The sequence below is a fragment of the Coregonus lavaretus genome (genome assembly GCF_964263955.1).
Source record: "Coregonus lavaretus genome assembly, chromosome: 18".
NCBI lineage: Eukaryota > Metazoa > Chordata > Actinopteri > Salmoniformes > Salmonidae > Coregonus > Coregonus lavaretus.
In genome coordinates this window covers 44560201-44632289 of record NC_140005.1, presented here as the reverse complement: position 1 = coordinate 44632289, position 72089 = coordinate 44560201, and the positions used below count along the sequence as shown (strand labels likewise).

General features: G+C 43.7%; 1 protein-coding gene and 1 long non-coding RNA gene across 2 annotated transcripts; both read right to left on the bottom strand.

The window, feature by feature from the left end:
* Nucleotides 1-16393: 16393 nt before the first annotated feature.
* Nucleotides 16394-31434, bottom strand: LOC311145476. The gene is made up of 3 exons (XR_014614593.1): nucleotides 31267-31434; nucleotides 27576-27629; nucleotides 16394-17205 (listed from the first exon to the last, which is right to left on the bottom strand). It is a non-coding gene; the product is annotated as an uncharacterized lncRNA (long non-coding RNA).
* Nucleotides 31435-31453: 19 nt separating this feature from the next.
* On the bottom strand, nucleotides 31454-63249 carry LOC311145663 (uncharacterized protein; the record flags this gene model as incomplete). Its single annotated transcript, XM_084181926.1, has 4 exons — nucleotides 62677-63249; nucleotides 31957-32038; nucleotides 31543-31775; nucleotides 31454-31468 (listed from the first exon to the last, which is right to left on the bottom strand). The coding sequence occupies exons 1-4, from the start codon at nucleotides 62743-62745 to the stop codon at nucleotides 31454-31456; spliced, it is 399 nt and encodes a 132-aa protein (XP_084038052.1). The 5' UTR covers nucleotides 62746-63249.
* Nucleotides 63250-72089: the final 8840 nt, after the last annotated feature.

Genomic DNA, 72089 nt, shown 5'->3' with positions numbered 1-72089 from the left:
TCAGATGGCTCTCACTTGTCCTCTGAGGACCCCCTGGACTTTCCCACCGTGAAGCATGGAGGAGGAGGTGTGATGGTGTGAGGGTGGAGTATACATCACGAGGCGGTGGCTCCATCTGCTGAACGTGCCAGGTCTCGACGGGCTCCCCGGACAGGACTAATTGGGGCTGATTGGTAGCTGGTGAGTAATTAAGGATGGATTGCTCACCAGCTGTGCAAGGCCCATCAAGCTGCCAGAAGGGCAGCACATGAGGGAGGACTGGGGGAAGTAAGGTAACTTCCGTGTAGTTGGAGACGGTATCCTGGAGAGAATCTCATGGGGGAGACCTAACATTTTCTTTTGATTATTTTATTAATAAACACCCTTGAAACCGAGCTAATCATACTCTGTCCGTGTCTGAACTGTGTAAACGTCTTGACCCAAACCCCTGATCTGCCACAATATAAATATATACACACAGTATATTTGCAAAAAATATATATGGGGGATTGGAAGTAATGTAAACAATTACATTGATGGAAACTACAATCTGTCTGCAATATTAAAGCTGGTCTATCCCCTTTTAAAAAAAATAGGAGAAAAAAAATAGCATTGGATTGGTGCAAGCATGACTAGAACACATTATGGTCCTTAGCAGAAAAACACCCCCAAAGCATAATGTTTCCACCTCCATGTTTGACGGTGGGGATGGTGTTCTTGGGGTCATAGGCAGCATTCCTCCTCCTCCAAACACGGCGAGTTGAGTTGATGCCAAAGAGCTCCATTTTGGTCTCATCTGACCACAACACTTTCACCCAGTTCTCCTCTGAATCATTCAGATGTTCATTGGCATACTTCAGATGGGCATGTATATGTGCTTTCTTGAGCAGGGGGACCTTGCGGGCGCTGCAGGATTTCAGTCCTTCACGGCATGGTGTGTAACCAATTGTTTTCTTGGTGACTATGGTCCCAGCTGCCTTGAGATCATTGACAAGATCCTCCCGTGTAGTTCTGGGCTGATTCCTCACCGTTCTCATGATCATTGCAACTCCACGAGGTGAGATCTTGCATGGAGCCCCAGGCCGAGGGAGATTGACAGTTCTTTTGTGTTTCTTCCATTTGCGAGTAATCGCACCAACTGTTGTCACCTTCTCACCAAGCTGCTTGGCGATGGTCTTGTAGCCCATTCCAGCCAATATTGTCCCTGACATCCTTGGAGAGCTCTTTGGTCTTGGCCATGGTGGAGAGTTTGGAATCTGATTGATTGATTGCTTCTGTGGACAAGTGTCTTTTATACAGGTAACAAGCTGAGATTAGGAGCACTCCCTTTAAGAGTGTGCTCCTAATCTCAGCTCGTTACCTGTATAAAAGACACCTGGGAGCCAGAAATCTTTCTGATTGAGAGGGGGTCAAATACTTATTTCCCTCATTAAAATGCAAATCAATTTATAACATTTTTGACATGGGTTTTTCTGGATTTTTTTGTTGTTATTCTGTCTCTCACTGTTCAAATAAACCTACCATTAAAATTATAGACTGATCATTTCTTTGTCAGTGGGCAAACGTACAAAATCAGCAGGGGATCAAATACTTTTTTCCCTCACTGTAGGTGTGCACAATTTTGGGAGAAGGGTAGAGAATCAGAATGTAGCCTATAGCCCTATTCGAACAGGACTAGTATTTCCATAGAACGTTGGTTATGTAATTATTACCCCAGAATGTCAGTTTTTCCTGTGGACAATTCGGACGGGATTAGTTTTACCAAACTGCCCCTGTAATTCTTTTTTTTCCTCATTCAAAATTGACCGTTATGACAGAAGCCTGGAGGCTCTTCTAGGCGTGAAGATATTTCAAATGTCTAGGGATAGGCTAATATTGTCCTAATGGCCTACAGTTCGGAGAAAGTCAAAATAATAATGCATATCAATACGAACCATAACATATGCAGGCATTTAATTACCTGACGTATTTGACAATTTATCAAATCATTGGCACGATATCGTCCACGTCAACATATAAAAGATCAGTATGGCACTAGGAAAGTTGATATGTGACAAAACAGTTCATTCATCTGTAGGCTACGTGTAAAACACTTTGTTTTAAGCATCAATTTGTTCCCATGATCTTACCCAAACTGGGTGCAGCACCTGTTAAACTCTGTAATATCCCTCAAAACATATCGAAGACGATTCGCATGGGATAAGTATTTTCAGAGGACCTGGGAGTTTGCCGAAAAACAGTCGGTTTTTAGGGCTGGGATAATAACATTCCTGCCAAGTAATGGCAGATTTGGACAGGACTAAAATGATGGATGTGGTGAATTGTGCTCGTGCACATAATTACATTACCTGAGCTCCCCCAGTAAAGCTTATCCTCTCTGAATAGGACTGAAGTGTCAATTTTATCCATATGGATCTGTTATTCTCCCAAATGCCTCTAGATGGAAGTGTGTTACTGTGGACAGAGCTATACCTATACATCATACCACATATCTACAGTGCATTCGGAAAGTATTCAGACCCCTTCCCTTTTTCCACATTTTGTTACATTACAGACTTATTCTAAAATGGATTAAAGAAAAAAATATCCTCATCAATCTACACACAATAGCCCATAATAACAAAGTAAAAAAAGGCTAAAAAACAGAAATATCATATTTACATAAGTATTCAGACCCTTTGCTATGACACTCGAAATTGAGCTCAGGTGCATCCTGTTCCCGTTGATTATCCTTGATGTTTCTACAAGTTGATTGGAGTCCACCTGTGGTAAATTCAATTGATTGGACATGATTTGAAATGGCACACACCTGTCTATATAAGGTCCCACAGTGGACAGTGCATGTCAGAGCAAAAACCAAGCCATGAGGTCGAAGGAATTGTCCGTAGAGCTCCTCACAGGATTGTGTCGAGGCACAGATCTGGGGAAGGGTACCAAAAAATGTCTGCTGCACTGAAGGTCCCCAAGAACACAATGGCCTCCATCATTCTTAAATGGAAGAAGTTTGGAACCACAGACTCTTCCTAGAGCTGGCCACCCGGCCAAACTGAGCAATCCGGGGAGAAGGGCCTTGGTCAGGGAGGTGACTAAGAACCTGATGGTCACTCTGACAGAGCTCCAGAATTCCTCTGTGGAGATAGGTGAACGTTCCAGAAGGACAACCATCTCTGCAGCACTCCACCAATCAGGCCTTTATGGTAGAGTGGGCAGACGGAAGCCACTCCTCAGTAAAAGGAACATGACAGCCCGCATGGAGTTTGCCAAAAGGCACATAAAGGACTCTCAGACCATGGGAAACAAGATTCTCTGGTCTGATGAAACCAATATTGAACTCTTTGGCCTGAATGCCAAGCGTCACGTCTGAAGGAAACCTGGCACCATCCCTACGGTGAAGCATGGTGGTGGTGGCAGCATCATGCTGTGGGGAGACTAGTCAGGATCGAGGGAAAGATGAACGGAGCAAATTACAGAGAGATCCTTGATGAAAATCTGCTCCAGAGCCCTCAGGACCTCAAACTGGGGCGAAGTTTCACCTTCCAACAGGACAACGACCCTAAGTACACGGCCAAGACAAGGCAGGAGTGGCTTCGGGACAAGTCTCTGAATGTCCTTGAGCCAGAGCCCGGACTTGAACCCGATTGAACATCTCTGGAGAGACATAAAAATAGCTGTGCAGCGACTCTCCCCATCCAACCTGACAGAGCTTGAGAGGATCTGCAGAGAAGAATGGGAGAAACTCCCCAAATACAGGTTTCCCAAGCTTGTAGCATCATACCCAAGAAGACTCAAGGCTGTTATCGCTGCCAAAGGTGCTTCAACAAAGTACTCAGTAAAGGGTCTGAATACTTATGTAAATGTGATATTTCATTTTTTTTTTTTTTATAAATTAGCAAAATGTTACAAAAATCAGTTTTTGCTTTGCAATTATGGGGTATTGTATGTAGATTGAAGAGGGATAAAAACTAATCAATTTTTGAATGAGGCTGTAACGTAACAAAATGTGGAAAAAGTAAAGGTGTCTGAATGTCAGAGTGTGCTGATGTGGATGCGGTGGTGGAGTCAAGCGCAGGACACAGAGGATAAGTCAAGACGACTTTACTAACACTTGAAAGAGTACACAAAATAAACAGCCTCAAAACACTGGAGGCGAACAAATACGCGGAGTGCGTAAAACAACATGAAGAGTCAAAATACGCGGAGTGCGTAAAACAACAACGTAGAGCCAAGGCACCGAACCTATCCATACACGACAGGTGGAACAATAACACACAATATACAAACATAACATAGGGGAACTTATAGGTGACATAATCAATACAGAATATGAAACAGGTGCACTAACTAGACATGACAAAACAAACATCGAAAACATCAAACGGTAGTAGCTAGTACTCCGGGGATGACGAACGCCGAAGCCTGGCCGAGCAAGGAGGAGAAGCAGCCTCGGCGGCATCCGTGACACTGAATCCTTTCAGAATGCACTGAAAGTATTCATACCCCTTGACTTATTCCACAGTTTGTTGTGTTATAGCCTGAATTCAAAATGGATTAAATATTTTTAAATCCATTTTAGCAAATGTATTTATTGAAAATGAAATACAGAAATATCTATTTTACTTAAGTATTCACACCCTTGAGTCAATAAATGATAGAATCAGCTTTGGTAGTGATTACAGCTGTGAGTCTTTCTGGGTAAGTCTCTAAGAGCATTGCACACCTGGATTGTACAATATTTGCACGTTATTCTTAAAAAAATTATTCAAGCTCTGTCAAGTTGGTTGTTGATCATTGCTAGACAGCCATTTTTAATTCTTGCCATAGATTTTTAAGTAGATTTCATTCAAAATTGTAATTAGGCTACTCAGGAACATTCAATGTCTGTAACGCCCTGGCCTTGAGAGCCCGGTTTTCTTTGGTTGGTTTGGTCAGGGTGTGAATTTCTATGTGTACATTCTATCTATGTTGGCCGGGTGTGGTTCCCAATCAGAGGCAGCTGTCGATCGTTGTCTCTGATTGGGGATCATACTTAGGTAGCCATTTTGCCTACCTATGTTGTAGGATCTTGACTCTTGTTTGTGTGTAGCCATTGTGAGCGTCACGTTACTTTTGTTGTTTTGTTGGTGTTTACTAAATAAACGAACATGTATGCATTCCACGCTGCACCTTGGTCCAATCCTGTACTCAACGAACGTGACAGAAGATCCCACCACCAACGGACCAAGCAGCGTGCCCAGGAGGAGCAAACACCCTGGACACAGCGGGAAGCAACATTCGTAGATGTCCTCCTCGGTTGAGGGAAAATGACAGAGGAGGAAGCCGTCCGTTACGGTGAGGTAATGGAGGAGGGCTGGAGTCCGGATCAACGGCGACGCCAACGGTGCCGACGACGAATGAAGCCCGAGAGACAGCCCCAATAAAAATTTTTGGGGGGAGCACACGGGGTGGTTGGCGGAGCCAGGGGGGCAGACCAGAGCCATCTACCCGCACTCGCTGTAAGGAGCGTGTGTTCATTGAGGAACCAAGTTATGCGGAGATACGCACTGTGTCGCCAGTGCGCCTTCACAGCCCAGTGCGTCCTGTGCCAGCACCCCGCACTTGCCGTGCGAAAGTGGGCATCCAGCCAGGACGGGTTGTGCCGGCTCAACGCTCCTGGTCTTCAGTGCATCTCCACGGTCCAGTATATCCTGCGCCAAACGAGCTTCAATGCCATACAACACTCCTTCCTTGGCCTCCAACTGCTCTTACACGCTAGTAAAACTAAATGCATGCTCTTCAATCGAACGCTGCTTGCACCCGCCCGCCTGACTAGAATCACTACTCTCGGCGGGTCTGACTTAGAATATGTGGACAACTACAAATACCTAGGTGTCTGGTTAGACCGTAAACTCTCCTTCCAGACTCACATTAAGCATCTCCAATCCAAAGTTAAATCTAGAATCTGCTTCTTATTTCGCAACAAAGCCTCCTTCACTCATGCTGTCAAACATGTCCTCGTAAAACTGACTATCCTACCGATCCTTGACTTCGGCGTTGTCATTTACAAAATAGCCTCTACTCAGCAAATTGGATGTAGTCTATCACAGTGCCATCCGTTTTGTCACCAAAGCCCCATATACTACCCACCATTGTGACCTGTACGCTCTCGTTGGCTGGCCCTCACTACATATTCGTCGCCAAACCCACTGGCTCCAGGTCATCTATAAATCACTGCTATGCAAATCCCACCTTATCTTAGTTAATTGGTCACCATAGCAACACCCACCCGTAGTATGCACTCCAGCAGGTATATCTCACTGGTCATCCCCAAAGCCAACACCTCCTTTGGCCGCCATTCCTTCCAGTTCTCTGCTGCCAATGACTGGAACGAACTGCAAAAATCTCTGAAGCTGGAGACTCTTATCTCCCTCACTAACTTTAAGCGTCAGTTGTCAGAGCAGCTTACCGATCACTGCACCTGTACACAGCCCATCTGTAATTAGCCCACCCAACTACCTCATCCCCAAATTTAACGCAGGGGTCAAAGACAACTCAATTTGCTCAAGGTCCTAGCTAACGTATGTCATTGGCAGACACTGACATGAGAAAGGCTGGCATGGTTAGATGGAATCATTTATTTCCCCCATAGCTGTTACACACATGATCACGTAGGGTTTTGTTCATGGAGCAGATGGCCAGAAACTTTATATAGCAACATGCCAAAACAGGCCAACATACTAAATGTGTGATCTTGCGAGGCCACTATGTGTTAAAGCAGGAACTTTAGACTCTTTGGTCACCTCCCTGTCGCTTCTTTCTTACTGTACATGTTCGTGTTCAGACTAATACGCCTAAAATGTTGTCCTCCAAGTCTACAGGTCAGTCTGGGGATGGCCATACGCACCTCAACGACTACTGAACACAAGGCACAAACGTTTGACCTTTCTGTCGACTCCACCCACCTGCAAACTTAGCAGCAACACACACTTTTTTTTTTTTTTTTTTTTTCACCTTTATTTAACCAGGTAAGCCAGTTGAGAACAGGTTCTCATTTACAACTGCGACCTGGCCAAGATAAAGCAAAGTAGTGCAATAAAAACAACACAGAGTTACATATGGGGTAAAAAAAAACATAAAGTCAGAAATACAACAGAAAATATATATACAGTGTGTGCAAATGTAGCAAGTTATGGAGGTAAGGCAATAAATAGGCTATAGTGCAGAATAATTACAATAGTATTAACACTGGAATGCTAGATGTGCAAGAGATAATGTGCAAATAGAGATACTGGGGTGCAAAATAGCAAAATAAATAACAATATAGGGATGAGGTAGTTGGGTGGGCTAATTTCAGATGGGCTGTGTACAGGTGCAGTGATCGGTAAGGTGCTCTGACAACTGATGCTTAAAGTTATTGAGGGAGATAAGAGTCTCCAGCTTCAGAGATTTTTGCAATTCGTTCCAGTCATTGGCAGCAGAGAACTGGAAGGAATGGCGGCCAAAGGAGGTGTTGGCTTTGGGAATGACCAGTGAGATATACCTGCTGGAGCGCAGACTACGGGTGGGTGCTGCTATGGTGACCAATGAGCTAAGATAAGGCGGGGATTTGCCTAGCAGTGATTTATAGATGGCCTGGAGCCAGTGGGTTTGACGACGAACATGTAGTGAGGACCAGCCAACAAGAGCGTACAGGTCACAGTGGTGGGTAGTGTATGGGGCTTTGGAGACAAAACGGATGGCACTGTGATAGACTACATCCAATTTGCTGAGTAGAGTGTTGGAGGCTATTTTGTAAATGACATCGCCGAAGTCAAGGATCGGTAGGATAGTCAGTTTTACGAGGGCATGTTTGGCAGCATGAGTGAAGGAGGCTTTGTTGCGAAATAGGAAGCCGATTCTAGATTTAACTTTGGATTGGAGATTCTTTATGTGAGTCTGGAAGTTGAGTTTACAGTCTAACCAGACACCTAGGTATTTGTAGTTGTCCACATACTCTAGGTCAGACCCGTCGAGAGTGGTGATTCTAGTCGGGTGGGCGGGTGCTAGCAGCGTTCGATTGAAAAGCATGCATTTAGTTTTACTAGTGTTTAAGAGCAGTTGAAGGCTACTGAAGGATTGTTGTATGGCATTGAAGCTCGTTTGGAGGTTTGTTAACACAGTGTCCAATGAAGGGCCAGATGTATACAAAATGGTGTCGTCTGCGTAGAGGTGGATCTGAGAGTCACCAGCAGCAAGAGCGACATCATTGATATACACGGAGAAAAGTGTCGGCCCAAGAATTGAACCCTGTGGCACCCCCATAGAGACTGCCATAGGTCCAGACAACAGGCCCTCCGATTTGACACACTGAACTCTATCTGAGAAGTAGTTGGTGAACCAGGCGAGGCAGTCATTTGAGAAACCAAGGCTATTTAGTCTGCCAATAAGAATGCGGTGGTTGACAGAGTCGAAAGCCTTGGCCAGGTCGATGAAGACGGCTGCACAGTACTGTCTATTATCAATCGTGGTTATAATATCGTTTAGGACCTTGAGCGTGGCTGAAGTGCACCCGTGACCAGCTCGGAAACCGGATTGCATAGCGGAGAAGGTACGGTGGTATTCGAAATGGTCGATGATCTGTTTGTTAACTTGGCTTTCGAATACTTTCGAAAGGCAGGGCAGGATGGATATAGGTCTGTAGCAGTTTGGATCTAGAGTGTCACCCCCTTTGAAGAGGGGGATGACCGCGGCAGCTTTCCAATCTCTGGGGATCTCAGACGTTATGAAAGAGAGGTTGAACAGACTAGTAATAGGGGTTGCGACAATTTCGGCGGCTAGTTTTAGAAAGAAAGGGTCCAGATTGTCTAGCCCAGCTGATTTGTAGGGGTCCAGATTTTGCAGCGCTTTCAAAACATCAGCTGTCTGAATTTGTGTGAAGGAGAAGCGGGGGGGGCATGGGCAAGTTGCAGCAGAGGGTGCAGAGTTGGTGGCCGGGTTAGTGGTAGCCAGATGGAAAGCATGGCCAGCTGTAGCAAAATGCTTGTTGAAATTCTCGATTATTGTAGATTTATCGGTGGTGATAGTGTTTCCTAGCCTCAGTGCAGTGGGCAGCTGGGAGGAAGTGCTCTTATTCTCCATGGACTTTACAGTGTCCCAAAACTTTTTGGAGTTAGTGCTACAGGATGCAAATTTCTGTTTGAAAAAGTTAGCCTTTGCTTTCCTGACTGCTTGTGTATATTGGTTCCTAACTTCCCTGAAAAGTTGCATATCGCGGGGGCTATTTGATGCTAATGCTGTACGCCACAGGATGTTTTTGTGCTGGTCAAGGGCAGTCAAGTCTGAGGAGAACCAGGGGCTATATCGGTTCTTAGTTCTGTATTTTTTGAATGGGGCATGTTTATTTAAGATTGAGAGGAAATTATTTTTAAGGAACAACCAGGCATCCTCTACTGACGGAATGAGATCTATATCCATCCAGGATACCTGGGCCAGGTCAATTAGGAAGGCCTCCTCGCTAAAGTGTTTTAGGGAGCGTTTGACAGTGATGAGGGGTGGTCGTTTGACCGCGGACCCGTTGCGGACGCAGGCAATAAGGCAGTGATCGCTGAGATCCTGGTTGAAGACAGCTGAGGTGTATTTAGAGGGTATGTTAGTCAGGATGATATCTATGAGGGTACCCATGTTTAAGGATTTAGGGTTGTACCTGGTAGGTTCGTTGATAATTTGCGTGAGGTTGAGGGCATCTAGCTTGGATTGTAGGATGGCTGGGGTATTAAGCATATCCCAATTTAGGTCACCAAGCAGTACAAACTCAGAGGATAAATGGGGGGCAATCAATTCACATATGGTGTCCAGGGCACAGCTGGGGGCTGAGGGGGGTCTGTAGCAAGCGGCAACAGTGAGAGACTTATTTCTGGAAAGGTGGATTTTTAGAAGTAGAAGCTCAAACTGTTTGGGCACAGACCTGGATAGTATGATAGAGCTCTGCAGGCTATCTCTACAGTAGATTGCAACTCCACCCCCTTTGGCAGTTCTATCTAGACGGAAAATGTTATAGTTGGGGATGGAAATTTCAGAATTTTTGGTGGCCTTCCTGAGCCAGGATTCAGACACTGCTAGAACATCAGGGTTGGTCTCTGTCGCCTCAGTGTTTACCCCCTCTCCATATTGCATACAACATATCTTTTACCATATTTAAATTCACTTTTGGGAGAAAATGGTAACATTTTAGAGGCTGAAACAGACTGGAACTGGGAAAACGTACCATGTTTTCCTCATTGTGAATATTATGAAATGTGGATGTTTGGGTGGTAGCGGGTTTGTAGTTGACTTGTGGTAACCGTTGCCTCCTTTTTTCATGATAATCATGAAATTGAAATGACTTGGTGAATGTTTTGCGTTACTTATCCTTGAACAGTGTGAATAAGGACAGGTCCCATTATGGTTTAGATATCAGTCCTCAGATACTGGTTAGGCTCACCCCCTTGTACGTAACAAAGATAGCCTGCACTTAAACCTAGTCTCTAACTTAAATTTGAATTGGCCCTATCGTATGTCAGATGACTGTACATAATATAGTGAAGCATTTAGCTTTAGCGCACATATTCACTCATCTGAGGTCAGCTTTGTTACTTTGGCTGCTCTCTTGCAGTTAAGCCCACCTGACATCCAAACAGTATGGGTTTCCTGCTGGGTTTCACTCTGTCGATTGCTGGAGTAACCCTCTTTCAAAGGAGAGTGAGCGGGAGGGAGAGCATTGAAGCAGCTTTGCAGGCCATCTGGACACTTGTGTGGCATTACAGGATAAAAAGCAAGCTGATAATGAGTCAAGTCAACAGTAGTTTGTGTGTGTGTGTCCTCCCCCTCCAAAGTCTCTTTTTAACCAGAGCTTCATTACGAGTGAGTGATTCAGCGTTTGGCAGGCTGGTGTGTGTGTGTGTGTGTGTGTGTGTGTGTGTGTGTGTGTGTGGCAAGCTGCCTAGAGTAGGATTACTCTGCCTCAGAAATCCCACACTGCATTTGTTCCTGTGCACTTCATTCTCTCCCACTTTCTCTCCCACCACCTCACTCCTATCCTATCCCCTCCTTCAACTGAGACTTAAACCTGGAAGGTTAAAAGTATTACCCTTTCCAAAAGTCACGTATTTTGTTACTTTCTATTTGTACAATAAAGTTGACCACACAATCCGTGGGCTAAGTTCTGTATCTTTGAAGGTTTGCAGTGAATACTCATTTCCCCTCACAAATAGCTCCATGTTTGTAGCCATTCGTTTGAGTCTACAACTGCATGTCTCATCTCCAGTTCAACCACTCCATCTCTACCCCTCCATTTTCACACTCCCTCTCTCCCAAAGCTTCCACCCTCCCCATCTGCCTCACTACAGGCCCTTTTCTCACAGCCAACCCAGTAGAGTGGTGCTGACGTCAGTGGCTCTCTCACACACACACACACACTGATGGTAGGAAGCTTGCAGGATTGGCTTGCACCGTTTGGTGAGATGTTCTGCTTTGACCCAGTGAGGAGGTTTGTGAACCTTGCAGTCTTGGCAGACTTTGATGTGATACAACGCAAGTCCTGCCTCGGTCTACGCCACCACTCAGCCTCTGCACATACAGAGACACACACTGCTGTTAAATACTCATACAGTATACCCACATATCTGGGAGTGTATGTTAATCTTGATTCTTAATATGAATATCTATCTGCAGATGCCCTAGCTGCACATAACCCACATACCAGGTGCACAAGCTGCACACACACTTCTGCAAATACTCACAGTTGCATTAACAAATACTGTATGCAAGCACATACTGTACTCACACACGTTCAAATCCTAGTTCCCCACCCACTCCTAAGGTGTATTGGGAAGTGGCTTTGGCCCTGGGCTCTAGCTCCAGACGGGCGGACTGGAACGAAATATTGGCCCTGGCATTTCTAAAACACTGCCCCCTTTTATTCCTTGAGGCCCCATTATTAGCCAGATAATGATCATTTTGTGCAACAACAAAAAAAGTGAAATAGGCTCACAAGGCAAAAAATGGACCAGTCCGCCCCTGGCTCCAGATCCACCTCTTTAAGCTCCTGGCCCAGCACAGTTGAACCATGCTGCCTGACCCTCTATATCAGGGTTCCCCAACTGGCAGCCCGTGGGTCGAATTTGGCTCGGTCGAATTTGGCCCGCGGGTGGTTTTATTTGGTCCACCAAGTTTTCAGAGCAAAAAAAAAAATATCTCCAAGTGATTTTAATTCTGGAAATCTGTTCCGAAATATTCCCACGCATAATAGAGAGACACGTGATCGTATACAAATGTAAGCAAGGTTTGAAATTATTGTTTTAATCAAATATCTGTTTGGGCTTCTTGCGGCCAATTTGAGTAATCCAGGATTCAACTCCCAGAGCTCCACCAGTACTGGGGCTAGAGATGCAGTAGGCCAGGGTCATGGATCAGAAGCTGGGTGGGCCAAGGCAACGAGGAAGGCCACACAGAGTATGAGAGACACGGAAAAGATTGCATGGGAGAATATGTCCTCATTGAAAATAAATGACACTTGTTTTGGATTCACCTCCTGCATTGATTGGATTGAACTGGAATTGACACCAACCCTGGTACACAGCTAATACAAAATGGTAATATGTATAAATGCATGTAGAATTAGTCCCTGTAATGTGCTCTGCTCTAAAATGGATATTGTGAGGACCATTATTTGGTGACAGCATTATACATTGCATTCGGAAAGTATTCAGACCCCTTGACTTTTTCTACATTTTGTTACATTACAGCCTTATTCTAAAATGGATTAAATCGTTTTTTCCTCATTAATCAACACAAAGTATCCCATAATGACAAAGCAAAAATAGGTTTTTAGAAAATTTTGCCAATTTATACAACAAAAAAATACTTACATTTCCATAAGTATTCAGACCCTTTACTCAGTACGTTGTTTGAAGCACCTTTGGCAGCGATTACAGCCTCAAGTCTTCTTGGGTATGACGCTACAAGCTTAGTACCCCTGTATTTGGGGAGTTTCTCCCATTCCTCTCTGCAGATCCTCAAGCTCTGTCAGGTTGGAGGGGAGTGTCGCTGCACAGCTATTTTCAGGTCTCTCCAGAGAAGTTCGATCAGGTTCAAGTCCGGGCTCTGGCTGGGCCCCTCAAGGACATTCAGAGACTTGTCCCGAAGCTACTCCTGAATTGTCTTGGCTGTGTGCTTAGAGTCGTTGTCCTGTTGGAAGGTGAACCTTCGCCCCAGTCTGAGGTCATGAGTGCTCTGGAGCAGGCTTTCATCAAGGATCTCTCTGTACTTTGCTCCGTTCATCGTTCCCTCGATCCTGACTAGTCTCCCCACAGCATGATGCTGCCACCACCATGCTTCACCGTAGAGATGGTGCCAGGTTTCCTCCAGACGTGACATTTGGCATTCAGGCCAAAGAGTTCAATCTTGGTTTCATCAGACCAGAGAATCTTGTTTCTCATGTTCTGAGAGTCCTTTACGTGCCTTTTGGCAAACTCCAAGCGGGCGGTCATGTGCCTTTTTACTGAGGAGTGGCTTCCGTCTGGCCGCTCTACAATAATTGGTGGAGTGCTGCAGAGATGGTTGTCCTTCTGGAAGGTTCTCCTATCTACACAGAGGAACTCTGGAGCTCTGTCAGTCACCATTGGGTTATTTTGCTCTGACAAACACTGTCAACTGTGGGACCTTATTTAGACAGGTGTGCGCCTTTCAAAATCATGTCCAATCAATTGAATTTACCAAAGGTGGACTCCAATCAAGTTGTAGAAACATCAAGGATAATCAATGGAAACAGGATGCACCTGAGCAAAATTTCGAGTCTCATAGCAAAGGGTCTGAATACTTAAGTAAATGTGATTTACATTTTTATTACATTTGCAGAAATGTCCTAAAACATTTTTTTTGCTTTATCATGATGGTGTATTGTGTGTAGATGAGGGAAAATAGTTTATTTAATACATTTTAGAATAAGGCTGTAATATTAAAAAATGAATACTTTCCCAATGCACTGGGAATGTAGAGATGTAATAAAAAATCACTCCTAAGAATCAAGAGGCCACAGGGCATTTATTTGTTCAGAAGTTATGCGAGGGACAAAGAAACATCACAGCAGTCACTTTAGCAGAGCTTGGTTACGGTGACGACACTGTTTTGATCTCAACATGTCCATCAAGGTATACATTCATATGCATAAATAGGTTGTCATGTCACTTGAGAAAAGGTTTTTTATATCTGTCCTCTGATTACCCTAGCATATCGACTCTACAGTTAAGACTACTTTCAGTTTTACATTCAATACATCAGGAATGTCATTCAGAAGTATAATGATGAAGTTTGGGATGACTGTTGGTTGTCTCATACGAGAAAAGAAGGTACAGGTTTAGAAATGTGAAGCGTAGCGTACTACACAAAGTCATGAAACAGCACCGAAATTACAGTAAGTCATGTCATTCTAGTACATTTCTTATACTTCCCTTAAATGTTCACATACTGTTCTTTTCTACACAACAGCACAGTGAAATGCATGCAGGAAAAGAGGATAAAAGTATTTTCTTTTAACCTGGTTTTCCTCTACGGTAAAAATCAAACTCATCGACAGATTGAGGGTAAAACATTTTAAAGGTTACCGCGAACTACGATCATACATGCCGTAGTATCTCACTACCTGGACAATTCTAATAACACATCCACAGAATAGTAATGCAGACAGACAATATCTACTTTACTTTCAAATGACTGCATGTGTCAGGGTTGCCCTCTGTCACCACAACCTATTAATGTGCATTAGGACAGATTGTCAGGACAGTTTCCCTCTAACTGGTTGATACATACAAAGAAATAGACTCTCTACATACACTACCATTCAAAGGTTTGGAGTCACTTAGAAATGCCCTTGTTTTTGAGACAAAAGCAATTTTTTTGTCCATTAAAATAACATTAAATTGATCAGAAATACAGTGTAGACATTGTTAATGTTGTAAATTGCTATTGTAGCTGGAAACGGCAGATTTTTTATGGAATATCTACATAGGCGTACAGAGGCCCATTATCAGCAACCATCAGTCCTGTGTTCCAATGGCACGTAGTGTTTGCTAATCCAAGTTTATAATTTTAAAAGGCTAATTGATCATTAGAAAACCCTTTTGCAATTATGTTAGCACAGCTGAAAACTGTTGTGCTGATTTAAAGAAGCAATAAAACTTATTGAGACTAGTTGAGTATCTGGAGCATCAGCAATGTCACGCCCTGGCTCTGGGACTCTTATGTTGAGCCAGGGTGTGTAGTTTCTATGTATTTGTGTTCTAGGTTCGTTATCTAGCTCATGTGTTTCTGTGTTGGCCGGGGTGGTTCTCAATCAGAGGCAACGAGTGTCAGCTGTTGCTTGTTGTCTCTGATTAGGAACCATACTTAGGCAGCCTGTTTTCCACAGTGTTTTGTGGGATCTTGTTCCGTGTATGGTTTGTGTCTGTTACCTAGGACTTCACGTATCGGTTTGTTGTTTTGTTTCGTGTGGTGAATCAAATTAAAAGTATGTTCACTCATCACGCTGCGCATTGGTCCACTTCCTCCAACGATCGTGACAAGCAATTGTGGGTTCGATTACAGGCTCAAAATGGCCAGAAACAAATAACTTTCTTCTGAAACTCGTCAGTCTATTCTTGTTCTGAGAAATGAAGGCTATTCCATGCGAGAAATTGCCAAGAAACTGAAGATCTCGTACAATGCTGTGTACTACTCCGTTCACAGAACAGCACAAACTGGCTCTAACCAGAATAGAAAGAGGAGTGGGAGGCCCCTGTGCACAACTGAGCAAGAGGACAAATACATCAGTGTTTAGTTTGAGAAACAGACGCCTCACAGGTCCTCAACTGGCAGCTTCATTAAATAGTCCCCGCAAAACACCAGTCTCAACGTCAACAGTGAAGAGGCAACTCTGGGATGCTGACCTTCTAGGCAGAGTTGCAAAGAAAAAGCCATATCTCAGACTGGCCAATAAAACTAAAAGATTAAGATGGGCAGTCTGAGATATGGCTTTTTCTTTTCAACTCTGCCTAGAAGGTCAGCATCCCGGAGTCGCCTCTTCACTGTTGACGTTGAGACTGGTGTTTTGCGGTACTATTTAATGAAGCTGCCAGTACAACCGTTTTCAGCTGTGCTAACATAATTGCAAAAGGGTTTTCTAATGATCAATTAGCCTTTTAAAATGATCAACTTGGATTAGCAAACACAACGTGCCATTGGAACACAGGACTGACGGTTGCTGATAATGGGCCTCTGTACACCTATGTAGATATTCCATTAAAACTCAGCCGTTTCCAGCTACAATAGCCATTTACAACATTAACAATGTCTACACTGTATTTCTGATCAATTTTATTTTATTTTAATGGACAAAAAATGTGCTTTTCTTTTGAAAACAAGGACATTTCTATGTGACCCCAAACTTTTGAACGGTAGTGTATATCGTGCAGTGTACAGCTTGCAATGTGTCAAGAAACCCTCTGTTAATGTGTGGTCCTAATTAGCTTTTTCCAGTCTAGACAACGAACCTGTCTTGAGTTTGATTGACCCTTGATTGTCGTCAAGATACATTTCTCTTGTGAACATCAAACGCATCGGAGTAGTCTTTGAATGCTTTCCAATGCTTGTGTTGTCCTTCTAAAATATATTTGATAGTGAAGTCCATTTTTCTGAACAAAAGACGGCTGTTAATGTTTGAAATATCTGAAGTGTCCTTGGAACTAAGAGCTTGAGTGAAGCGGTGTGTTTTCAAAAGAGATTTCTATTGCAGCCTTGTCATTCGCCAGGACATACCATCTGCCTGTCACATCATCATCCAATTTCAGGGTTAAGATCACCCCATTCTTGGTGTCTTCGATGCTTCTGTCCGGTGAGCAGTTGTCCGAGCAAGAGCATGACTTGACAGAGTGGGATTACCTGAGAGTACTATATTGACCTTCAAACATAGGCTTTGTCAAGTTGTCCTATCGGTCATTACTATAAATGGTATTATTACTCATTATTTAGCTCAGTCTTCAGAGTTCAAAGCTGAGACAAGTTATAGTCTGGGGGTCTCCTATAGAGTCAATAAGTGTGTGTGTGTGTGGGGGGGGGGCTGTTGGTGTTATCCCCTCACACATATGGGCAGTCTTCGGACAGAGTCAGTGGACTGCAAGGAGGGACTGTGCTGAGGGACCGGAAGGCAAAAATGGAGGGATCGTAGGCGTACCTGGGTGGAGGGCGTGTGCCAGTCAAGTTCTGTGGACAGAAAAAGAGAGAGTATGGTTAAAAAAAGGAAGGAATGGTGAGTGCGTTTTGGCTAATCCATTTTAAAAAATCCTATGGATCTGGGTAGATGGAAAGAGCAGGGCTTACCCTGCTTCTCTAGGCAATATTCACAGTAGGCAACCCTTACACCGAGTTGCCATGGAGTTACCCTAGAACGACTTTGGTAACCAGACTATCATTCCTTTGCATCCAGAATAACTGCAGATACGGTTCATAAAGCAATAACTGAAACTCAATTTCTAACTAAATTCTGCTTCAAATGAGCTTAGAATAATGACTTTAGTGACTTTGAATAGTGACACCCAGAACTAAAACATTCTCGGTAACTATCTGATATTTCTGCAAGTGAATGACAAATGTGACCAAAACCACAGACATGCAGGAAGAGGACTGAATGGAAAAGTATGATATTTCATTTCAAAAATTTCAATGAGACTTTATATTCATAACAGGGCTAGTGACATAACTGTTCCACTGCATACTGTATGGAGCCCTGGGCAAGACTCCCACTCTTCTCAGTTGTGAAGGACTGCAGGGTCTGTCTAAAATTAGTCGTTTTCTCCTTGACAGGAAATAGCAGGAAATAGCTTCGTGTGATTTGGCAGTGAGGCAGCACTTTCTCCGGCCTACTCAGGGGGGTAGTGGAAGTTCTAGGGTGAAAGATTGGGGCCTTGTGATACTGTAGCTCACTCACTGTAATCAGGAACTGGCCTCCGTGGATAGAGGGCAAACAGAGGAGAGTGAGTGTGAGAGAGAGTCTGGGGTTGGGGTTTGTGCGATACGTTCTATCATTTCATCATCCTCCTTTCTCTCTTTTAATCCCTCCCTCAACCTGGACCCATTTCTCCAATCACCCCACCCCACATCCCTTCAGTACCATATTTCTCTGCCTTGTCCATCACCTCAATATAATGTACATGCTGTTACTGTAATGTGCCGACTTCCACATCAACAGTGTAAAGTGCGTTATGCCCCTGACCTGAGCCTGGATCAAATCAGACTAATATTGCTAGCTAGCATGATAACGCTAACTTTAAATGGACACATTGAGGTGCTGCCAGTCTCACGTTTCTTAACAGGAGTCTTTCATCCAGCTCTCCATCTCTCTCCCTCTCTCCATATGCCTCTGTCTCGAATTTGCTCTTCCACTCACAATCCCCCCTCCCTCTTCCCCCTCCTCTTCGGGGGCTGAAACCAGACACGGCTCTTGGCGGCTCCATCCCTGGGAAAGAGCTCTCTCCACCTCCCACCACCTCCTACTCTCTCCCACCCCAGAGTTTAAGTTTCAGGAGTAGGGGAGAGTGGGGTAAGTTGAGCCAAAGGGTTAGTTATGCCACCCCTTGTTTCTAGGAAACCATTAACAAAATCAATCATGTGACCAAATATTTAGGGAGGTCATCATTTCATGGAGTCTGTGAAGGAAGAAACCACATGGAAAAATTGGTAAGCAAGTCATGTCCAAAAAACAGACTTTCACAAAGTAAAATGAATTCATTGTTATAGGCTTCATGATGCTTGTATCTAAAACAAAGTAGATCATTTTAAGGTTTTGTTCATCAGTTGGTGTCTCTACAAGCTACAATATGAAGTCCTAAACCTAGCATGAAAGTGCATCCTTGTAGTTGTGTCGGCTAATATAGTCAAATTGTTTGCCTTGGGGTAAGTCGAGTCAATGGCCACCATACCCAATACAAATTATGATTACATTTTGTCCGTTTTAGTCATAATATGCATAGTATTTTTGCAATGGGTCATGCATATGAACTCAAGATAGTGCATTTTTATTGTTACAGAGCAGACATCATCATGCCCTGTGTATACTAAGTCGCTCTGGATAAGAGCGTCTGCTAAATGACTAAAATGTAAATGTATACAAATGTAAAACAATCAGGGGTCTAGCTCCCCTTGATGTTCTTGAGAGAGCAGCCAAGGAAGTGAGAGAAGGGAATAAGTCCATTTGAGCAGCAGCAAGGGATGAAAAAATAGAGAATGATACTGACGAGGTACATTGACAAAAAAATAAAACTAACATGTACAGTGCATTCGGAAAGTATTCAGACCCCTTAACTTTTTCCACTTATTCTAAAATTGATAACATAAAATAATAATAATCTCTATCTACACCCAATACCCCATAATGACAAAACAGATTTTTGCAAATGTATTAAAAGAGAAAAAACGGAAATAGTGTTTTCCATTCTTCTCTGCAGATCCTCTCAAGCTCTCTCAGGTTCGATGGGGAATGTCGCTGCACAGCTATTTTCAGGTCTCTCCAGAGATGTTAGATCGGGTTCAAGTCCAGCCTCTGGCTGGGCCACTCAAGAACATTCAGAGACTTGTCCCGAAGCCACTCCTGCATTTTCTTGGCTTTGTGCTTAGGTTCGTTGTCCTATTGGAAGATGAACCTTCGCCCCAGTCTGAGGTCCTGAGCATTCTGTGGCAGGTTTTCATCAAAAATCTCTCTGTATTTTGCTCCATTCATCTTTCCCTCGATCCTGACTCGTCTCCCAGTCCCTGCCTCTGAAAAACATCCCCACAGCATGATATTGCCAACACCATGCTTCACCGTAGGGATGGTGCCAGGTTTCCTCCAGACGTGACGCTTGGCATTCAGGCCAAAGAGTTCAATCTTGGTTTCATCAGACCAGAAAATCTTGTTTCTCACGGACCCAGTCCTTTAGGTGCCTTTTGGCAAACTCCAAGCGGGCTGTCATGTGCCTTTTACTGAGGAGTGGCTTCCGTCTGGCCACTCTACCATAAAGGCCTGATTGATTGGTGGAGTGCTGCAGAGATGGTTGTCCTTCTGGAAGGTTCTCCCATCTCCACAGAGGAAGTCTTGGTGGTTCCAAACTTCTTCCATTTAAGAATGATGGAGGCCACTATGTTGTTGTGGACCTTCAATGCTGCAGACATTTTTTGGTACCCTTCCCCTGATCTGTGCCTCGACACAATCCTTTGAGGAGCTCTACGGACAATTCCTTCGACCTCATGGCTTGGTTTTTGCTCTGACTTGCACTGTCAACTGTGGGACCTTTATAGACAGGTGTGTGCCTTTCCAAATCATGTCCAATCAATTTAATTTACCACATGTGGACTCCAATCAACTTGTACAAACATCTCAAGGATAAACATTGGAAACAGGATGCACATGAGCTCAATTTCGAGTCTCATAGCAAAGGGTCTGAATACTTATGTAAATAAGGCATTTATTTATTTTTAATACATTTGCAAACATTTCTACAAACCTGTTCCTGTTTTCGCTTTATGGAGTATTGTGTGTAGATTGAGATGTTATTTATAATTTTTTATCCATTTTAGAATAAGGCTGTAACGTAACAAAATGTGGAAAAAGTCAAGGGGTCTGAATACTTTCCGAATGCACTGTACCTGTGCGAAAGAGAGGCTCTGACATGGAGTCTGAGCTTGCTAAACATATCAAGAATCACGCGGACCAGTTTCATGGGCTTAGTAGCCTCAAATGCAGAGAACTTGCCTACGACTTGGCACATCGAAACAACATCCCTGTCCCAGACAACTGGTCAAGAAATGGAAGGGTAAGTGATATTGAACAGAGATCTATATCTGCATGTAGGCATACGTTTAAGATATACAATATACCACACCCCCATTCCATGAATCAGGAGGCTGGTGGGAGGAGCTATAGGACGAGCTCATTGTAATGGCTCCTCCCACCAGCCCCCTCTGCCATGAACAAAACTTTGACCTACCATCACCCACGGTCACAGGACACCGTTATCCCAAGGCTGCTCAACTTAGCCTGTCCCTATGCTCAATATACCCCATACCCGGGATAAATTGTGCCAAGAGACCACTTTTTTTGGACAAGCTATGTTTTCAAAACTATTATGTTTTCATGAATTCTGATTATTTCCAGGGATACACAACATCCTGAAATGTAGTGTCTCTCCTGGACCCATGCCAGGAAAAAGAGAGAGGGAGAATTAGGTTAATGGAGAAAAAGGGAGAAGGCGAAAGAGAAAAGAGAAAGACAGAGGCAGGGAGAAGGGGAAAAAGAGACGTTGAAGGGGAGAGCAAGCAGGGAGAGGAGGGAGGGTGAGAGAGTGGTGAAGAGAAAGAACGGGGTAACAAGAGAGATGGAGAGAGAGAAAGAAGGAGCGATTTTGGGGGGGGGGGGGGGCACAACGCTCTAAAGATCTACTGTACTAGAAAATGCTGTGCCTGGAAAATACCCATTACCAAGAACCACGAGTCACCATTAACAACAAAAACAACAATGAGAGGAGGAGATAATGAACATCATCTCTGTAGCAGAGGAACACAACACAGAGCAGCCCGTTAAAAATGGAAAGTGACTTCATCCCTGGTGATACACCACAGGGTAACCACACACACACACTCCTCCTCCATCTCTCTTCTTCTACCACTTTGAAAGATGAGCCTCAAATTGTGTATTTCAGTCAGCGCTTAGACACGGCGAAAGTAATGTTCACCCACATAGAAAGGGGTAACCTATGCATGCAAAATTGTAACCTGAGTGTCTGTGTGTGCTGACACCAATTGTGTGTCATAAACGTGTGTATGCGACCCATACAGCAAATCACGTCACTTTCCCACCACACCTGGTTTGTGCCAAAATGCCCAGGCGCCATCGACTCTACTTGAGCTGCCCAGCCGGCCTCCCCAACCCCTTACACAACCCAGGGGCCACATACTTACCCCGCTGGTCACACATGGCGCTCCAAAAACACCCTAGAGTGGTCTCAGCACTGAGATCATATTTAGAGCTAGCATATATAGCTTGCATCTTCGCTGAGCCATTGTTAAAATGATGACCCATTGCACAAAAATATCATTTTAATTAGCGTCACATGCCTTAAAGAAACCCTTGGTTACCTTGGTTCAGAAATAAACTGAACGCCCAGCGTTGATAGTATAGTATATAGTAATTTTGGACCTATAAGGAAAGTCAATTGGTAAGTTCTAAGCTGTGTTGAAACGATAATTGCTCGCTGTTTAATATAGACTTCCTGCTTTCTTGTTAGATTAGACGTAGTAGCTGTAGCAGAGGATCATAGAAACCAGTGCCGGTTGTCATGTAAAAGGCTCACAGCGTGATATAGCTCACAATCAATGATTATGATTGACTGTGATCTTTTTCACATTTATAACACATGCTGTAAATATCCTCACAGTGTGAAAATGATCACGGGTCAATTGCTCGCGCTTCTGCTTAAATTTTGCTTCCAGGTTATCAGTGTTTCTTAGGTGGATAACATCAGTGCATGATTGAAATTGACACTTGTAAACGTGAATAAATAAGTAATGATCACTTTTCAAATATATATTATCGGTTGTTTTGCGCTTCCGTCGGGGCTGGCTAGCTAGCTCTAAATGCTTTGTAAAGCCAGTCCTAAATCGCTCCCTCCCCCTTGGCCCTATCCCCTCAATGTTTGCAGATCTGTAGGGTCTGGGCAGGTAGGCTATAAGCAGTGCAATGATGGATCTCACACCTTACAGATCTAAAGAAACAAATGGTTAGGGCCAAGGGGAGGGGTAGGGAGCGATTTTGGGACCGGACGTAAGTGTTGCTGAGACTTTACCAATCACACTAAGTTACACCGAGTTACCCTAATTGTGTCTCTCTGTCCTCTCCTGTTTCCAGACGAAAAGACGCTCAACTCTGCATGTCTAGCAGATTGGATGTTAGCCTACCACCTCAGGCTCAACATTGACAAGAGAAGCTGCTCTTCCTCCCTGGAAAGGCCTGTCTGCTCCAAGACCTCTGTCACAGATAACAACATTGTGTACCCCTACCAGACTGTGTAAAACTCCTTCACACTCCACTGGCTCCCATCAGCAGTGTGCATGAAATTCAAGTCCCTGCTGTTTGCTTATAGGGTAGCAAGGGGAATCGCTCCTTCCCAATCTTTGTCAGCACTGCCAAACGTATTATTCTTCATATTGCCATTATACATGTAGCATGTCTTAAACTCTACCCATTTTAATGTGATCCTGTAGCTGACCTAAGAGCACTGTTGGAGGTGCGACAGGCTGAGATACCCAGAAGGTAAACACCCATCTGTATAACTTGTAAAGAATGTTTAGATCAGTGTTTCTTAACCCCTGTTCTTGGGGACCCAGGGGTGCACATTTTTGTTTTTGATTTAGCACTACACACCTGTTTGAAATCATCAAAGCTTGATAATGAGTTGATAATTTGAGTCAGGTGTGTAGTGCCAGGCTAAAAACAAAAAAGGTCCCCAGGACCAGTTTAATTTATTTTTTATTTTTTACATACACCTGATACAGTAGGTGCAGTGAAATGTGTTGTTGTTTTACAGGGTCAGCCATAGTAGTACGGTGCCCCTGGAGCAAATTACGGTTAAGCGCCTTTCTCAAGGGCACAGACAGATTTTTCATCTTGTCGTGTATTCAAACCAACAACCTTTCAGTTACTGGCCCAACGCTCTAACCGCTGGCCTACCTAAGAAACAATGGTTTAGATAACTGTCAAATATATGCCCCACATTCTTCCTCCAAAGGACCTTTCTATGGAAAGACCAGGGTAGCCATTAGCACTTACCTTCAACCCTTCAATCATCCTTTCCTTCAAAAGGACCCAGTTTGGACACCATACTCAGTACGTTTCATCTGAGTTGTCACTGAATATACCTCAGCTGTACTTCTGGTGGAATTGAACAAAAATGTAAAATGACTGGGTTCCCAAGGAACGTATTAAATTCTCTACTGTTTCACTGTTCACTCCTAGCAATTTACTTGTATTAGTTGTGTTTAAACGTGATTGTGTTAGTATCCCACTCACTGTTTGCATCGTTGTTTGTCCTAGCGAGCACAAGCTCTGGCAGCGTCAGGTCCTGTGCTCTTCTCGGACCACCCCACAGTCCATTCTGAGGAGCAGCCTGATCCTGTGCCCAACCGCTCTGCCTCCCCTGGGCGCTAAGTCTCCTTGCTGCATCCCCGATCATTCACTTCATTCATCCTCACTGTGCCACTACCTTCATCATACTTTTGCCCCCTTTGCAATCACATTTTCAGTTTTATATACTTTTTCATCATATGTCTCTTACCACATTCTACCTCTTGCTTGTATTAGTAATATCTGGGTTGAAGGACTGATTCTGTTTGTATTGCTTGTGAATAATATATCAGGCAAAACTAAGTTGGAGTTGTATACATTTCTTGGAAGTCATGGCTTGTACGGCTTCAAGTCTGACTAATATGTCTTAGTATGAGCAGAGGGATTGAATAATTTGTCTGAAGACGAGTGGCACAGTGGTCTAAGGCTGTGCCACTAGAGATCCTGGTTCGAATCCAGGCTCTGTCGTAGCCGGCCGCGACCGGGAGACCCATGGGGCGGCACACAATTGGCCCAAGGTAGGTAGGGGAGGGGAGGGAATGGCTGGCAGGGATGTAGTTCAGTTGGTAGAGCATGGCGTTTGCAACGCCAGGGTTGTGGGTTCGATTCCCATGGGGGGCCAGTGTAAAAAATAATGTATGCACTCACTAACTGTAAGTCGCTCTGGATAAGAGCGTCTGCTAAATGACTAAAATGTAAATGTATAAAAGGAGAGCAAATGAAAAACGTGTGAATTGTATTATTGTCATTTGTCTTAAATTGGGGAAGGGCAAGCCCCTTATCAGTTTTTTTTATTTTCTGAGGATGTATTCTCTTCCTCCCCCACCACCCTTGACATAGAAACCTGTCACATACTTCGGTGCTGTTGTTTGCTGTCAATAACCTAACATTAAGCCGGTCCAGTGGGTAAGTATAACAACAAGAGCATGACACATTGTATTGCGGTGGGCTATGTTGTTGTAGCTAGAGTTTTCTGCCTCGGCAGCAAGAATACTGATTGTCTTTGACTTGTCTAGTGTCATCAATAACAGCTATAAGACTGCAGATCATTATGAGACATGGGAATTGTTTATGTACATTTTTCCTTTTGGTCTGATACCTGCCAGGGGGGAGGATGAATCGTTTTCTTCCAGATAGCCTGTAATGTCTGAAATAAAATCAACCTACTAATTAAGCATATTGCCATGGACTAACAAAGGACACCAAGGGAGGTCTCGTTTTTTCCTTGGCATTATCGAGACAAACCTGGAAGAAACACAACTAAGTTGAGTCTTCAGTTCCACATTACGCCAGTAGAGGTCATTCGTAACATAAATGACAGCAATTTAACAGATGATTTTGGTTAAATTGTACTACCATGGCAATCATTGTAGTGTTGATGCATAGCAAGCTATATACCTCAGTGGTTGATAGCTGATTAATTGGCTTCACCACAAATGTTTTTATTTGTATTTACTTTCCATTCAAGGATTGCGCCAGCAGAGGCAAACACGGTAGGCTACTGTTAGCTCTGAAGGGAAGTGGGTTGCGGTCACAAGCTCGACTGCATAAGGAACGTCAGGGCTAGTTGTGGTCATGTAACTAGCGAGCTAGTGTATCATGTGATGCACAGAGTGGCAGCTAGCTAGATCAATACATTTGGTTATCAAAATAACATATTTGAACAATGTCAAATCAAAGTAACTGTAGTGGAGGTGTGGGTGAGAGGACAGTGATCCGCAGTGGCACAGCCACAAGCTCAGCCATCTACACAGTGTTCACAACTAGCTAACAGGTTTGCAGCTAAATCGCTATGCTAACGCATAAACTCTCGCCATTCCACCCAGTTGCTAAAGTTACCCGACACTAGCTAGCCAGCCCCGACAGAAGCGCAAAACAATCGATCATATATTTAAAAAGTGATCATTACTTATTTATTCACGTTAACAGTGTCAATTTAAATCAGGCACTGATGTTATCCACCTAAACAACACGATAACCCAGAAGCATAATTGAAGCAGAAGCTTGTGCAATTGACCAGTGAGAATTCTCAAGCCGTGAGCTTTTTCACGCTTTGATGTCACAATCACAGCCAATCATAAGTGTAAAAATGCTCACAATAATTGTGAGCCATTTCACACTGTGAGCTTTTCTACATGACACTGGTGTCAGGTTCTAACCCAGCATGCATTTGCAGGGGCATCCAGGTGTTGGTAGTGAGACAGACGGTTGTTCACGGTGCTGCATGACCTCTCAGCCTTATTGCTACTTTAATGGACACGGCCATCTTGACTGGGTATTATGGCTCGGCTTGAAGGGATAAGGACTCTGTGTGTGTGTGTGTTTTGATTTTACTATCCTTGTGGGGACCAGAAGTCCTCACAAGGATAGTAAAACAAGTGGGGATTTTTTGCCGTTACCCACAAGGAAAAAGGCTATTTTAGGCTTAGGGGTTAGGTTTAGGGGTAGGGTTAGGTTTGGGGTTAATGTTAGGTTTAGGAGTTAGGGAAAATAGGATTTTGAATGGGAATCAGTTGTTTGGTCCCCACAAGGATAGTAAAACAAATGTGTGTGTGTGTGAGAGAGAGAGAGAGAAAACGAGCCTATAACAAGTGGAGTAATGCAATTGAGTTTCAATAAAGGGCCAAAAGGAGTGTGACATTGTCTGTAGCTAGGTTTCAATCCACTTGTCGAAAGATTTAAGCAAAATATCTGATATTCACCTAAAAAGGATATGCGCATTTTACCTGCAGAGGTGTGTTTCCATGGAAACTGGCTTGTTGTGGATAAAAGGCTGTGCGTAATGATGTAGTACACATAAAAAGCACTTTGTCGTATTTACCGAATTAAAAAACAGAAGTTCTGTGTTTCCATCCCATTTTTTACTCTGCCGATGGTTTTGCCACAGAAAGTCTTGCGATAAGAGCACATTTGCCCACTCTGGTCTGGCACATGCGCTCTAGCCAACGGTTCACAGATACAGTGCAGAGGTTGCATGATGAGATTAGAGCAATATCATTTTTATTTGCCAATTGGCAGCAAAGCACTGACCATTATGTCACCAGCATACAAATTAAGATTTTCATGGGAAATGATCATTAGGCTCATCACCAAGCACTTTCACCACCCTGTGAAGTTCATCATATTCTAATTCATCTGTAGCTTAATAAACTGTGCAAGCGTGACTGCTGTTTACTTCGACATTCCAGTTATTCTATCAACAATTGTGAAGAAAAAACATTTCCACTGCCATTTTGTCGCATTATCTATTTCATCCCCAAAAATATCCACCCGTCTAACATATTTTGTTTTGTTGACATTTAGGAAATTACAATTATGCTGTTTCCATCAGGCCTGTAGTGAGTCTTTTATCTGACATGTACTTTACTTGCATGAAAATGGTTGGATGGAAAATGGTTTGTGAGTGGTTAAGTGTGTATTTGGGAGTATATGGGTGTATTTGTGTACAATAAAGTGAAATTGCAGATGAATGTAAACTCACCCGAATCTTTATGGTTCGTGTTTTCCCACCACAGTTCTTTTTCAGGAGCATTTTCTGAGGGGAACAAAGGAGAAAAAATTATGAGCAAACATCCCTCTTTGGACCAACATTATCCCTCAGCATACTGTCCATGTGATACTGAAACATTTCAAAACACCCGTGAATAATAATAATGAATTGATTTGTAGAGCCCATTTTATACAAAGAATGCAGCTTAAACTGCACACTTAGAGGGCAGTTTATTCCTCAGAGAGCAACCAATGGGTTTCATTGACAATTAGAAGTAAATTCATGTTCGATGAGGTCACAGCAACTGACCATTGTGAGTCAATTAAGAATTATAGTCAAGAAAGTGCAGCTGCTACTAAACCAAACAAGCCAGTCAATGAAGCTTATAATATCCTGTCAAAGACTCCTTCTCTTCAGTCCACCCAGCAAAACCGCTCTCGTAAGTGACGGGGGCCCTTTACAATCAAGGAATTGTCTGATGGGGAGGCAGCGGGACTGGTGCTATTGAAGGGGAATTGGGCTATTTGGAAGGGGAAGTTAGAATGTAAATGCAAGACTCCTGCTGTTGTGGAGGGAAGGAGATTTGGTATGGACCTCACATGCCCAACCCTTCCCAACAACAATGTTTCTACAGTCCGTTTAGTAGTTGAACGTTTGGTGAATATCATTAAATAGCTCTTAAATGTGCTCTGTATCATCCCTGAAACTTTATATGCATTTCTGTCATTTTGAGGACATTCAGATTTTTTTCAAGGTCGCACAGTTGTGTAACTTAATGCATATCTGACAGACCAATCATTTGTGGCCAGCCAGGCAAAAAAGACATCTGCCACATGAACTGACAATAATTTCCTACAGACAATGGGCCGTGCCACATCTGAGCAATTGGGTTCGGATTACCGTGAGCGCGGTGGATTAGTAGTAGAGACAACAACAAAACAACAGCCGTGTGACCCTTTGACCCGCTTAAGAATATTACAAGATAAATGACTGTACATTATGTCACACTGTTATGTCGTATGCTGGTTTTATCACATTTCCTTCTCGCTCAACTACTGAGTTGTATCCCTGACATTAACAACCCCTCTAAATTGCTTCTCCTTTTATTTTAGCAGCCTATTGCAAAGGTGCTACTACTACTAGTCGGTGTTTGGCTTCATGGTATGTCCTAGCACCGTGCTACAATGTATTGTGTCAACATCAAGACCAATTTCCTTGATTTGGTGCAAAATTGTAGAATAGTGGGAGTGGGGGGCTCTGGTTGCAAATTTCAGGAAACATAGTTGCAAAATGTATTCTAGGTTTTCTTTTTATGGAGAGAGTGTGGTCCACTGTAAAATAGTTGTTTGTGCGAAAGAACAGAGAGAAAGGTTTTTTGACTTTGACTTTTTAGACAGTTGAGACATGAAAGACAAAACAGAGGGAGAGAACATTTGATAGAAAGGAGGGAGAAGTCTAGACATTTTGTTTAGATTGGTAATTTGGAGACTCCAAATATACATCCCAAATGGCACCCTATTCCCTATACAGTACACTACTTTTGACCAGGGTCCATAGGGACGCAGACTTGGAGTTGCCCAGCTAAAGGGTTCATGGGAGAGTATTGTCTGGCAGCTACCTCTGAAGAACCCCCTATTGTTTTCCCTACAGCACCTCCCATTCCACTTGACCGAGCTCACATACACACATAAAGATGCAGATACACACACACACACACACTCAGATACACACTCAAAGATGCAGATCAGACAGAGACACACAACCTCGTCCTTTCCTTTTATTTCCCCTAGCCTTTGTCAGTGCTGTCTCTCATCTGTTCCCTTTTTCCAGAAACACCCATGGACATGGGGACCCCTCAAATCCTTCCCTACACACAGGCGCACACACACACTTCCAATATCAGAGTTTGGGCCAATGTAGCTATTGGATTTTAACGATCCCTGGACCAGCTTCTCTGTGACTCATTAGTCATTGTCGTTTTCTGTTGTGTATTTAATCCTCTCCTTCTGCCTTGCTGGCTTTTGTGAGAAACGAGGGCAGACATCTGCCGTCCGTGCCTCCCTCTCCTTCATCTCTCCGGACCACCGAGGTGGCAAGCGCCCGGCCATGAAGTGTGTGGGTGCGTGTGTGCACGAAAGCAACGCTATTGTGTCCCTTTACCTAATCCCAAACTCAATGTAATGAAGCATAGTCTACAGTCTGGCTGGTGGTACAAGGCTACCCTAAAGTATGGCCTAGTTCCACAGTGTACGTAATACCGTTTGAGTGATAACATATTCACACTACTTTCTTGGTCAACTGTCCTTGGGTGAGAAAAATATGAAAAATACACTTGTGTCAAAAGGTCGTCAAAGTGCAATGAGTCATCTTGGAAGATCTGAGGTGTGGTCCTCAGACTCCACACGCAAACGAGAGTTGGAACATGGCATCATCATCCAACATAGATAAAGTATGCCCCTTCGGTGAAGCTTAAATGGTTAGTCCATCCAAATATGATAATTTCCTGTTTGTTTTATAAGATTGGATGTAGTCTACAGGGAACAGATAGCAATCCACAATAGGTTTTATACCTCACTTTTTGGTAGTAAAAAAGGAGCTATAGTTAGCATGGCTAATCGCTTGAGACCTTGGCCTTAATTCGCATTAAAAACTATAAAAATAAAAAATATAACAATCCCAAAGGGAACTGGGATGTTCCACAAGTGTCTTTTATGTCCCTCAAACATTATGTGTATAACTTTTGATAAAACACTCAATTTAACAGTTGGTTCACCTACATCTACAATCTGACTCGAACTAAAGGAAATCATGTTAAAAATTCAAATAGCAGTGTGTTTACATGTAAATACATATATATATATTTTTTTTATCTCCCTTTTTGGAATATCCCATGTCACGTTTGTCCAACTTCTGGGAAGATTTTAATCTACTTAACCCCAAGATCTTCCCAAGTTTTCACCATCATTGTAAAGCCCTAGTTATTTTGTTGCTTTGGGAAAGTTATTTCTGAAGACTTTTAATTATTTCATGTGATTAGTGATTTAATTTACATTTAGTCCCTCAGGTTTAAGGTCAACCCTGTAATGTGAACCTACTTTCTTTTCAATATGGTAAAAAATATTAATTTTTATTCAAAAGAAACATTGAACATCTAATGGTCAAAATGTAGTGTAAAAGCAGGTGAGCTGGTTCCACTCTTTTTGGTAATTTTCTGGTGTTTTGTGGTGGAAAAGCGTGCCAAGCATAACACATTAACCCTGTTACCCATAAATAGATAGGCTACAAATGTTTTAAAAACTTCAAATATTGTTGTGAAGATTGAATGCAATCTTCCATCCCTGTTTTCCACACAATAAGCTTTAATTCTCCATCACAAGGGGGATAATGGCTGATTTAAGATGAAATCGTCAACCCTGTTACGGTCAAACCTGTCACTGTTATAGTCATTTTTTTCTTAATTTAACCTCGAGATGGGATTTTTTTTTGTTATGAAGTTGAAAATGTGCTCTAAATGACACAATACACTATCCAAAAGGCACTACCCAAAAGGCACTATATTCATAGAATGACCCAGCTATGTGATTCTATCCAAACCACAGAATGCTAGGCTGTTTGGAGAATGAACAACGCTATACTAACGGTTGCTATTTAAGAGTTGTAGACGCTACGTAGTAACACTAACCTGTTGCATTTTCTCCAAGTCCAGACTTGGCCTCCCAACCTCTCCCCCGTAGCTGTGTCTGTGCTTCCTATAGGGAACCGCTGACTGGTCAAAGTGGGTCAAGATAATGGGCCTGGCAGCAGGCTGCACCACCTGGAACTGGAGCCGAAAGGGGGGCGGGGGCTTGAGGCTGCGAGGCGGGCTGGAGCTAAAGAGCACCGGGCTGGGGGAGGCCGCCAGGCAAGTCCCAGGCTCCAAGGCCGCCGCCACCGGGCCACAGCCGAACAGGTCCCGCACCTCCTCGTCGCTGGAGGCACTGCTGTGGTGGTCGCCGTGGCAATGGTGCAGCGTCCACTTCCTGCCATCTCCAACGCCGCGGTTGATTCGCTCCAGCTCTTCTTCGGATGAGTGGCGGTCCAGAGTTGGGTCTAGAAGGAGGCGTAGGCGACAGAGGCGTGCCGGAGATAGGGGACCCTGGTTGTGCTGCTGGCTGGTGGCCAGAGGGGTCAGGCCACAATTCCGCCGCCTCTCTGAGGGGGACGACCAAGAGTATAGGTCAAAGTTGAAGAGGCAGAGATAGCGATAAGCTTATTGTCTTCTTCTATACTGTGTTACCTGGAAGTTGCTTTATCTGTTAAATGACCATCTTGTACATATCCATGTAACAACGAAGACCATAGAAGGGTTGGTTTGAGCGAGCGGGCCACATACCTCTGTCAATCTGTGCAAGCTCCTGGTTCTCCCCCTCGGAATCGTCGCTCTCCGCTCCCTCCCCACTGCCATGGTAGGAAATCTGGAAGGAAAGGGTTAAAGGTTAACTATGACATTGGGCAACATATGGCTTGTCCCTCAACTAGTTAAATTAGTTAGCATACAGTTAGCATCAGTACAAGACACTCTTTGTGGCTTTAAGCAACATGGTGGCCCACTGACCTAAAGCTCAACCAACATAATTTTATCTAAAGACTCAAATAAACATTGTGAACATAAAACTATTTCGCATGTAGCGTGCACATCATGCTAACACCTAAATTTGGCCAAATGGCCTATTCTTCCTGAAAGATTCCTTACTCTCAAGTTGGAATTTGGAAGATGGATGAAGTTACAAGAAGCTTCAATCTAGGCCAAGTCTGCTCTCTACAAGACAGACTCTTCAGTTCAATGTAAACTCTTGGGAGCTCTTGGTGCTGCCATTTCCATGTCCCAGAATGGCCCCTTAAATAGCAACTGAACGCACCAATTCCACATCAGTGTTGCTCTTCAAGAAAAACAAGATTTCAGTGTGGCCGTTAGTGATGCTAGTCCCCCATGAGAACAAAAGGCAAGTGAGCATTGTCGAAATCAAAACCCAACCCTCAAGTAAGTCATGACGAACTCACTTACAAAACTCAGCTTTGGGACGAAAATGACTTTATGAACAAAATTATCCTATTTACACTTTGTAGTCAATTTTGACACTAGAATAAATGTTTGAGTAATATCCATGCCACATTCTGTTTTTTATCAGATACATTTATTATTGCCTTCAGTTGTGCTTTAAGAGCATTCTCTTTTTGAGGAGTCTACGACAACAAAAGGAGAGAAACCCAGCAGACTGCAGCGCTAAGAGTTAAGTAACGCGCCACACAAAGTAATTACCACACAGAGGCTAGGCCGAGCAGCTGCCATCTGTGCTCACACGCACACACACACAGACTCAACGCCTCCCCTTCCTACTGAAGCACTTCAAACAGGGAGAAGGAGAAAGAGAAACTAACCAGGGCCTCAAGTCCTCCTCGAGCAAACAGCGTACACTACTTGTGATAAACCCGCACCATCCAAGTCCCTTTACAATCAACGGGAAAGACCTGCAAGTCTGTGAATCAGTCAAAATTCTTTGAGTCATTGTGCAAAAGAATCTGCAGTGGGATGAATAAGTAACATCCATGGTTAGAAGGGGAAACAAGAAGTTGTTCTTCCTACGCAAACTAAAAAGGTTCAATGTGCCACAGGCTGACCTGGTAGCTATATACACAGGCTACATTCACCCCTGCCTGGATTACGCAGCACCAGCTTGGCATTTCTCCTTAACTCAAGCCCTCTCTGATTAACTGAAGCACATCCAGAAGCGTGCTTGCAGAATCATCCTCAGCACAGCATATCCTCGATAGAAGGATGCTCTGACTTCATTATTCATGAGAGAAGAGAGAAACTGTGCCTGAACTTTGCTATATCCCTGTTTTAGTCCCACTTCAGGGACTGGTTACCCACCAGCCTGTCAAGGACACATGTGCCCTCCTCTCTATCCCACATGCCAGGATTGAGAGAAGTTGTCCATACCCTACCTATGCAAACTAATCAATGAAACTCTTTGAGTCTCCTAAATGTATACTGAAAAAAAATATGAACGCACCATGTAAAGTGTTGGTCTGTATACATAGTCATGAATTGAGATTTCAATTTAAATGTTTTATTGTGTATGTAGTCAAATATCCATGCATTTCAGTGACATTGATTGCCATGTGGATATCTGTAAAAACTTTAACTTGACTTCTACTACATAAAACAGCGGTTCATTCAGAGTTCCCCATGACATTGTTGGACACAATGTTGAACATTTCCGACACATTGCTCTGTGGGACTTTTCCAAGATTGGTACACTGATTGGTACACTGATTGGTACTCTCACGTCCCCATTAGTGTCAGAATTTAGGCTAGCTATAAAATATTTAAATAAGCTAATCCCCCCAAAAATGACACCATCAATCAAACTCTTCCCACTACTACCTTAGCTAAGTCAAATTACTGTTTTAACAATTAATATAACTTTATTATCATTTTTATTTTGTATTTTTATTTCACCTTTATTTATCCAGGTAAGCCAGTTGAGAACAAGTTCTCATTTACAACTGCGACCTGGCCAAGATAAAGCAAAGCAGTGCGATAAAAACAACAACAACACAGAGTTACATATGGAAGAAACAAAACGTACAGTCAAACAATAGAAAATGTATATACAGTGTGTGCAAATGTAGTAAGTTATGGAGGTAAGGCAATAAATAGGCCATAGTGCAAAATAATTACAATTTAGTATTAACACTGGAGTGATAGATGTGCAGAAGATGATGTGCAAATAGAGATACCGGGGTGCAAATGAGCAAAATAAATAACAATGTAAATAACAATATGGGGATGAGGTAGTTGGGTGGGCTAATTACAGATGGGCTGTGTACAGGTGCAGTGATCGGTAAGCCGCTCTGACAACTGATGCTTAAAGTTAGTGAGGGAGATCAGTGTCTCCAGCTTCAGATATTTTTGCAGTTTGTTCCAGTCATTTGCAGCAGAGAACTGGAAGGAATGGCGGCCAAAGGAGGTGTTGGCTTTGGGGATGACCAGTGAGATATACCTGCTGGAACGCATACTACAGGTGGGTGTTGCTATGGTGACCAATGATCTAAGATAAGGCAGGGATTTGCCTAGAAGTGATTTATAGATGACCTGGAGCCAGTGGGTTTGGTGACGAATATGTAGTATGTAGAGCGTACAGGTCACAATGGTGGGTAGTATATGGGGCTTTGGTGACAAAATGGATGGAACTGTGATAGACTACATCCAATTTGCTGAGTAGAGTGTTGGAGGCTATTTTGTAAATGACATCGCCGAAGTCAAGGATCGGTAGGATAGTCAGTTTTACGAGGGCATGTTTAGCAGCATGTGTGAAGGAGGCTTTGTTGCAAAATAGGAAGCCGATTCTAGATTTAACGTTGGATTGGAGATTCTTAATGTGAGTCTGGAAGGAGAGTTTACAGTCTAACCAGACACCTAGGTATTTGTAGTTGTCCACATATTCTAAGTCAGACCCGCCGAGAGTAGTGATTCTAATCGGGCGTGCGGGTGCAAGCAGCGTTCGATTGAAGAGAATGCATTTAGTTTTACTAGCCACGGAAGGAGTGTTGTATGGCATTGAAGCTCGTTTGGAGGTTTGTTAACACAGTGTCCAATGAAAGGCCAGATGTATACAAAATGGTGTCGTCTGCGTAGAGACATCATTTATATACACAGAGAATAGAGTCGGCCCGAGAATTGATCCCTGTGGCACCCCCATAGAGACTGCCAGAGGTCCAGACAACAGGCCCTCCGATTTGACACATTGAACTCTATCTGAGAAGTAGTTGGTGAACCAGGCGAGGCAGTCATTTGAGAAACCAAGGCTATTTAGTCTGCCAATAAGAATGCGGTGATTGACAGAGTCAAAAGCCTTGGCCAGGTCGATGAAGACGGCTGCACAGTACTGTCTTTTATCGATCGCGGTTATTATATGGTTTAGGACCTTGAGCGTGGCTGAGGTGCACCCATGACCAGGTCGGAAACCAGATTGCATAGCGGAGAAGGTACGGTGGGATTCGAAATGGTCGGTGATCTGTTTGTTAACTTGGCTTTCAAATACTTACGAAAGACAGGGCAGGATGGATATAAAACTGTAACAGTTTAGATCTAGAGTGTCACCCCCTTTGAAGAGGGGGATGACAGCGGCAGCTTTCCAATCTCTGGGGATCTCAGACGTTACGAAAGAGAGGTTGAACAGGCTAGTAATAGGGGTTGCGACAATTTCGGCGGCTAATTTTAGAAAGAAAGGGTCCAGATTGTCTAGCCCAGCTGATTTGTAGGGGTCCACATTTAGCAGCTCTTTCAGGACATCAGCTATCTGAATTTGGGTGAAGGAAAAGTTGCAGCAGAGGGTGCAGAGCTGGTGGGTAGCCAGGTGGAAAGCATGGCCAGCTGTAGCAAAATGCTTATTGAAATTCTCGATTATCATAGATTTATCGGTGGTGACAGTGTTTCCTAGCCTCATTGCAGTGGGCAGCTGGGAGGAGGTGCTCTTATTCTCCATGGACTTTACAGTGTCCCAAAACTTTTTGGAGTTAGTGCTACAGGATGCACATTTCTGTTTGAAAAAGCTAGCCTTTTGCTTTCCTAACTGATTGTGTATATTGGTTCCTGACTTCCCTGAAAAGTTGTATATCGCGGGGGCTGTTCGATGCTAATGCAGTACGCCACAGGATGTTTTTGTGCTGGTCAAGGGCAGTCAAGTCTGAGGTGAACCAGGGGCTATATCTGTTCTTAGTTTGAAGCAATATAGGCCTATAGTTCTTGGTCAATGCTTCGACAGCCACAACTTCACTGTCATGACACGGTCACACCTGCCATCTCCATGACATCACCCACTAGCACCGCATGAGACTGGGGTGTGTGTGTGTGTGTGTGTGTGTGTGTGTGTGTGTGTGTGTTGCTGTGGGGCCCAACATCACATTCACAACCACCAAAGCACCGCGAGAGATGGGATCTTATCAGCTCAGACTGAATTCCAAATCGGGAATGCTTACCATAGTTCTCATCCTGCTCTTGTCTTTATAAGGGCTTTCTTTACCTCTTTGGGTCAGGACACTGATTTGCGCTATGGCTGGAGGAGCTTGCATTTCCTGACAGTGATATGAACCTTTTAAGTAATTAAGAATAGGTAAACTAGTATGTTTCCCCTTAACCACTGATACAGGATCAGGTAATCTGATCCAATATCAGTTTTTAAGGGCAACTTCTACCTCAAGCAAGGGGTTAAGGGCTCAAGTCCAGGTTAAAGGTCAAGGGTGTGTCCCGTCTTGGAGCAAGTCAGACACTATTGTCTGTAGCAACAGGATGAGCCAAAATAACAGTGACGTTGCATGTTGACTTAACTATTTGGCGGTAGTTCAGGGAAGCTGGTGTTAACCGGAAAGCAGGTGACAGAGAGGGAACACAAAACACACACACTCATACACACAATAGTCCATTATAAACACACATTCACATGCATTAACGTTGCACTTAAAGGACATACATGCATGCACACATAATAAAGCCACAAAGTTCTTCAGTGTGTGTACGACTGGGGTACGGGTACAAGAACTAGGCTATTTATCACACCAAATATCCTTCAATTTTCTGCTACTTTCCCTCTTCGCAGTCCTAGTTAGTCTCCCTATCTATGTTACATACATCCACCCCACACTGGAAAAACAGGGGACATTTGTTTTATCTGAGGAACTCAAACAGGGTTCAAATAATTGGACCATGAAAAATGCAAATGTCTATGGGGTTTTCATGACTAAGATGTGGGTGTATGGATTTGAATAGATGTTTTTTCTCTCAAACCATGAGCCATGATACTAGTATCAGAGGGTACTCTTGTAAAGGACATCAATGTTATGCGCAGTGAAGCGTGTGTGTGAAAATAGTTATTTTTTGCAAATGCATGGTAAACATAATATATTATATAGTTCATGCATGTATGTATGCAACTGTTTGTGTGTGTGTGTTTCTGATGAGATTCTGCACAAGAGAGCAACTAACTCTCGAGATGTGCATGTGCTGTGCAATGGAGCTGAACTGATTTGCTTACTGTTTTAGCAGGGGACCATTAGGCTATTAGCTACAGCAACACCTTGCACTACGTGGCACAGCACGCTTTGCCTTCAAATCTGTAGTGAACATTACTCCTTAAATGCCTATAAACTAGTAATGCCTTTATGTCATACAAATTACAGTGCTATGGAAAAGTATTTGCCCCCTTTCTAGTTGTATCTACTTTTGCATATTTGTGATACAGAATGTTATCAGATCTTCAACCAAACTTGATTGTGTGTTTTGGATCATCGTCTTGCTGCATGACCCAGCTGCGCTTCAGCTTCAGCTCACAGACGGATGGTCTGACAATCTTCTGTAGAATTCTCTGATACAGAGCAGAATTCATGGTTCTTTCTATTAAGGCAAGTCGTCCAGGTCCTGAGGCAGCAAAACATCCCCAAACCATCACGCCATCATGCTTGACCTTTGGTATGATGTTCTTACTGTGGAATGCAGAGTTTGGTTTTCGCCAGGCATTACTGGAACCATGTAGTCCAAAAAGTTATACTTTTGAAATCATCTGTCCATAGAACGTTATTCCAAGAGTCTTGATGATCATCCAGGTGCTTTTTGGCAAACTTGAGTCAACTTTTGGGTCCCATTATGCCTGGTGAAAACCAAACCCTGGATTCCACAGTAAGAACATCATACCAAAGGTCAAGCATGGTGGTGGTGGTGTGATGGTTTGGGGATGCTTTGCTGCCTCAGGACCTGGACGACTTGCCTTAATAGAAGGAACCATGAATTCTGCTCTGTATCAGAGAATTCTACAGGAGAATGTCAGACCATCTGTCTGTGAGCTGAAGCTGAAGCGCAGCTGGGTCATGCAGCAAGACAATGATCCAAAAGACACAATCAAGTCTACATGAAAATTGCTAAAAAGCAACAAATTTGAAGTTTTGGAATGGCCTAGTCAAAGTCCAGACCTAATCCCAATTGAGATGTTGTGGCAGGACTTGAAACGAGCAGTTCATGCTTGAAAACCCACACGTCACTGAGTTAAAGCAGTTCTGCATAGAAGAGTGGGCCAAAATTCCTCCACAGCGACGTGAGAGACTGATCAATAACTACAGGAAGCATTTGGTTGGAGTCATTGCAGCTAAAGGTGGCACAACCAGTTCTTGAGTGTAAGGGGGCAATTACTTTTTCACACAGGGGAATTGGGTGTTGCGTAACTTTGTTTATGAAATAAATGAAATAAATATGTAATTGTTGTGTTATTTGTTCACTTATGTTCCCTTTATCTAATATTAGGTTTTGGTTGAAGATCTGATAACATTCAGTATCACAAATATGCAAAAGTAGAGAAAATTAGAAAGGGGGCAAATACTTTTTCATAGCACTGTAAATGACTTCTGCACGCACCACAAATCCTGATTTCTGAGGACCACCCTTACACTTGGAGGTTACGGTTAACATTCCCTTTAGCAATCACATCATTGTGTGTAACGTAAACGTACTGACTACCACTAACGCCCAGTCCCAAATCGAGCTGATACCCTATGCACTTGGTGGAGATTAGATAGGTCCAAGCAATATTGCGAAAATATGATCCAGTCTATTATTGGAAAAAATGGCTGCTAAATTATATAGAATTATGTTTTTAGAAATTTTTACAAATTAATTAAAAAAGAAAAGCTGAAATGTCTTGAGTCAATAAGTATTCAACCCTTTGTTATGGCAAGCCTAAATAAGTTCAGGATTCAAAATGAGCTTAACAAGTCACACAAGACTCACTGTGTGTGCAATAATATTGTTTAACATGATTTTTGAATGACTACCTCATCTCTGTACCCCACACATACAATCATCTGTAAGGTCCCTCAGTCGAGCAGTACATTTTAATCACAGATTCAACAACAAAGACCATGGACATTTTCCTATGTCTCGCAAAGAAGAGCACCTATTGGTAGATGGGGCATAAAAAAAGCTAACATTGAATATCCCTTTGAGCATGGTGAAGTTATTAATTACACTTTGGATGGTGTATCAATACACTCAGTAACTACAAAGACACAGATATCCTTCCTAAGTTGCTGGAGAGGAAGGAAATCACTCAGGAATTTCACCATGAGGCCAATTGGAGTTTAATGGCTGTGATAGGAAAAAACTCCACAATACTTACCTAAATGACAGAGTGAAAAGAAGGAAGCCTGTACAGAATAAAAATATTCCAAAACATGCATCCTGTTTGCAATAAGTGAAATTGCAAAAAAATTGGCAAAGAAATACACCTTTATGTCCTGAATACAAAGTGTTATGTTTGGGGCAAATCCAAAACAACACATCACTGAGTACCACCCTTGATATTTTCAAGCATGTTGGTGACTGCATCATTTTATGGGTATGCTTGTCATTGGCAAGGACTAGGGAGTTCTTTTATGATAAAAAATTAATGGAATAGAGTTTAGCACAGGCAAAATTCTAGAGGAAAACCTGGTTTAGTCTGTTTTCCAACAGAGACTGGGAGACATACCTAGAAAGACTCAGAGATATAGTCGCTGCCAAATGTGATTCGGAAAATATTCAGACCCCTTGACTTTTTCCACATATTGTTATGTTACAGCCTAATTCTAAAATGGATTAAATTATTTTCCCTCAATCTACACACAATACCCGATAATGGCAAAGAGAAAACAGGTTTTAAGAAATGTTAGCAAATGTATTAAAAATAAACCTTATTTACATAAGTATTCAGACCCTTTGCTATGAGACTCGAAATTCAGCTCAGGTGCATTCTGTTTCCATTGATCATCCTTGAGATGTTTCTACAACTTGATTGGAGTCCACCTGTGGTAAATGCAATTGATTGGACATGATTTGGAAAGGCACACCCCTGTCTATATAAGGTCCCACAGTTGACAGTGCATGTCAGAGCAAAAACCAAGCCAGGAGGTCAAAGGAATTGTCCATAGAGCTCCAAGACAGGATTGTGTTGAGGCAAATATCTGGGGATGGGTACCAAAAAATGTCTGCAGCATTGAAGGTCCCCAAGAACACAGTGGCCTCTATCATTCCTAAATGGAAGAGCTTTGGAACCACCAACAATCTTCCTAGAGCTGGCCGCCCGGCCAAACTGAGCAATCGGGGGAGAAGGGCCTTGGTCAGGGAGGTGACCAAGAACCCGATGGTCACTCTGACAGAGCTCCAGAGTTCCTCTGTGGAGATGGGAGAAGGATAGTTACCGGAGTTGTAACTCCAGTTCTATGAGTGGAGCGGAGCTCCATAGGGGAGCTCTGCTCCTATTGGTTTACCCAGCTGCCTAGGCAGCGAACAGCCTGAGAAAGAATGATGCACACACCTGTAGCCATTGGGAGCACAGGTGTCCCTATATAAGGGGACGCTTCCCATCAATCAGCCTCCCTTGAATTATCTTCAGCGAGACTGGAGGGTCGGCAGGGCCTTAAGTCCTATGGGGCTCCTTTGCGCTCATAGAACTGGAGTTACAACTCCGGTAGCTATCGTTCTATATCGTGGAGCTCCTCCCCATAGGGGAGCTCTGCTCCTATTGGTTTAAGGCGGAGCGCAACGCTCCAAAATGTACTCCCTGCCGAGCCCAACACTTCCCACTTAATGAAAAGGTCGGGCCTAGCAATGGCTACGACCCAGTCCTACAGTACTGTAACACAATGTGTCACAATATACTGTGTCCTCAGTACAATCCGCCACACTCAGTCCATAGACCAAGGCCAATGACTAGTGGGCAGATAACCAGATTATGAGCCATACTAATCTGAACAAGCAATTAGATGGTGTCACAATCCCGTCAATATTTAATGACCGGTCTAATAGTAATGTAATAAAAGGTTAGAAACACTCCTAAACATGACCTCTACTATACTGAGAATATCAGTCAGGAGTCATGTCACATATGTCTCTCTCCTAGAAAAGAGCGGACCTAATGGAAACCAGCCCCATCAGTCCTGCATCTTTCCCTCTTAGTTCAAGTCCTCCCATCAGCTACGCTGAGTACAGACTGAGCCAAAGAGTTAGAAGACATATCTAATAGATAGAAACTGATAAAAAGGAGACGGTGACGACCACAACACCACTGTGCAAATATCCTCTACCCCTGTTCCTCTGAAAAGGGCAGTAGAAGCCGCCACTCCACGAGTAGAGTGGGCTCTTATACCCAGAGGCGATGGCCGCCCTGCAGCTTCATAAGCCATCTCAAAGCCAATGAGACAGACGCTGTTTAGAAAGTGGTCTACCCAGTGCAGCTGCACCGTGACACACAAACAGCTGAGGCGATGCCCTAATCGCCGCCGTGCGCTCCACGCAGCACGCCAAGGCGCACACTGGGCACAGGCTATGAAGCCTTTCCTCTCTCCTCTCAACATGGGGAGGGGGAGAAGGCCCACAGCTCTACAATCTGTGATCTGTATGAGCTCTTAATAACCTTAGGCATAAATGCCGGTTTAGGACGTAATACCGCTCTGCTCAGATCGCCATTAATGGCAAGGCAGCCGGGTCTCGTCGAAAGAGCGCACAAATCACTGACATGCTTAGCAGTGGTCAAAGCGAGCAACAGTGTCGTCTTCAAAGATAACATCTTGAGGGGAATTTGATTCAATGGCTCGAACGGTGGCTCACAGAGCGCTTCGAGTACCAAAGCCAAATCCCACTGAGGATGCGTTTCACCAGAGGGTGGCTGAAGACAGTGTCTCTGCCAAACCCCTCATTACAAGCCGAAATCGCCGCCGCAAACACCTTAATGGTGGCTGGTGAGCGCTACTTATCAAATAGGAACTGTAGAAATGAGAGCCCCTTCTGACCTCACCTGGACTAACAGCGGGGGAATGCAGGACAGCGGTGGAAATGCGTACAGGAGAACCTTCGGCTACAGTCGGTGCGCAAATGCGTCCGTCCCCAGTGGCGGTTCATCCTGAGCTCGAAGAGAGAACCAGAGAGGGCAATGCGCGTTCACGCATGACGCGAATAGATCCACCTCGGCTCTCCCGAACTGTTCCCAAATTTGGAGAACAATGTTGGGGTGCAGAGGCCACTTGTCGTCCCGAGGACCCCCTTCGGGACATGATGTCTGCCCCTACGTTCAAGTAGCCTGGAATGTGTGCTGCTCTCAACAAGCGAAGGTGCTTGTGAGCCCACAGCCATATGGAGTGCAGGAGACCTGACTCCTCCTTGGCGATTGATGTAGGCTACTGTGGTTCGGTTGTCTGACCAGACCAACACATCGTGACCTCGAGAGAGGCCACACACCTCCTATCGCCCGAGTCTGACATGTCCCTCCCCATCCAGTCAGAGAAGCATCTGTAAACACTGGGATGTACGAGGACACTTTGCCTATTGTGACCCCGTGCGTCAAAACGTGCGGGTCTCTCCAATAGTTCAAGTCCGCTCTGAGCGAGAGGGGAACCACTAACAACTGACGACGACGCACCGGGTCTAGTCGTAGTTGGGCGAACCATCGCTGTATCCTGCGCATGTGCAGGAGTCCCAGCAGAACCACGGAGTGGGCAGACGACATGAGACCCAAGAGTGACATGACCGAATGCGCCGTCACCGTGTGATTCGGATGAAACCTTCGTAGAGCTAACAACAGGGCAGCCCGTCGAGGATCCGAAATTCGAGCCTTCATCGTCACAGTGTCTAGCTGTATCCCTAGGTAGACAATCTGATGACTGGGCCAGGGCACGTTCTTTTCCCAATTCACAGCGAACCCCAGACGCGTGAGATGAATCACTGTCTGTGTCATGTGTGTGATCGCCAGCTCTGCTAATGGGGCGAGAATCAGTAGGTCGTCTAGGTAGGCTACAACCCTTATCCCCTGACGATGCAATGGTTCTATTGCCGCCTCTACACATTTGGAAAAGGTGCGAGGTGCCAGGGCGTACCCAAATGGCACCCTCGTGTATTCGTATGCCACCCCTTGAAAGGCGAAATGCAGAAACTTCCTGTGACGCGGATGTGCCGGCACATGAAAGTATGCGTCCTTCAGGTCTATGGTTATACAAAACAACTATTTTGGACACATTCCAGCAGACGTTTTGTCGTAAGCATTTGAAAGGGCCATTTGGCTACGCTCTCTTTGAGAACGCGTAGATCCAATATCTGCCTCATTCTTCCAGTCTTTTTTGGCACTAGGAAGTAGGGCGAATATAGCCCACTGTTTTTTTTGCTCTCGGGGAACTACTGTGACCGCCTCCTTCGGCAAAAGTTCCGTAATCTCTGCAACAAGAGTGCCGACTTTTTCCTGGCGTTTTCATCACAATCTCCACCACCCCCTTGAATGGGGGAGGGGTCTGATGAAATTGGATGGCATAACCCTTCTCCAGCGTCCGGTCTATCCAGGAGGAGAGGGTACAGCTTCGCTGCCACTCCCAATAATGCTGAGAAAGCGTGAGAGCGCGAAGCTGTGGTGCATTCAGTAGGAAAAGCCTGTATTCCTCCATGGTACTCGCCACCACTGTCCTCAGACAGTTAAGTGGTGGTACAACCCAAGGCAGGCCTCTCATGAAAGGGAGAGGAAACATGAGAGCGTTCTGAGAGAAACAGGGGCGATGACATGTTGGTTATACTCGTAACATTGTTGTCCCAGCCCTCCGTGAACGCAGCATGGGTCTGAACTACACTGACTGAGGCGCTCGCCTGAGTCAGAGCGCCGTCTCCCAATAGCGATTGCGTCATCAGTCCAATAGCTGGCTGTGTACGCAGACTGCTATGTGAAACCTGAACCACCTTACTCCTAGAAGACTATGGTGTGAGGTTATGAGGTGTAGCGCGGCAGCTCATCAAAGGCGTCCGCCTTGCTACCCTACTCAAACCTGTCTCGTGTGTGTGCTCAGCTACGCACCCATGGTGGGCTGTGCTACACTCAGAGTAGTGAGAGGGAGAAAGAGAGAGAAAAGGAACCTGAACGGTCTCGGGTTTGTCATGGAAAAGAGGTTATCTTGTGACAAAGTCAATTGGAATCATCTCTTTATTAGGCAAACAACATGTAGGCTCCTCCATACCCTCAACAGCAGGGTGGGGAGGGAACAGCGGGCACAGTTAAGCAAGGTGCTGTGCTCTCTCCTATTATCTACACCGCGTCACGTCAAAGGCGGCATCTCTTCTGGCCGCCCTTCGGGTGATGCAAGGCAGACGTCCTGACAACCTCTCTCGTCGGCGGAACAGTTGGCCCCTCTGGCGCTGCAAGAGGGGCTGGGCCCGCTCCCCTGCTGATGGAGGCTGCCGTCTGGCGCCGGGCACGATGCCGAGCAGTAGACCCAGGTCTACAGCAGGTGTTTAGACAGGTGCTTCCTTTTCTCATCTAGTTTACTGAAACGCTCCGTCGTATCTTTGACCGCGACCCTGAAAAGGCCTTCGTCAGAGATGGAGGCTTTCAAGAGCGTGGTTCGGTCGGCCTCAATCATGGCCGTCAGAGACAGCCAGAGGTGTCGTTCCGCGACCACCGAAGTGGCCATGGACCTCCCCGCACATACAGCCGACGCTTGTGTAAGGTGAAGAATGGCGCCGGAAATCCTCGACGCCTCTTCCACCTCCTCCCCCGTGAGCTCTGTCTTACCCGTGGTGAGATGGGACAGAGAGGCTGCGAGGAGGGCAATATTATTTGCTGCTGCTACAGGACTTCTCAACTAGCTGAGCCGTGAATTGGGTCACAGCTCATAGCGTGCTGTGACCCTAAGCACACGAAACATAAGTCGTGTGAGTCCACAGCCGCCATAGAGGAGCAGCGACACAGAGCTCTGAAAATAGCTTTTGGGGGTGGAAAATCAACAGGTGTGCTCATTTTCGGGACAACGTCGAGGCTTGGAGATCGATGGCGGGTTCGTCCTGAGTCTTCTCTTCTCTTTAGGCTTCTTCAGTCCAGTCCAAGTCGCTGAAGATAATGGGAGGCTGATTGAGGGGAAGCATCCCCTTATATAGGGACACCTGTGCTCCCATTGGCTACAGGTGTGTGCATAATTTTTTCTCAGGCCTAGGCAGCGGGGTAAACCAATAGGAGCAGAGCTCCCCTATGGGGCGGAGCTCCACGATATAAAACCTTCCAGAAGGCAACCATCTCTGCAGCATTCCACCAATCAGGCCTTTATGGTAGAGTAGCCAGACGGAAGCCACTCCTCAGTAAAAGGCACATGACAGCCCGCTTGGAGTTTGCCAAAAGGCACCTAAAGACGCTGCAAAGGTGCTTCAACAAAGTACTTAGTAAAGGGTCTGAATACTTATGTAAAAGTGATATTTCCGTTTTTCATTATCAACAAATTTGCTAAAACCTGTTATCACTTTGTCATTATGGGGTATTGTATGTATATGCGTGAGAAAAAATTAATATTTAATCCATTTTGAATTCAGGTTGTAACACAACAAAATGTGGTTTAAGTCAAGGAGTATGAATACTTTCTGAAGCACTGTATTATCGTAGGGCAAGGTGGAGAGATATTACCATATTAGATATACCTATCAAATTGTTTCAGTGCATAGGAAGTAGAGGCTATATAGTGTTCGATTTGGGATCAGGCATAACAATACCTCGCAACCCTATCTATCAAATGTTCCCAATTGGCTAAAGACTTGGCTACTTGTTAGTGGAGCCAGAAGATAATCATTACCAGCTAGCATTTAAAAAATAATAATTCTTGACCCAACAATGAAACCTCAGTTTGGGTAGGCCTAATGTTTGTTGACGTTTGAAGGGGAACTGATGAACAATCAATGTTCTATCACGAAAATCAACAGCCTTACTAAAAGTGAGTTATTAGCTTGTAGGAATAATTTGCCTTGGGCTACTTCTTAGTTAACTAATCTAATTCCAATCCCATTTCAGACTTGTAACACATTTTACCTCATCAAAAGGAAGTAGTTAACTAGCCTTGCATTTATGCTTTGTTTAAATGGTGGAATGAGTGAGATTTCAACAATTCAACAGTATATACGTAGCATAGCTACAGCAGTCAAGCTAGTCAAAGAGAAGCCTTTAAATGTCTGTGACCTTATAACTGCATCTTCTCATCGCATACTGTGTCTTTAAAGACAATGAAGCCTTATGCTAATGACAGTGAAATTGCTAGCATTTCCTATCGTTGCTCTACAGGCCTAGATAAGTGTGATGTGGCTGGCTTATCGAGCTAGTCTAAACACAACAATGTATGAGTTGTCTGGTTGGTGCCAATGACGATGGTTCTAGGGGTCTATGAACAGATAACCTAACTTGAATACAGTGCCTTGCAAAAGTATTCATCCCCCTTGGTGTTTTTCCTATTTTGTTGCATTACAACCTGTAATTTAAATGGATTTTATTTGGATTTCATGTAATGGACATACACAAAATAGTCCAAATTGGTGAAGTGAAAAAAATAACTTGTTCCAAAACATTCTAGAAAATAAAAAACGGAAAAGTGGTGCGTGCATATGTATTCACCCCCTTTGCTATGAAGACAAAGGAGCTCTCCAAACAGGTCAGGGACAAAGTGGAGAAGTACCGATCAGGGTTGGGTTATAAAAAATATATACAAAACTTTGAACATCCCACGGAGCACAATTAAATCCATTATTAGAAAAATTGAAAGAATATGGCACCACAACAAACTTGCCAAGAGAGGGCCGCCCACCAAAACTCACGGACCAGGCAAGGAGGGCATTAATCAGAGAGGCAACAAAGAGACCAAAGATAACCCTGAAGGAGCTGCAAAGCTCTGCAGCGGAGATTAGAGTATCTGTCCATTGGAGACCACTTTAAGCCTTACACTCCACAGAGCTGGGCTTTACGGAACAGTGGCCAGAAAAAAGCCATTGCTTAAAAAAAGAATAAGTAAACATGTTTGGTGATCGCCAAAAGCCATGTGGGAGACTCCCAAACATATGGAAGAAGGTACTCTGGTCAGATGAGACTAAAATTTAGCTTTTTGGCCATCAAGGAAAATGCTATGTCTGGCGCAAACCCAACACCTCTCATCACCCCGAGAACACCATCCCCACAGTGAAGCATGGTGGTGGCAGCATCACGCTGTGGGGATGTTTTTCATCGGCAGGGACTGGGAAACTGGTCAGAATTGAAGGAATGATGGATGGCGCTAAATACAGGGAAATTCTTAAGGGAAACCTATTTCAGTCTTCCAGAGATATGAGACTGGGACGGAGGTTCATGTTCCAGCAGGACAATGACCCTAAGCATACTTCTAAAGCAACACTCGAGTGTGGTCCTCTGTAGCTCAGCTGGTAGAGCACGGCGCTTGTAACGCCAAGGTAGTGGGTTTGATCCCCGGGACCACCCATACACAAAAAAAAAGTTGCTTTGTATTTAAAAAAAGTTGCTGTAAGTCGCTTTGGATAAAAGCGTCTGCTAAATGGCATATTATTGTTTAAGGGGAAACAATTAAATGTCTTGGAATGGCCTAGTCAATGCCCAGACCTCAATCCAATTGAGAATCTGTGGTATGACTTAAAGATTGCTGTACACAGCGGAACCCATCCAACTTGAAGGAGCTGGAGCAGTTTTGCCTTGAAGAATGGGCAAAAATCCCAGTGGCTAGATGTGCCAAGCTTATAGAGACATACCCCAAGAGACTTGCAGCTGTAATTGCTGCAAAAGGTAGCTCTACAAAGTATTGACTTTGGGGGGGGGGGTTCTGTTCTGTTTTTTTGTCTTATTTCTTGTTTGTTTCACAAGAAAAAATATATTGCATCTTCAAAGTGGTAGGCATGTTGTGTAAATCAAATGATACAACCCCCCCAAAAAATCCATTTTAATTCCGACTTGTAAGGGAACAAAATAGGAAAAATGCCAAGGGGGGTGAATACTTTCGCAAGCCACTGTAACATACAGTAGCTTGTTGTATTGGGGCATCCATTTACAACGAGCCAATCATCACAGAAACGCTGCTCTTGTAGTGAGAACAGTCGCTCTGGATAAGAATGATGTAAATGTAACAGTACCATGGCCTGATCTTCATCTGGAGTCAATAAGATAGCAAACGAACCCACACATTTTAGTGAATCGAGTCACTATATAGTTGAATCTTTACATAAGGCTGAAACCTAAACTGCACCCCTTCCAGTGTGTGTGTGTGTGTGTGTAGGTGTCCCTGAGAAACTGTACCCTATGCAAGCATGAGTATGTCAAGTATGTCTGAAAGAATTCCCTGTCACTCACTCAGTGTCACTGAGCATTTTCTAAGCTGGATCAATGGGAATCTTGGAAACACACAAAGTCACACAAACTGGCTGGTTCACACACACACAGGCTTTACATAGCAGCACACTAACATACACTCAGCAAGCAAATAAACTGTCCCCCTGAGCTACAGGCCCACGCTCCCATCTGATACATAGAGAGTATGACACACACTTTGTTGGTGAACCATCATCTCCGCAAGCCCATGTTACCTTTACTTGCAATACTGGAGCGAGTAGCACACAGACATATTTGCAATTTCTAGAGGAATGTAGCTTAGACATGCAAACAACTACATAAACCAACCCATGCCAGAGGCACACACACACACAAACTAAAGCTGCTTTAACTCTCATAAACCCTATAAAACTGACAGTCACACAGATACACACACATCAAATCAAATGTTATTTGTCACATGCTTTGCAAATAACAGGTGTAGACAATGTGAAATGCAACAATGCAAAGCAACAAAAAAAAAAAGAAAAAGAAAAAGAATAACACAAGGAATAAATACACAATGAGTAACGATAACTTGGCTACAGACACAGGTACCAGTACCGAGTCCATGTGCAGGGGTAAAAGGTAATTGAGGTAGATATGTTCATACAGTGCCTTCAGAAAGTATTGACACCCCTTGACTTTTTCCACATTTTATGTGTTGCTGCCTGATTTTGTGTAACTGATCTACACACAATAACCCATCATGTCAAAGTGGAATTATGTTTTTAGAAATGTTTACAAATTAAAAATGAAAAGCTGAAATGTCTCGAGCGAATAAGTATTCAAACCTTTTGTTATGGCAAACTTAAATATGTTCATGAGTAAAAATGTGCTTAACATGTCACGTAAGTTGCATGGACTCAATTTGTGTGCAATAATAGTTTTTAACATTATTTTTAAATGACTACCCCATCTCTGTACCCCACACATACAATTTATTATAAGGTCCCTAAGTCGAGCAGTGAATTTCAAGCACAGATTCAACCACAAAGACCAGGGAGTTTTTCCTCTTTTCCTAATAAGGGCACCTATTGGTAGATTGGGAAAGAAAAGCAGACATTGAATATCCCTTTGAGCATAGTGCAGTTATTAATTTAAAACTTTGGATGGTGTATCAATTAGGGGTGGGCGGTATACCGGTATGAATGTGAATACCAGTATGACGTTGTGCCATGATATGGATTTTGCCATATCGTGCATATCATGATAAATGAATGTATGAAATAAGGCAGGGGTTTTCCGTTCAAAATTTCTGTCGAGTGATACAGTTCTGTCGAGTGATACAGTTCAAATTGTTTACTTTACTAGAAACATAGCCTTTTTTACACGCAATCTGCCTACCAATCAAAGTCAACAAAAAAGCATGCCCAACTGCAGAGAAAGCGAACATTTAGTGAAGTAAACTCCTTTCGTTAGCAAAAGTGTCCGAAAATCAAGCATTGATGATGACTGAAGACAAGGAAAATAATGCTATTGAGGTTGATTTGCAGGACGAAGAATTGGTTCGAATTAAGGGGGCCTCCTCTGTCGTTTGGAACTGGTTTGGCTTTAAGATATCCGACCTCGACCAACAAACCGTACTGTGTAAGTTGTGTCGACGCATTGTGCTAGCCAAAGGTGGAAACACCAGCAATCTTTTTCACCACCTGAAAACCCTGCATGTGCGCGAATATGAAGAATCTACCAGAATGCGTGCAACAAACCCCCGGAGCAGCGGAGCAAGTCACAAGACATCTTCAAGCCAGACCAGCACTCAGCTGTCACTCAAGGCATCATTCGTTAGTGGTACTCCCTATGACAAGAAGAGCAAGAAGTGGAATGAAATAACGAGTGCAATTACGTATCACACAGCGAAAGACATGGAACCAATTCAAACTGGAGAAGACAGTTTCAGAAAGTTGATTTGAACTGTAGACCCAAGATTCGAGATCCCGAGCCGTACATTCTTCAGCAAAACATGTCTGCCAGAACTCTACACAGAATGTCGGGACAGAGTTGCCAACGAAATCCGTAACGCTGCATTCTTCTCTACCACTGCCGACTTATGGTCAAGCCGGACCACAGATCCATTAGCCTAACGATTCATTACATTGAGGACAACTGGAAGCTGCAAAGCAAATGCCTTCAGACCTCTTATTTCCCAGATGACCACACGGGATAAATAATTGCAGCAGGGCTGAGGGATGCACTTTCATCCTGGGGCTTGAAGGAGTCACGTCAAGGATGTATGACTACCGACAGCGGATCGAACATGGTCAAAGCATTGGAGCTGAACAAATAGACAAGACTAGGGTGTTTCAGACACAGGCTACACATTGCTATTGGTAAGTTTCAACGTCCAAAACACAGAGCTAGGTAGAAAAATAACCTCACTTAAAAAACAACAACATAAAATGCTGAATAACTATTGTATTCCTCATCTCCTCTGTTTAAAGTTAGAGCTGACTACACTGCCTGATCCTTCTTATACGTTAAGCCGGATATATACAGCTATGCAAATCTAGAATATTTGTAAATGTGTGCAATATCCAAACATTACATGTATTACATTGCTTTTGTTTATAATTGATACATTAGCTTATGGTTTCAATATATTAATCTATCCGCTCTTTCAATAATAGCCTTCCCAATAAATGATCCCGTTTTCTCTCTTAATCACAACAGTTGTTTGTAAATCTATAGATGGATTACATTTGTAATCATGTCCAGTGTCCATGCTGTAAATTGTTGTAATTACAGCAGATGCTATGTTATTTCTATTGAATAATTGTGATTCATATGTAATTATTTTTCACCTTTTTATTTTGCAGAGAGGAGTGTCCAAAACGAACCTCGGGTTTCCTGGGCCACAGGAGTGTGCAAGAAAGTGGTCAGCACATTTTCCTATAGTTGGAAGAAGCAGAAGGCCCTGACAAGCGCACAGGATAAACTGAGCCTGCCCCTCCACAAGCTCATCACAGAATCCCCGACAAGGTGGGGATCTCGACTGCACATGATGAAAAGAGTCCTGGAGCAGGAAAAGGCCATCACACAAGTCCTGGCAGCAGACAAAAAAAACACGTCACCTTGCACCCTCCTGGCAAGACATTGAGGTCTTTGAATCTATCACGGCAGCACTTAAGCCACAGATGCCCTGTCAGGAGAGACATACGTGAGTGTGTGCTATCTGAAGCCGGTCCTCCATTTGTTCAAGACGGAGGTTCTGAAATCAAATGAGGGCGAAGCCAAACTGACCAGAGAGATTAAGATGAGGGTCCTCAATTACCTGAATGACAAATACACTTACCCCGAAACAGATGAGCTGCTCACCATGGCTACCTTTCTGGACCCAAGGTTCAAGACCACCTACATGACCACTGAGAAGCTGGTGGAGGTGAAGGTGAGAGCTGCCTCCGAGACAGAAGCCCTCCTGGTAGGGAACATAGACGTGGGAGACTTCTCTTTTGAAGAGGACCAGAGTGAGAGAGAGAAAGAAGCTGCCACTGCTCCACAATCAGCAAAGAAGTCCAAGAAGAGCCTTGGGAGCTTCTTTAAGAAAACCAGTAGTGCAGCTGCCTTAAGAACCCAGAGACAGGTCATCGAGCAAGAGCTGGACAGCTACACACTGATGACGGCAGCAGACAGTGAGGCTGATCCTTTGGAGTGGTGGCGAGTTCACGTATCCAACTTCCCACAATTGAGTTGTCTGACAAATAAATACTTATGAGAGAGCATTTAGCACTGGGGGCAATGTGGTCACATGCCACAGGGCAACTTTGAAGCCAGAAACTGTCAATAGGCTGGTGTTCCCGGCACGGAACTTGTGAAGAGGGAGGCAGTGAATTGTTACATGCTGAACTGAGAAACATACAGACTGTCTGGTTAATGCTTGAAGTTCATAACTTGAATTCATAATGACCGGTGTTATGCTGAAAAAAGACTGCACTTCTTATATTTGGCAGGATAAAGTTTACATCCTGACTACTTTAAATATTTTTTGATAAAATGTTACTGCATATTTATTTAACCTTTGCTTATGTTTCATGTTTGCACAGGTTTCCCACAGAAGTAAAACAAACCATTAAAAAAAAAGTGCAATGCCCCCTTTCTGTTTCTATAAGGTTAAAAGCAATTTTTAATCATTTATTAACTTTGAAGGGCTCATAAAATGTTAAAACATTTTTTTACAGTTTATCGTGATATTATATCGTTATCGTCCAGACAGTGGAAAATAGTGATATTAATTTTTGTTCATATTGCCCACCCCTAGTATCAAAACACCCAGTCACTATAAAGATACAGGCGCCCTTCCTAAATCAGTTGCCGGAGTGGAAGGAAACCACTCAGGGATTTCACTATGAGGCCAATATTGATTAAAACAGTTAGAGCCTAATGGCTGTGATAGGAGAGGATGGATCAACAACATTGTAGTTACAACCACAATTGTAACATAAATGACAGAGTGAAAAGAAGGAAGCCTGTACAGAATAAAAATATTCCAAAACATGCATCGTGTTTGCAAATAAGTCATACTGCAAAAAATGTGGCTTAGAAATTAACTTTTGTCCTGAATACAAAGTGTAATGCTTGGAGAAAATCCAACATGTCACTGAGTATCTAACATGTCACTTCATGTCTAAGATAACCTGCCTAAATGACTACCGACCCGTAGCACTGACGTCTGTAGCCATGAAGTGCTTTGAAAGACTGGTCATGGCTCACATCAACAGCATAATCCCAGAAACCCTAGACCCACTCCAATTTGCATACCGCCCCAACAGATCCACAGATGATGCAATCTCTATCGCACTCCACACTGCCCTTTCCCACCTGGACAAGAGGAACACCTACATGAGAATGCTATTCATTGACTACAGCTCAGCATTCAACACCATAGTGCCCTCTAAGGTCATCACTAAGCTAAGGATCCTGGGACTAAACACCTCCCTCTGCAACTGGATCCTGGACTTCCTGACGGGCCGCCCCCAGGTGGTAAGGGTAGGTAACAACACATCTGCCACACTGATCCTCAACACGGGGGCCCCTCAGGGGTGCGTGCTCAGTCCCCTCCTGTACTCTCTGTTCAACCATGACTGCATGGCCAGGCACGACTCCAACACCATCATTAAGTTTGCCGACGACACAACAGTGGTAGGCCTGATCACCGACAACGATGAGACAGCCTATAGGGAGGAGGTCAGAGATCTGGCCGTGTGGTGCCAGGACAACAACCTCTCCCTCAACGTGACCAAGACAAAGGAGATGATTGTGGACTACAGGAAAAAAAAGAGGACTGAGCACGCCCCCATTCTCATCGACGGGGCTGTAGTGGAACAGGTTGAGAGCTTCAAGTTCCTTGGTGTCCACATCACCAACGAACTATCATGGTCCAAACACACCAAGACAGTCGTGAAGAGGGCACGACAAAGCCTATTCCCCCTCAGGAGACTAAAAAGATTTGGCATGGGTCCTCAGATCCTCAAAAAATTCTACAGCTGCACCATCGAGAGCATCCTGACTGGTTGCATCACCGCCTGGTATGGCAACTGCTTGGCCTCTGACCGCAAGGCACTACAGAGGGTAGTGCGTACGGCCCAGTACATCACTGGGGCAAAGCTCCCTGCCATCCAGGACCTCTATACCAGGCGGTGTCAGAGGAAGGCCCTCAAAATTGTCAAAGACTCCAGCCACCCTAGTCATAGACTGTTCTCTCTGCTGCCGCACGGCAAGCGGTACCGGAGTGCCAAGTCTAGGTCCAAAAGACTTCTCAACAGCTTCTACCCCCAAGCCATAAGACTCCTGAACAGCTAATCATGGCTACCCGGACTATTTGCACTGCCCCCCCACCCCATCCTTTTTACGCTGCTGCTACTCTGTTAAGTATTTATGCATAGTCACTTTAACTCTACCCACATGTACATATTACCTCAACTACCTCAACTAGCCGGTGCCCCCGCATATTGACTCTGCAACGGTACCCCCCTGTATATATAGCCTCCCTACTGTCACTTTATTTTTCTGTATATATAGCCTCCCTACTGTCACTTTATTTTACTTCTGCTCTTTTTTTCTCAACACTTTTTTTGTTGTTGTTTTATTCTTACTTTTTTTGTTTAAAATAAATGCACTGTTGGTTAAGGGCTGTAAGTAAGCATTTCACTGTAATGTCTGCACCTGTTGTATTCGGCGCATGTGACCAATAAAATTTGATTTGATTTGATTTGAGTACCACTCTTCATATTTTCAAGAATGGTGGTGGCTGCATCATGTTATGGGTATGCTTATCATCGGCAAGGACTAGGGAGTTTTTTAGGATAAAAATAAACTGAATAGAGCTAAACACAGGCAAAATCCTAGAAGAAAACCTGGTTCAGACACTGGGAGACAAATTCACCTTTAAGCAGGACAATAACCTACAACTTAAGGCTAAATATACACTGTAGTTGCTTACCAAGATGACATTGAAATGTTCCTGAGTCGCCTAGTTACAGTTTTGACTTAAATCTACTTGAAAATCTATGGCAAGACTTGAAAATGGCTGTCTAGCAATGATCAACAACCAACTTGCCAGAGCTTGACGAATGTTTTAAAGGTTAAATGGGCAAATATTGTACAATCCAGGTGTGCAATTCTCTTTAGAGACTTACCCAGAAAGACACTCAGCTGTAATCGCTGCCAAAGGTCATTTTACCATGTATTTGCTCACTTTGACATTACAGAGAATTTTGTATAGATTGTTGACCAAAAATTACAAATCCATTTTAATCCCACTTTGTAACACAACTAAATTTGGAAAAGGTCAAGGGGAGTGAATACTTTTTGAAGGCACTGTATAGGCAGTGGTGTGTATTCATTGATGCCAAGGGAAGCCAGGCTTCCCCAAAAACGTTACCAATCATTTTTTTTACATAATTGATCTTTCATCTCTCTGTGTTTCATAATTTTTCTTCAACTCACACGAGGCTGAATGCATCTCACCGGAGAAAGCATCCGAGCGAGCGAAACAGCGCCCCTCTGTCTCTGTATGTGTAGGCCATCTATTTAATGCGGTCTGGTCCAAAAGAGTATGACATTGTTGCCGCCCGTAGCATTGAATTCAAGGGAAGCCAGCGAGCATTTGGCCTCCCTTGATAAAAAATTTAAAATTAAAATAGCCAATCAAAGTTGAGCTAAACTGAGTGAGCACAACTGTGAATGGTCCTGGCACCAAAAAAAAGTGTCAAAGGAAGCCACTTTGGATTTGACATCACTCCTATCAAATCACATTCAGAGCACAAGTCATTGACAGAAACAACTTGAATTGTTGCATCTCGTTGCGTTGTTGTCCTCCGGTGGCTAAAATTGGCCCTTTCCTAAATTAGCCATGGATGGAGATAGGGATTTGGACTTGTGGTTTAACTTAATTCTCCGTACTGGCCAATGATTATAACGGCGGTTCTGATCCAACCATTAATTCATACATTGTGCCCCTGGCCTGAGAGAATGAAAGTTCAATATGTACAGTTGAAGTTGGAAGTTTACATGCACCTTAACCAAATACATTTAAACTCAGTTTTTCACAATTCCTGACATTTAACCCTAGTAAAAATTCACTGTCTTCGGTCAGTTAGGATCACCACTTTATTTTAAGAATGTGAAATGTCAGAATAATAGTAGAGAGAATGATTTATTTCAGCTTTTATTTATTTCATCACATTCCCAGTGGGTCAGAAGTTTACATACACTCAATTAGTATTTGGTAGCATTGCCTTTAAATTTTTTAACTTGGGTCAAACGTTTCAGGTAGCCTTCCACAAGCTTCCCACAATAAATTGGGTGAATTTTGGCCCATTCCTCCTGACAGAGCTGGTGTAACTGAGTCAGGTTTGTAGGCCTCCTTGCTCGCAAACACTTTTTCAGTTCTGCCCACAAATGTTGTATAAGATTGAGGTCAGGGCTTTGTGATGGCAACTCCAATACCTTTACTTTGTTGTCCTTAAGCCATTTTGCCACAACTTTGGAAGTATGCTTGGGGTCATTGTCCATTTGGAAGACCCATTTGCGACCAAGCTTTAACTTTCTGACTGATGTCTTGAGATGTTGCTTCAATATATCCACATAATTGTCCTTCCTCATGATGCCATCTATTTTGTGAAGTGCACCAGTCCCTCCTGCAGCAAAGAACCCCAACAGCATGATGCTGCCACCCCCCGTGCTTCATGTTTGGGATGGTGTTCTTCGGCTTGCAATATACCCCCTTCTTCCTCCAAACATAACGATGGTCATTATGGCCAAACAGTTCTATTTTTGTTTCATCAGACCAGAGGACATTTCTCCAAAAAGTATGATCTTTGTCCCCATGTGCAGTTGCAAACCGTAGTCTGGCTTTTTTATGGCGGTTTTGGAGCAGTGGCTTCTTCCTTGCTGAGTGGCCTTTCAGGTTATGTCGATATAGGACTCTTGTACCTGTTTCCTCCAGCATCTGCACAAGGTCCTTTGCTGTTGTTCTGGGATTGATTTGCACTTTTCGTACCAAAGTACGTTAATCTCTAGGAGACAGAACGCGTCTCCTTCCAGAGCGGTATGACGGCTGTGTGGTCCCATGGTGTTTATACTTGCATACTATTGTTTGTACAGATGAACGTGGTACCTTCAGGCGTTTGGAAATTGCTCCCAAGGATGAACCAGACTGTTTTTTCTGAGGTCTTGGCTGATTTATTTTGATTTTCCCATGATGTCAAGCAAAGAATTTGAAGGTAGGCCTTGAAATACATTCACAGGTACACCTCCAATTGACTCAAATGATGTCAATTAGCCTATTAGAAGATTCTAAAGCCATGACATCATTTTCTGGAATTTTCCAAGCTGTTTAAAGTAAAAAGGCACATGACAGCCCGCTTGGAGTTTGACAAAAGACACCTAAAGATTGAACTCTTTGGCCTTAATTACAAGCGTCACATCTGGAGGAAAACTGGCACCATCCCTACGGTGAAGCATGGTGGGGGCAGCATCATGCTGTGGGGATGTTTTTCAGCGGCAGGGACTGGGAGACTAGTCAGGATCGAGGGAAAGATGAACGGAGCTACTGAGAGATCCTTGATTTTATTTTATTTTAATCTCTTTTAGTCCTCATTTGGACTAATCTTCCAAGAGTCCCATTAAAATACAATTTATAATACGATCACATTTTCACATATAACACACTGTTACAGACAGACATAATACACTGACATATTGACCAGATAAATACTCTAACAGTCTGAAAAGATTGATTGATTCCTTCATCTACCATAGTCCTGCACAACATTCAAATGTATTATATTTAAATAGTTCTAAAGTATTGTTTGAATTTATATATTGAAAGTTTCTGGTTTGCTCAGATATATTATTCAATTTCTTTATTGCTCTGAATATAAATGTTATTTTGCCTATTTCTCTTTTGTGTCTGGATGAATTGATGAAAACCTGCTCTAGAGGGCTCAGAACCTCAGACTGGGGCGAAGGTTCACCTTCCAACAGGACAACGACCCTAAGCACACAGCCAAGACAACGCAGGAGTGTCCATCTTAATATTTTCTTTTTATTGGAAAGTCTGAGATATGGCTTTTTCTTTGCAACTCTGCCTAGAAGGTCAGCATCCCGGAGTCGCCTCTTCACTGTTGACGTTGAGACTGGTGTTTTGCGGGTACTATTTAATGAAGCTGCCAGTTGAAGACCTGTGAGGCGTCTGTTTCTCAAACTAGACACTAATGTATTTGTCCTCTTGCTCAGTTGTGCATCGGGGCCTCCCACTCCTCTTTCTATTCTGGCCAGTTTACGCTGTTCTGTGAAGGGAGTAGTACACAGCATTGTACGAGATCTTCAGTTTCTTGGCAATTTCTCGCATGGAATAGCCTTCATTTCTCAGAACAAGAATAGACTGACGAGTTTCAGAAGAAAGTTATTTGTTTCTGGCCATTTTGAGCCTGTAATCGAACCCACAATTGCTGATGCTCCAGATACTCAACTAGTCTCAAGAAGGCCAGTTTTATTGCTTCTTTAAATCAGCACAACAGTTTTCAGCTGTGCTAACATAATTGCAAAAGGGTTTTCTAATGATTGATCAATTAGCCTTTTAAAATTATAAACTTGGATTAGCAAACACAACGTGCCATTGGAACACAGGACTGATGGTTGCTGATAATGGGCCTCTGTAAGCCTATGTAGATATTCCATTTTAAAAAATCTGCCGTTTCCAGCTACAATAGCCATTTACAACATTAACAATGTCTACACTGTATTTCTGATCAATTTGATGTTATTTCAATGGACAAAAAAATGCTTTTCTTCCGAAAACAAGGACATTTCTATTTGACCCCAAACCTTTGAAAGGTAGTGTATGTATATACACATTTGAAAATATAATCTAAAAACCTGTTTTTGCTTTGTCATTATGGGGTATTGTGTGAGGGGGAAAAACAATTTAATCAATTTTAGAATAAGGCTGTAAAGTAACAAAATGTGGAAAAAGTGAAGGGGTCTGAATACTTTCCGAATACACTATAGGTAGGCACAAAGTGGGTTGAGGGATTCCACAATCTCCACCAGGTCATTCAAAATGTGCAATGGTGGCACAAAATGGCTGCCATACAACCATGAAGTAGGAGTTGGTTGCTACCAGGGCTGGGCTCAATTCAGAATTTGGAACTGACTCCCATTCAACTCATAAATTGAAATTCAATTCAATTTTCCACACCCCAAAAGATGTAGAATTTGAGTGACAAGAAGTAGAATATTTTTTTTTTTTTTTTTTTTTTTTTTTTTTTTATTTAGCAGACGCTCTTATCCAGAGCGACTTATTTATTTCAAGTGTTTAGAATAGCCAATTATATTTCCAGCAATCATTTCATTTGTTTGGCTTATTTTTGAAGTTCTCAGTGTCAACTTGAGGGTTAAACTAATGCATTCCAAATGTAGTATTTTCCCCATATTGAACAACATGTAAGTGATTAATTAAATATAATATTTACAATTCAGAATTGATCCCAAACCTGGTTGCTACACAATGGTGAAGGTTGAGGTGAGGTAAGATGAGGTGAGTGACCCATTCACAATATAAAGTCCCTCTATACCCTACATTAAACAAACAGTCTCTCCAGGATTCCACGATAGCATACATATGCGAGAGCTTGCAATTTTGACCAATCACTGCACTTTACCGCATGAAAGAGTCCAATCAATATAGGTTTCGCAATTTCGACCACTGTTACCTCGGAAAACTGCCCAATCAAACCACACGTCAAACTTTTTCCCCCCATCAGCGTGTAAAGCTGATGGTTGATGGCTGACATATTATGACTGACAGGCAGAACAAAGAACATGAATCCATCTCATTTACAGTGGGGGAAAAAAGTATTTAGTCAGCCACCAATTGTGCAAGTTCTCCCACTTAAAAAGATGAGAGAGGCCTGTAATTTTCATCATAGGTACTCGTCGACTATGAAAGACAAAATAAGAAAAAAAAATCCAGAAGATCACATTGTAGGATTTTTTATGAATTTATTTGCAAATTATGGTGGAAAATAAGTATTTGGTCAATAACAAAAGTTTCTCAATACTTTGTTATATACCCTTTGTTGGCAATGACACAGGTCAAACGTTTTCTGTAAGTCTTCACAAGGTTTTCACACACTGTTGCTGGTATTTTGGCCCGTTCCTCCATGCAGATCTCCTCTAGAGCAGTGATGTTTTGGGGCTGTCGCTGGGCAACACGGACTTTCAACTCCCTCCAAAGATTTTCTATGGGGTTGAGATCTGGAGACTGGCTAGGCCACTCCAGGACCTTGAAATGCTTCTTACGAAGTCACTCCTTCGTTGCCCGGGCGGTGTGTTTGGGATCATTGTCATGCTGAAAGACCCAGCCACGTTTCATCTTCAATGCCCTTGCTGATGGAAGGAGGTTTTCACTCAAAATCTCACGATACATGGCCCCATTCATTCTTTCCTTTACACGGATCAGTCGCCCTGGTCCCTTTGCAGAAAAACAGCCCCAAAGCATGATGTTTCCACCCCCATGCTTCACAGTAGGTATGGTGTTCTTTGAATGCAACTCAGCATTCTTTGTCCTCCAAACACGACGAGTTGAGTTTTTACCAAAAAGTAATATTTTGGTTTCATCTGACATTCTCCCAGTCCTCTTCTGGATCATCCAAATGCACTCTAGCTAACTTCAGACGGGCCTGGACATGTACTGGCTTAAGCAGGGGGACACGTCTGGCACTGCAGGTTTTGAGTCCCTGGCGGCGTAGTGTGTTACTGATGGTAGGCTTTGTTACTTTGGTCCCAGCTCTCTGCAGGTCATTCACTAGGTCCCCCCGTGTGGTTCTGGGATTTTTGCTCACCGTTCTTGTGATCATTTTGACCCCACGGGGTGAGATCTTGCGTGGAGCCCCAGATCGAGGGAGATTATCAGTGGTCTTGTATGTCTTCCATTTCCTAATAATTGCTCCCACAGTTGATTTCTTCAAACCAAGCTGCTTACCTATTGCAGATTCAGTCTTCCCAGCCTGGTGCAGGTCTACAATTTTGTTTCTGGTGTCTTTTGACAGCTCTTTGGTCTTGGCCATAGTGGAGTTTGGAGTGTGACTGTTTGAGGTTATGGACAGGTGTCTTTTTTACTGATAACAAGTTCAAACAGGTGCCATTAATACAGGTAACGAGTGGAGGACAGAGGAGCCTCTTAAAGAAGAAGTTACAGGTCTGTGAGAGCCAGAAATCATGCTTGTTTGTAGGTGACCAAATACTTATTTTCCACCATAATTTGCAAATAAATTCATAAAAAATCCTACGATGTGATTTTCTGGATTTTTTTTTCTCATTTTGTCTGTCATAGTTGACGTGTACCTATGATGAAAATTACAGGCCTCTCTCATCTTTTTAAGTGGGAGAACTTGCACAATTGGTGGCTGACTAAATACTTTTTTTCCCCACTGTATATTGCTGCAAAGTCCTTAGCGCTCCACCTAAGATAACCTCTAGTCTAGGGAAACACTGCTAGAGCTCTTTGGACTCTGAGGAGACTGTCTGCAGAGTTGAACAGCTGTTGGATGGGCAAATCATAAGTGTGGTTTAAGCAGGCCAGGAAATGTGTGTGTGCATGTGTGTGTGTTAAAGCATTCTGGGCAGTTTAGGGTGGAAACACTGCTGAGCATACACACACAAGTTACTAAAAGCCAGATTCCCCTTTCAGAGGAGAACCAGATGTGCAATAAATTGAAGTAGGGCGATGGTGTGTGTGTGTGTGTGTGTGTGTGTGTGTGTGTAATGAAGTAAATCGAAATGAGTTTGTGTAATACTGATGTTATACAGAACTGAACTGTCAAAAATGTGTGTTTTAATGTTTATACATGTGAGCTATTTTGTGTGCACGTTATGGGTGGTCAAATCAGCCTGTATGAGTATGGATTTCTGCATATAAGTGTGCAACAGTTGAGGTAGTGTGTGTGTGTGCATACACACCTGTGTGTGAAATTGTTTGCATAGTGTGTATCTAGCAAATTCCTTTGAACGTTAAATGCCTGATTTGAAGTAAGAGCAAAAATACTCTACAGCCCACATAATTGATACGCTGTTTCAGGTGTGTGTGGTTGCAGGAGTCTCTTTCGAAGTAACCAGGTCATTCATATAAAAGCACAGGCCCGAGCAAAAACACTCTGCATAATGGAAAACTAATTAATATAGAAGGGTCAATATCCAACATAACTCAAAATATTGCTGCAATCAATTGGCTATAAACCCACAACTGGTTGTTGTTGCATTCTTTATTTAGTGAAATTATACTATTATAATAACACTGTTACAACGTATATTTTTGATTTGGGGGGGACGATGTTACTACGGGGGGGGATTCGACAATACTACGAACCTATTATGCTTACCTTGAACTGAAAGGGATGTATCTCGTTGAGTGAGTGTCTTCTTAGCTTCTTGGTTAGAGTCTTCAACATACTGAACTTTTACGAATATGGCTTCACCAAACTATTTTAGTTGCTATATGTACACTGGTGTGAAGCCATGCGACAACTACAGTGCATTCATTGGGAATGTACAGCAGTTTGCACGTCTAACAGTCACACACATTTACACATGAACGCACACACCACACACAAAGATGACACGCTCAACTTCTGTTGAAGATATAAATCAGCCCCCGAAATCAGGTTGAAGATAAACTCTGTGCTGGTCAAATTCTAGACATGATAGCGACCAAATCCGTTATTTGTGACAGGCTGGATTAGGACCAATTTGAACTAAAACCGACTTCGTTCTTGTGCGTTCATTTAGTTTTGTAGCGACGTAGCCAGTCCTGGTAGCTGGTTTCCCATGTCCCAAATTAATACATCATAGTAGTTTCGACTTTCTCCTCCTCGGCTTTGCAAAATAATTCTACAAAGAGCGCGCGAGCTATGTAGGTTACTTTTACTGAACTTGCTCACATTCAGACACGCACACAGCACTCACTCTCACACACATACACACAGCCGAATGTAGGCTACATGGCACGCTAGTTTACAAGAACAGACATACTACTTCTCTCGCTTATGGATCCGGCTTTTTCATTGGCTTCTCAACCGAATGATGTCGTTTTTTTCTGTAGAGGGAGGGGTGACTGCCTATTTCTTAAAGCCATACCTTGTTCACATGGAACGATATACGCATTGTGTTTATATTCGGCCTATCTATGAAAAAAGCATTAAGTCTGTAATGTATTTCAGCCAATTTTCATCTATTGGAGGAACAATAGGGTTACTTAGATTTGGGAACTGTCATTAGGATGATGATGTGTGTCAAGTTTCGAATTTGAACTATAAAGTAGCCTAATTAGTTTTGAATACAAAATAATATAATGTATTAGAATAGAATAAAAAATAATAAAATAAAAATAGAATATCACTTTATTTATCCATTATACAGGGACAATAGAAACTAGCATTTTTGCTGATTTGATGTTCCATTGGTGATAAAAAATAATAGCTTAAACAAAAACAGCTTAAAGAAAAGGGGCACCCCAAAAAGTTACCCATGACCACAAAATATGAACAATGTCTCATTACAAACTTATATTGTGAGTTATGATAAGGTAATACAGTTTTAGTAAGCCCATGTGGCATTTATAAGTTAGTTTCTTCAGGAATCAATGGGTATATCATAGATTGAATGACCATTGTACAGCTCGAAATCTTCCAGATTGTGCCTTTAATGTAAGTAAGTGAGTGCATCGAAGGCAGGGAAAGACGAGAGGGAGGAGGAGAGTTATGTATATGTCATATATAATAGTCTTCATATTCTTACTTTAACTTCGGGTTGCTTCTAGTCTGTTCTGTGACATGTTAGCTTTGGCAGCATTGATATGTTTCTTGTCATGCCAATAAAGAATATGGCACCACAACAATCCTGCCAAGAGAGGGCTGCCCACCACAACTCATGGACCAGGCAAGGAGGATATTAATCAGAGAGGCAACAAAGAGACCAAAGATAACCTGAAGGAGCTGCAAAGCTCCACAGCGGAGATTGGAGTATCTGTCCATAGGACCATTTTAAGCCACACACTCCACAGAGCTGGGCTTTACGGAAGAGTGGGTAGAAAAAAGCCATTGTTTAAAGAAAAAAATAAGCAGACACGTTTGGTGTTCGCCAAAAGGCATGTGGGAGACTCCCCAAACATATGGAAGAAGGTACTCTGGTCAGATGAGACTACAATTTAGCTTTTTGCCCATCATGGAAAACGATATATTTGGCGCAAACCCAACACCTCTCATCACCCCGAGAACACCATCCCCACAGTGAAGCATGGTGGTGGCAGCATCATGCTGTGGGGATGCTTTTCATTGGCAGGGACTAGGCAACTGGTCAGAATTGAAGGAATGATGGTTGGCGATAACTACAGGGAAATTCTTGAGGGAAACCTGTTTCAGTCTTCCAGGGATTTCCGACTGGGACGGAGGTTCACCTTCCAGCAGGACAATGACCCTAAGCATACTGCTAAAGCAACACTTGAGTGGTTTAAGGGGAAACATTTAAATATCTTGGAATGGCCTAGTCAAAGCCCAGACCTCAATCCAATTGAGAATCTGTGGTATGACTTAAAGATTGCTGTACACCAGCGGAACCCATCCAACTTGAAGGAGCTAGAGCAGTTTTGCCTTGAAGAATGGGCAACAATCCCAGTGGCTAGATGTGGCAAGCTCATAGAGACATAACCCAAGAGACTTGCAGCTGTAATTGCTGCAAAAGGTGGCTCTACAAAGTATTGACTTTGGGGAGGTTAACTGTTATGCACGCTCAAGTTTTCTGTATTTTTTTTGTCTTATTTCTTGTTTGTTTCACAAGAAAAATATTTTGCATCTTCAGTGGTAGGCATGTTGTGTAAATCAAATGATACAAACCCCCAAAAAATCAATTTTAATTCCAGGTTGTAAGGCAAGAAAATAGGAAAAATGCCAAGGGGGGTGAAAACTTTGGCAAGCCACTCTATGTAACTTTTTGGGCGACCTGACCAAATTAACATAGAAATGTGAGTTATAGATCTGTCATTCTTATTGAAAGCAAGTCTAAGAAGCAGTAGATCTGTTCTATGTACGCTATTTCTGTGCTTCCCTTGCTTACGTTTAGTTTTTGCGTCTTTTACTTTTGGTTCTGTACACCATTTTCAAACACCTGAAAATGCCATATTTTTGTTTATGGAAAATATATTTCACAGCGGTTTAGATGGTACAATGATTCTTTACACTATACTTGCTTATTTTGTAAACTAAACTGATATTAGGCAAACTATTAGAATTTTAGTAACCAGGAAATGGTGTAGCGATTTCTGTAGAATGCATCTTTAAATTTAGAAAAACATGTTTTCACCTCACATGTGAAATGCAGTTGTATGTGAAATTTGTGGTTTTACATGTTAAAAACCTTCACATGTGAAAATCTCACTTTTACATGTGTAATTGAAAGTTCCCATGTGAAAAACATTAATATCTTAACATCTAATTAGCAGATTCACATGTAAGAAAATTCCACACGTGAAAATCTCCCTTTCACATCAGCCTACCTGAGTATAATGATTCAAGTGTGTTAAACACAATTCATTCATATTTCTGAGCCATTTCTTTTTGTCACGTCTAATCCTGCTCCTCCCCTCCGGCGTACGACGTTGCCGGTTTACTAACCACCGGTCCTGGCAACCCTTCATTACTCACACCTGCGCCTCATCATCAGGCACACCTGGACCTTATCACTTCCCTGATTACTCCCCCTAGGTATAGCACTCTGTTATTTCCCATCAGCCGTTATTGTCTCTGTTTCCATGTTCAGACACATTCCTTGTTTTTGTATCGTTATGTGTTCGTTTATATTAAACTCTCCACCTGCTTCCTGACTCCCTGCGTCTACATTACAGAATAACGCCTCACCACATGGAAGCAGCAGTTGATCAAGGCATCTCCCAGATGGTCAGCGAACAGGGAGACCTACTTCGCCAACACCACGACCAGCTGGCTCAACTGGGGACGGCTATGGATGAGGTCCTCTATGTTCTTCAACGTCTCGACGTTGCCCGAGGGGCTTCACCTCCCTTTGGCGGAGGATTCTCTCCTACGTGTCGACCAAGTGACCCAGCATCCCAGCCCATCCAGCAGTCCGTCCAGGTCAGTGAGGTCCGTTTGTCCCTCCCGGACAAATACGACAGGACTCAATCAAGATGCCGTGGCATCCTACTTCAGTGCTCCCTCTATTTCGCTCATCAGATTGGAGCGCCCACCACCGAGAGGTTACTTCCCTGCTGACTGGATGGGCGTTGGAGTGGGCTTTGTTCAGGGGGTCCACCAGAGGGCAGAGATGGAGGTGAGTGCTTACTCCACCTACAGCAGGAAGGCCAAACCGCTGCGGAGTACACCCTCACCTTCAGGACAGTGGCAGCATCCAGCGGATGGAATGGGCCGGTGCTCCGCACCCTATTCCGAAGAGGATTGCGAGAGGAGATCCAGACAGAGTTGGCGTGACACCCTCTCCTTGGACACACTTATCGTCATGGCCAATCCGTCTGGATAACCTTCTGCGGGAGCGTCGGCACCACCATCACCTCTCTCCCTCCTTCGTTAACTAATTTGAGTCAGAGCCTGAATCCATAGAGGTAGGGGCCACCGCCTCCCCGCAGCTGAGCGACACCGTCGGAGACAGCTGGGGCTCTGTCCCTATTGTGGACAGGAGGGGCACCAGCTTCAACAGTGTCCGATATGTCCCAACCCGGGGTCCACAACAGCAGAGGGACGGTCCCGTGATCATCTGTCTCCTGGGTTTGGTGTGAGTATTCCACCATCCTCACTTTCCACCAAACCCTTTTCCAGTATCTATATCACTAGCTTAGTGGACTCCGGTGCCGTGGGGAATTTCATTGACCAGGCCCTTTCCTCCTCACTGAAGATCCCTTCATACCCGCTCTCCTCTCCATTTCCGGTTCAAGCGTTGGATGGTCGACCACTGGGATCCGGGAACATCACACACATCACAGCACCACTCACCCTCACTGTGGGACCTATGCACCTGGAAAGCGTACCCTTCCTCATCATCACTGCACCCACGCACAAGGTCATCCTCGGCCTCCCATGGCTTCAATGTCATAACCCCACCATCTCCTGGTCGAGGATGAGAATCAGTGCCTGGGCACCATGATGCCAGAGGACCTGCTTTCCCTCACCGTCTGTTGAGAGTCCGGGTAGTGCCAACCAGCCTCCAGCCTATCCCTCTCTTATCGTTGGCCCTGTGTTTTGGGATGTAGATGTGGACATCCCATCATGCTCTGGAGAGGGAACCCGCCCCCGCTACCTGCCCTCCTGAACGCATCTACGTCCCCTCGGATGTAAGGGATAGGCTGTTGACTCAGGTGCACACATCCCTCACCGCTGGACACCCAGGTATGACTCGCACCATTCACTCCATCGCTGAGAAATACTGGTGGCCCACCTTGCTTTAGGACGTGGCTCACTATATCAACTCATGCTCAGTATGTGCCCAAACAAAATCCCCCCCGGCACGCTCCAGCAGGGAAGTTCCTTCCCCTTCCCATGCCTCAGCATCCCTGGTCTCATCTGTCCATTGACTTTGTCACCGATTTCCCCTACTCTGACGGTTTCACCACCATTCTGGTGGTTGTGGACAGATTCTCTAGTCTCTCTAGTCTCCCAACCGCTCTCCAGGTCGCTGAGGCGCTGTTTCAGCAGGTCTTCCGGTACTATGGCCTTCCGGAGGACATCGTCTCCGACCGTGGCCCCCAATTCACGTCATGGGTATGGAAGGTATTCATGGAGAAACTGGGGGTCACGGTCAGCCTCACTTCTGGGTACCGGCCTCAGTCCAACGGGAAGGTGGAGAGGATGAACCAGGAGCTGGGGAGGTTCCTCAGTAGTCACTGCCAGGACCGGCAGGGGGAGTGGGCCTGATTTCTTCCCTGAGTACGCCCAGAATTCATTACGTCACTCCTCCACCAGGCTGACTCCCTTCCAGTGTGTCCTGGGTTATCACCCAGCCCTGGCTCCGTGGACTCTGAGCCAGACCGAAGCCCCTGCGGTGGACGAAGGGTTCCAGCGTGCAGTGGGGGTTTGAAGTGATGCCCACGTGAGGCTCTAGCACGCTGTCGACCGTCAGAAGGAGCGTCAGATGATCGCCACCGCAGTGAGGCGCCCGTGTTCCATCCTGGTGATCGCGTCTGGCTCTCCACCAGGAACCTCCCACTCCGCCTGCCCTGCAAGAAGCTGAGCCCCCGGTTTGTGGAGCCATTCAAGGTCCTCCGGAGGGTCAATGAGGTTACATACAGATTACAGCTCCCCACTGACTACCGAATCTCACCTTCTTTTCATGTTTCTCTCCTCAGGCCGGTGGTTCCTGGTCCCCTGGCTGAGGCAGTTCCGCACGACACCCCTCTGCCTCCTCTGGACACCGAGGGAGGTCTCGCCTATGCCGTCAGATCCCTCCTGGACTCCAGACGTCGTGTGGGTCGGCTCCAGCACCTGGTGGACTGGGAGGGGTACGGTCCAGAGGAGCGGTGTTGGGTCCTGGTGGATGACACTCTAGATCCCAACATCATCCGAGATTTCCACCTTCGCCGTCCGGACCAGCCCGCTCCTCGCCCTCAGGGCCGTCCTCCTGGCTGGCGTCGTCCTGCAGCTGGAGCCACTCATCGGGGGAAGGGGGGTACTGTCACGTCTACTCCTGTTCCTCCCCATTCAACGTCGCCGGTTTACTAACCACCGGTCCTGGCAACCCTTCATTACTCACACCTGCACCTCATCATCAGGCACACCTGGACCTTATCACTTCCCTGATTACTCCCCCTAGATATAGCACTCCATTATTTCCCATCAGCCGTTATTCTCTGTTTCCATGTTCAGACGCATTCCTTGTCTTTGTACCGTTACGTGTTTGTTTATATTAAACTCTCCAACTGCACCTGCTTCCTGACTCGCTGTGTCTACATTACAATTGTCATACGTTGGTCAGTGACAGTTGGAAGAAGCCTAATAAAAAGAACTGAGAAGCTAGCGCTCCGTGTCTCCTTATTTATCCTTTTTAACATGTAACTTAAGTTAACTTTTTGTTATTTTAGTGCACAATTTTTTCGGGGGAGTTCAAAATACACTGAAAACATCCAAAATACATAATCTATACAGCTAAAAACAACATTGCGATGTCAAAACAAGTTGACTTTGAGGTTAAAGAAAGTGTGGGGGGTACTAAGTTAACATATAGACTTTTTTTAAGATGGTCATACCATGGATCATTTAGCTACAGTATTTGAGTTTTGAAGTGTCTGTCCTTTATCTATGCGATTTAAGAAAGCTCAGGAAATATTATTGGTTTTTTGGACAGATATTTAACCCTTTATTTTTGTTGTCACCAAACTACCTCCATACTTTTGTTTGTATGAGTTACCTTCAGAGAGTCTCCCCTTTCCATAGAGTGGTCATATTAGTTTGTAGGCCAAACTGTTCAGTTTTCTCACCAAAAAATCGGTCTTCTCACCTATGTCAGCCTTCCGCATCTGCAGTGGAAAGTGGCCGAGCTACAGCATTGTTAGTCAGACCATTAGACATCCCGAAAAACGATTTTTGGGATGTCTCATGGTCTGACAAACAACGCTGTAGCTCGGCCACCTTCCACGGTAGGTGCGGAAGGCCGACATAGTCGGATGTGGTGGTTTGAGACACTGCCCATGCAACAAAAATTATATCTCTAACTGACGGATTTTGATGGGGATATTTTTATTATGTTACTTAGATTGACGCACAGGTGCTCATGGTCACTTGATGAGGTAGCCCTGCCTGCGACTTTAAAATGAGTGTTGACCCTCTTGGCAAATGGTCAACACGTTGGCTTCTCCCATGGGAGACCCGGGTTCTAAAAGCCAGTTACAAAAGCACACATGCAAAGTTTATATATCACATGTGAAATGTTGGGAAACCATATGAGTCTGAGTCATGTGAAACATGAACATGTGAAAAGTCCATGTGAAACTTCACACGTGTCCAAAAACCACTTCTCTGTTCACGTGAAAAATTCATGTGAGACATCACACATGTCCTAAAACCACGTGTCTGACTCATGTGAAAATGTCATATGTGAAAACCATGTGTTTTTTCACGTGTTGTTGTAAGGGCTAGCACATCAAAATGTGTGTTTGTGCGTTTGCATGCATCTGATCTGTGTGTGCATGCATGTGTGAGTGTGCCACCGTGTGTGTGTGTGTGTCCCGCCATTTGTGTGTGCTTGTGTGTCCCGCCGTGTGTGTGTGCTTGTATGTGCGTATGGATATGTGTGTGCGTGCGTGCATGCATGCGTGTGCGTGTCATGGGTATATTCTTTATGAACCAGCACACTGGCTGCCATCGGCCTTTTCCATTTTCATTACGACACAAGCTCACACAACCCAGTTCAAAGCTAAATGTTAGCAACGGTTTGCAACTGCTACCACAAGACACACCGCGCATGTATTAATCAATTCATTTTGAGTCATTTTCAGTAAAATATTAAAGTCAGCACTTCCATATCTCAAAAGCGTCTTTATTCACTTATTCCAACAACATGCCACTTACAATTTCACCGGTCGTACACAGAATGAGTGTATTTGAACAGATGTGATCAGAGTAAGTACATTCACATAGTGCTCCTCAGAGTAGAGAGAACATACAAAGAGGAGCTTTGAGACTGTTCAGCCCTACAAACACTATTATACCCTATAACCCTGTTCGAATACTGATCAAATGCAACATTCCCTTAGCCTGGTCCCAGACACATAGCCTGGTCCCAAACATGTTTGACATGGAGTTGACATGATAGCACAAACAGATCTGGGACCAGGCTACCATTCCCTCCTTATTTAAAGTCATCAGTGTTCTAACCACTGTATTGGCCAGTGTCCAGACCCAGATTAAAGAGTTTTTCTGGTACTTTTATATACTTTTTAGCCAGTAGTTCTGAAAGTAGTGCTCACAAGCCAAAATGGGTCCCCAGAAATTGTGTACTTCGTCATCACGTTGTGCACAAAGATCATTAAAAAAAAAAGACTGTGTCGTTCATGAGCTGTGCACTTGCTTGGGCTCACCCCACAGCCTCATTGGACAATGCTGTGCCGATCTGACCCCGCCTACCACTTTAACCTTGCAACCTCATTGGACATCATTCCACCTGCCAATCAACATTGTCCCTTAATGTTTGGTTGTAGCTAATTCCCTTTGTTGTACAGACTAGTGTGGCAAGCAAACAATTGTAATAATGTAATTTATACAATGGAAAAGTTATAGCTTACTTTCAGTATATGTTTGCATCAAAGTCCTACTCCTTGAAAGTTGTGTAATGATTATATATATAGCATTTGCCTACGTGATGAATGATGATCGCTGGCAATCAACTGCAGTGTTGGATTATTATCAGGACAAATGGTGGACACATGGAATTATTTGATTTGGATGGATGGTTGACAACAGAAAGGTAGGGCGATATTTTCTTATCTAAAAAGTGGGTGAAAGTTTGCAGTATACATTTCTCGAGCGCATCAAAGTTATATGTGTGTTGTGTTGTGATACGTGCTTCGTAAAAAAAAAAGTATAGTCTATTGCGCAATATATTCCAAAATTCTAACGAAATACACCAGTGACACTATTTAGGAGATACAGGTTGTGACTTGTGAGCATAGTGTTTCTGATCGGGTTGACTATTGTCTTCTAATGTATTTGTCTGGCTACAATGCCATCTTTAGCGCACGTCATTTTCTGCTTGGTTTCCAGAGAAGTGTAGGCTATTGAAA